This window comes from Quercus lobata, chromosome 12 (assembly GCF_001633185.2).
Source record: "Quercus lobata isolate SW786 chromosome 12, ValleyOak3.0 Primary Assembly, whole genome shotgun sequence".
Lineage (NCBI taxonomy): Eukaryota > Viridiplantae > Streptophyta > Magnoliopsida > Fagales > Fagaceae > Quercus > Quercus lobata.
The window spans coordinates 34,084,299-34,155,324 of NC_044915.1; the positions used below are offsets into that span (position 1 = coordinate 34,084,299).

Genomic DNA, 71,026 nt, shown 5'->3' on the forward strand with positions numbered 1-71,026 from the left:
GCTACTTAGCTACCCTTTCAGACGAATTATTTAGAGATTATCGTTCTCGGACACTGGTCTAGCATGCATCGCGTAGTACTCAACGCTTATCCCGGTTAGTTCCAAGAATTTAATTTATTGAAAGTTACCATTGTTATACTTGATAATATTTGTGAGTTTAAATTAGTAAGAACCCGTGTTAAAGCATTTTTTCTGCCTGGAATATCCTTAAGGGCAAGCTTGCATTTAATATTCATGCATAAAGTAGTTGTTACGGAGAAGAAAGATATGTATGGAGAAATAGACACATATTTTATTAAGACAAAGGAACAGTACAGTGTACAATGAAAAGCTGAAACAAGCTTACACTAAAGCTGACCACATAAGTAAAGGAAAATACAAGCGAGTGGAGAGAAGGCCGTGGGGACAGCTCAGAGGAGAGGTTGGCTACTGCGCCAAGTTATTGTCTAAGGAAACCATTCCTCGACACCTCTGCATGCCCATAACTCAGGCAGCCAAAGAACCTGACCTCAGCCTAACACCATCTACAGAAAAGGTGCTAGGAGCTTGAGGTTGGGAAGCCCCCACAAAAATTTGTCTGCCACAAGGTAGACAGTGCTGATGGTGGAAATTCCTTCTTTGGACATACCGAAAAACTGGCATGACCAGAACCTGCTTCGGATTTTGACTAAAAGAGGGAAGAGGACCCCCTCCCCTATGACGAAATGGAATGCTCCCTTGAACTTGCACCTCCTTGGCCCGTACCTCCCTACTCTGAGTCTCGGGGGGACATAACGCCTTTGTGGCGGAGGGAGCTCCTTTTTCCTAATCTCTGCCTCAAGCATGATGAACTAAGGGAGGAATCTGAAGGATTTGTGTGTGAAAAGGAGCAACTTTCTCTCCTATTTATGTTAAAAGATAAGGTGGTGGCATTTAATTCGCGCAGCGTCCCAAGGAACGCTACAGACAAAACGTCTCTGGCTCGACTTCCAACGTCGTCTGCAACCCTGAGGTTAAAGGAGTCTCGAGAAGGTGCACCTCGAACACTGGGACGCCAAAAGATACCGCGTGATCAAAAGTTATGGAAACACCTCTTAATTTGTGGGCCCAGTAAATTCGCGGCCCAGGCCCGTTCGGCATATGGGCCCAGGGACAGAACCAAGGCCTTGTATGGTCCTCGGACTCAAGCCTATGGGGAAACCAAGTACGAAAAATTATAAAAATTACAAGTTTTTGGGCAGAACCAAGGCCTTGTATGGTCCTCGGACTCAAGCCTATGGGGAAGCCAAGCACGAAAAATTATAAAAATTACAAGTTTTTGGACAGAACCAAGGCCTTGTATGGTCCTCGGACTCAAGCCTATGGGGAGGCCAAGCACGAAAAATTATAAAAATTACAAGTTATTGGACAGAACCAAGGCCTTGCATGGTCCTCGGACTCAAGCCTATGGGAAAACCAAATACTTGGATAAGAAAAGGTTTGACTCTCATAAGAAAGGTTACTTGGTAAAAATGTCAGGTCACTTCATCCACGGCTTAAACACCATAAAATGTTAAGGCCAATAAAGGTGTAAGGAAGGGGGTGGAACGCCCCAGCATTTAGTCGTATAAGAGGGCTATTCATTTGGTAGGGGATATGTCCTCGGACGGCTATTTCTCACACGGCATCAAGCCTTCGGTTCTCTCCTCGGCTAGTTCCGGGTGAGTACTATTTTTTTTTTTTTTTTACGGGTCGGCCTTATTGTGCCAAGCACTTCTACTAAAGCTATGGCGACATCATTTTATTATCAAATATTTTGGTCTTAGTCGTCATTGATTTAGATGCTATATTATTGTGCCGAGCAGCGCTTGCAAATTTATGAAAACATAGAGACATAACATGCGAAATAAGGTAGACAACAATTTTTATTAATATAAAAAAATCATTACAACATACAAAAAGGGGCTCAAACGAGCCTATACAAAATGTAAACTGCCTAAGCAACCATTACATCTGTAGTACAGAAAAGTAAACTGTCAAGCGTCTTTTAAACTCGTCTTCAAAGTTTCTCCAATCTCTGCCTCATTGCTGCTCATACTGAGAGAGGGACTCACTTTAAAAAAGAAAATGAATGAAGAAGAAGGAAATAGTAAGGAAGAAATCAATGACGAAGATGAGGGGGATGAATAAAGAAGATGGAGGACATGAGTAAAGAAGGAGGAGAAGAAGAGAGAGAGATGAAGAGACAAAGAGAGGAACAAAAGATAGAAAAGAAACAGCACCAGGGCGGAACTGGTGCTGGGAAGACAATAAGAAGAGGGAGGGGAAGGGCACCAAGGAGCAAAAGAGGGAGAAGCAGAAGCACTTAGCCCCTGCCTCCGCCCTGACTCCTAACACGCCGGTGCCATATTAGGTACGCTCGTGAGGAGCCGGATGGTAACGATCTTGGGTGTTCTCGACTCAGTCACGTCGAAAGTTTGACGTGACGAGTCCCTGCTTCGGATTTTGACTGAAAGAAGGATGAGGTTGATTTTGAGTCTTCGCCATCCTTGTCCCGATCGAGCCATGATAAGCTTTATCGGAACGTGGCGTTTTTGGGAGGGGTGGGACTTTTGCATCCCTTGTTGTTATGGTAAAGTATTTTACGATTAAGTGTATAAACCGGCGAGTAAACCGAATCTTAAGGGAGGCTAAGTATTCCAGAGTCGCAGGAGGATGAAAAGGGATTTTCGGTAAAAACAATCACCTCCTCCTGTCCTACTTATACAGAGGGCGGAGCGGGGGGCATTTAATAGGTTCAGATCTCCAAAGGAATCAGCAAACCCAAACACGCCGGTTCCGCTTCTCCATCCCATCAAAATAAACCGTCGAATTAAAGTAGTCTCGTAAATAATGATTATTCAAAGCGCGTTTTGGATACCCCAAGCGATAAGAACGCCTCAAGCGCGAAATTAAAAACTATCTCGTAGACCGGTGAATCTCTTGGGCATATGAGGAACCGCCAGCATGTTTAATAGGCCGAATAGATTGGGCCACAGGAGAGGTTTGGCATCACCAAAACCCCCATTTCCAACCAAGAGGTTGGACAGCCGGGTTTTTAGGGGCTAATGTGGGGCGCAAATGATTTATGGGCCAGGCCCCTCTACCCAGGGAGAGTCCAAAGGCCCAGGCCGAGGAGGATTATGGCCCAAGTTCAACGAAATAGCCTTTGGGTACCGCCGAGGGTAGTTCAGTCCTCGGCAGACCCACAGTACCTCCAAAGGGAAGGGTAAAAGCGGTATAGGACTGGAACATGGAAGAAAGATCTAAAATATCCAGGGAAAGCTGCTGTTATTGCCATTTAATGTTCTGAACCCGACAGAGCCGCATTCTTTGGCTTTTACAACCATCCCCAACGACTTTGAGTATGGACTGATGGGACAAGTATCAATCTTGGAAAGTTTAACCCTACGCGTGGACGAAGGACAGTGGACGCGAGCTAGTATAAAAGGAAGAGTAAGTAATCTATAGAGGGGGTTGGGAAAAATGGCCAGAAACCAGAGCCTCCCAGCCCACCTCCAGGAGAAAGACTCCAGGGGTGTAGGAAAGTTTAAGTTCATACGAACACCGCGAAAAACCCACCGCCTATCGAACAAGGCCTAGCCTTTCAAACCCACGCTCTACAAATGATATTGTTAGGGGCCTTTTCACGTGCGAACCCGACACTGTTACGGTCCGTCACGAATCGCGTCCTTACAAGTATCATTTATGCTGAAATTTTCAAAATTTTTATACTTTTTGTTTTTGGTAAATTCTATTGTTAATTATGGTTCACTTGATGTTTTATCCAATTAGGGGTCAGGCAAAATTCGAGGTATAATGTTGCATCCACCTCATCCGGAAAATGTGAAACTACACACTTAAGCTTTTGAAAAGATGGAAAATCTCAAGATATTTTTTTTTTAGTAAGGTTTATAATACATTGCATAATCAGAGTACAACTACAAAAGTGCTTAACCTTTGTAGTTGTAGACTGTGGTTATAAATAGCGGAGACTAGACACACACAACCAATATGGGATAAAAGGTTTATAATACATTGCATAATCAGAGTACAACTACAAAAGGGTTTAACCTTTGTAGTTGTAGACTGTGGTTATAAACAGCAGACACTAGACACACACAATCAATGTGGGATAAACATCCCTAATTTTTTTTTTTGAGTAAATAGTAATACTTATTAGAACACACACAAAAATAATAAAGATGCTCTTGAAGTACTAATTGGAAATAAGGTATAAGTTCTTTTAGTTCTATTTTCTCCACAAAAAAAAAAACTTTCACTAGATAAAAGTTATACATTTTTTCTTTTTAACATTGCATAAAATATGAATTTTATTAGTTTCATTTTTGCTGAAATTTCAAAATTATTATACTTTTTGTTTTTGTTAAATTCTATTGTGAATTATGGTTTACTTAACTCTTTATCCAATTAGGGGACGGATAAAATTCGAGGTATAATGTTGCATTCACCTAAACTGGAAAATGTGCAACTACACCCTAATGTTTTCAAAAGGATGGAAAATCTCAAGATACTTATTGTTGATAACATACGTATTTGTGAAGCAAATACGTATTGAGTTGAGTTGGAACAACTATGCAATAGGGTACAATTACTAATATTTTTTAATTAAATTTTTATTCTAAAGTTTGTTGAAATTATTTATTTAATTATTTTTCTACAGGAGTTCCAGTTAGAAAATATGAAACATCTCAATCTCAGTGGTTGTAAATTTATAACCAAATTACCTGATTTATGCACCCCAAACTTGGAAACATTGGACCTTTCTTATTGTAAAAATTTTGTTAAGATTCGCGAGTCCAATGAATTTCTTCATAAGCTTAAAACATGGAATCTTACCGCCTGTTTGGTAGAGTGGTTAAGGGCTTGTTTGGTTTAAAAAAAAATGGTCACTCATCACTCATCACTCAATTTTCATTATCCATCACTCATCACTTAAAATACCCAAATTTCCTACCCCACCTGTTTGGCATATTTTTTCAGTTTCTCATCACTCAATTTTTTTTACTTTTTGTGGGACCCATGCCTGAGCAACATGTCATAAGTTCTGTTAGCCTACCCGCCTCACCCTCACTCTCTTCATTTCATTTTCTTCCCCTTCAGTCACCATTGCCCTGTTACTCTCAGTGAAGCTGTCCTCTTTCTCTTTCATTTCTCATGTACACATACATCAACAAGAACAATCCTATCCCAAACCTACGGCCAAACCATCATAAACATACAAACACAAACTCATAGGTACCCATAGATGTTAAAATCAAAACCCACAAATACCCAAATCAAAAATCACAAATACAGACCTTATGCCCAAATCAAATCCGAACCCACACCACAAATCCTCAACCCATTTTGGCATTTCGGACCTAGGCATCTCAAAGAATCTCTCCGGAGATGTAGACGACAACGATGATGAGTTTCTCTGGCGCCGGTCTACAGTTGCGTCGCTCCAGAACTCCACCCATCTCGGTGTCCTTGCTTCGGCCGATCCACCTTAGTCTAGACTTCTCCGTGAGAAATTGGACGACGAATCGGCCGATTTCTCGCTCACGGATCTTTGCCTTTTGAGAATTTGAGGATCAGACAACTCGAAGCTCCGGAACAGAGACTCGCGCTCAAAGAAATTGGATAAATCCAAACCGCAATAGAAGATTCTATTCTCGTCCATGAAGAAAATCGGGTTCCCGGCTAAAGATGGGTTACAAGGAATGTAGCAATGGTTGAAGATAGGAATCAAATGCGGAGCTCTCTTTAGAGCATTCCGGGCGACCCGTAGAGCCTTTTTCGGGTGAGACGGTCTATGTCCCCGAGACTTCGACCAGATCATATTTCGAGCAATCTTCATTTAATTCTTCATTTAATGTGAGATGCAAAGGGAAAAGTACAGATAGACAAGAGAGAAAGGAGTAAAAAATTTATGAAGAAATGTTGGTTTGTTGCTGGAAGAAGGAGAAAGGGGAAAGAAGAAAGAGAAAGGGGAAAGAGAGAAAGAGAAAAAGTCGTTGGTTCTTAGGACTTGTCCTTGACACGGGTCCCACAAAGATGCATGTATTTACATTATTGCCACCGTCACTCGTTTTTTAGAAATTGAAAACAACCTCAATTTTTTGAGAATTGAGTCACGGAAATTGAGTTAGGAAACTCATCCAAACAAAGCAAGTCTCTGTGGGGCCCACAAAATTTAGAAATTGAGTGATGAAAACTGAGTATTGGATGATGAAAACACTTAAACCAAACAACACCTAAACAACTTATTTTGAGTTTTTAAATAACATTACACATATTTCTATACACTTTTTCACCCATACGTATTTTAAAAAACTACAAACAACGTTACTTAGACTCCTCCATCAAGCCGCTTAAATTATTGCAAAAAAAACTTAAAAATGTTCCAAACAACCTCATGTTGACATCTCTTGCAGTTCTCGAGGAATTAACCCTTCATGGTTGCAAAAACCTTCCAGATGGCATTTATAAATTGCAACAGCTTCGGCATTTGAAGACTCCTACTTCCAAATTGGGACCGAAATGCAATTCTTTTGATAGCTCCTCTGGCTATGGGTTTCTGAAGATGACATACCTGCATCTCGGGGACTGTAAAAGCATAATTGAATTAGATCTTTTGAGGAAGCCTGATTACCTCCCCGCATTGGAACCAATATTATTACCATCCCCGAGAGCATTAACAGATTTCCTAGATTAGAATCACTTTATATTGACAATTGCAAGCACCTTCGAGAAATTCAAGGACTTCCACAATCGATAAGTTGGGTTTCTGCACGAAATTGCCCGTTGTTGGATTATGAATCACCAAGTGGGCTATTGAATCAGGTCTCTCTCTTTCTTTAAGTTATAAAGAAACAATTTTTGTTACTTTCTCTAAATGCTTTACGGGATTTGCTATATGAAAAATGTTGAATTTTGTAATTGCAATGCAGGTAATAGAAATTATGGGGATTTTATGGAATGGAGTATGTGGTAGTGCAAGAAGCAATGAATTAATGGATCCACAGTTCACCGATTACTTCCCATCTGAAACTGAGGGTGCTGAATCTGAATCTGAATCTGAATCTGAAGATGGGGACATATCACAGTTCTTCAATTATTTCCCATCTAAAACTGAGTGCGTTGAATATGAAGATGGGGACATTGATCGTTTGTTTAGGGTATCGGGAACTGAGATTCCATGGTTCAATCATCAAAGTGTTGAAAATAATTCCATATTGTTCTGGGTTGGTCGCAAATTTCCAAAATTGGCTCTCTATATTGTTTACATTTCCATCAATGGTTGTAAAAAACGTATATGTATGCCTCAGCATATATTTCGAAATGCTTTTAATCTTCTGCTATTATATTCTCCACCTCAAAGGTTTCTACTGCAGAAATTGAATAAATCAAAACCAACTGACCAGAATCATGTTGAGGTTACATATAAAATCCAATTCAGACGGTATGATAGTGCATTTGATGAGACACTAATTGCCACAAGGTGGGGGTCCACGTAGAGTGCATCTGTCCTCCTCAAGAATCTGGTATATCTAACTTGCCCCTTCTAACTGCTGGACATGATGATGATGATGATGTTCATTACTGGAGCGAGTTTCCATTTCATGGATCTGGTGATTTGGAAGCAGAAGAAGAAGAATATCAGTCTCCTCTGGTCCGTAATGACACATTTAGGTCCTGCATGAGTTGGCTACTTGGCCTAACCACCATGCTTTTTAAGCTATTTTGCTTTTGCTGCCCAGAGATTTTTGATGAAATTGAGGACGTTCTGATAAACTCTGAAAAAATATGCCTCAATCAAAAAATTACATTGAAACTGTTTCTCCTTTGTCATTTCTTTTGCATTTGATGCCAAGGTATGTTTCCCTTTTTAGTACCATTGTTTCATTTGCGTCTTTTACCCAATGGCGATGGGTATCATATTTAAAAAAAAAATTTATTTGTAAGATAATTATTTTCATTTTTGTTTAATTGATCTTTTTTCGGTTAATGCAGTTGACTGGGATGGTTGCAGTTAAAGTCACTGGTAAGCCCCAGATTTCCTTGGATGTGAGTTTAGTCTTGTTTTCATTTGTATGATTTTGTGTTTTTTGATCTGATTTGTCAAATTGAGATGCATAATTTCTGCTCAGTTTACCATGTGACCTTACCGTGGTGAGGAAAAATCTTGCAGTTGTTTCCTAGTTTTGTTTTTTCGTTTGGACTTGATTGGTTTCTTAATTAAAAAAATTATGTACATCAATTGCATAGAATTCTGACTTTTGTAGAAAATGTGTATCATTTTGAATTTTAGAAGGTACTTTGAATTTGTTTGGCTGTGTACAAGATTGTTTGAGATAAATTGTAAATGATTTGCATTACAGCATCACACCTAAATGGTCTATATAATAGTTTTCTGGGTTAGCTAGTCATTTAAGATGCTAACCAAAAATTAAAATGGCTGTGCATTTTAATGCCTTTGGTTGTATCTCTGGAAGAATATAGTTCGTATTTAATTGGTTGAAAAGCTAATTTTCAAAAATAAAATCTAAAAGCACAAGTCTTTAATATTTTTGTTCTTTCTCTATTAATTAGGAACATTTGATATAGTGAGGATGGCAGGGCCATGACTTCATTATTTTTGGGATAGCAACTGTAGCGGCTGTTATAACTCTTTTATTCCTTAAGTTTTCGAGTTTAAAATTATCTTTCTATCCTTTAGGATCCTCTATCCGCATTTTATAGCCAATTCTGTAAAGCTCAAACTAAATCTTCAAAGTAGTTATGAGTCACACTTTTTGCCATTAGATTACAAGACAAGCATTAACAGGAAAGCTCCAATTTCAAGTCAGTCTTAGGCAAGTAGAAAGGATAGTCAGAAAATGAAAATAAGCATTTAATAGGTTAACCCACTTCTGAATTCTGCAGAAGGTTATGAGCTGTAAGCATCTCAAGCTTCATGGGCAGTCTAGCAAATTTTTTGTGGAACCTTAAATAAATTCCTTTGATGGGCCCTCTACACTAAGGTAAACTTGAAGCTCGTTTTCTGCACATTGATGAAGTCACTTAGACCCAGACTCAGCTTAATCTGCATTACAAATAGCTCTCCAGTGGATCGATTCAGGATGAGACACAATGTCTCCTTCAAGTTGGAAGAAATGACAAACCTTTCAAGTACTTAAAGAATTGTCTCTTGTTATGCTTCTCTCCTCAGGTAAATAATATCCATAGACATTTGTCCATTTAAGAATTGTCTCTTGTTTTTCCCATCTTATTGTCTTATATTTCTTTTTGATTTTATTGTTCCTTACTTTCATTGATTAGTCTCACGATGTGGCTGAAAGGATTTGATGCTCTGGGTTTCTACTAACTATAATTCTGGGGAATGATGTCATCATTTCCCATCTTATTGTTTTATTTTTATTTTTTTTTTTATTATCAAAAAAAAAAAAACTTTTGATTTTAGTGCTTCCTTACTTTCATTAGACTCACAATATGGCTGAAAGGATTTGTTGCTTTTGATTTTGTGTTCACAAGAAATTATCTGTCTAACCTGTTTTGCAAAGCCTTTGGCAGCTTCACTTGTTTAGTCACAACTCAAAATGTCCGTTTAATAATATCATTGAACAGATAAAGCAGACTCTAGATAGATCTTTGTATATATATGACACGTCATGCCCCTGTAAAACCAGAAACTTATGTGTCTGCTGCTCCAATGATAATGATGACCTGGCGCTTCTTACTTGTTCTACATGCAAGTACTGGTAAGGTATTTTCTACTATGTTGGTGTTTCACTTTTTTAATCTGTTTATCAAGGTTGAGAAACCAGTCAATAATATATCATCTGCATAGTAGGTTGTTATTCCAATCTCAATTTTATCCTGTAGTCATCTGATCTTTATTTGAGGAATTTTAAGCTTCAAGACTTCACCATTGTTCTGTAGATTCCTCCTTGTCCCTCTTTTTTCCCTTGCCTACCAATTAATCTGCTAATGAACATCCCGAAAAATTTAATTGTTGTTCTACTTCTACCTTTCACAACTTTTTGTTTTCTTTGCTTTATTTTTTATGTTCTGGTTTCACATGTTCTAGATATCTTTCATATGAACAGCTATCATTCGCGGTGCCTAGGACCAACGACAATAGATTCAAATCATGCCGAAGTGTATATATGTTGTTATTGCCAAATTTTGGAGGGTGGATCAATTTTTCAAAATAAAGGCGGTCCTATGGTATTCCTCTATTTCTTCAATGTGTTTTCCATAAGAAGCTCGTATGCTCTGTCTCACATCTTTGCTTGGTACAGAGATTTGGAGGGAAGCGTCCTGAATTACAAATGCTTGTTGAACTTCTATCTGATGCTAAAGACTTTTCTTTGTGGTAATATGTTGCACTATTGATGAGAACTACTTTTCAATTTCTGTAATTTTTTTAATTTCATAAATTGTTAGGTAATACTTGATTTTTTTCCCCTTGTTAAAAAAATTGGCAAAACTGATGCATCTTTAGAAGACTTTTGGAATTTCTTATGATGCTGAATGCGCATGATATAAATTATAGTCTTCTTCCTTTCTGTGTAATTCAAATTCTTTTGCTTTTTTACTTTTCCTCCCTCACATTATAAACGGTTTGACTGTGCTGGATCATTTGATTCTAAAACTAAGGTGGCAGTAGTAGGAATAGCAAGAACTGATCTGGGTTTTGGATGGAGATTCTTTTCTATTCAAACTGATTCAGTGCTAGCGGCTAAGGCTAGAGAACTATGTAGTATGGCTGAGCAATCAGAGAAGTGGGATGGCTGAGACCTTGGGTTGTGAAATTCTAGCAGTTTGTCACCAGCCTGTTTAATAACAATACCCTTTCAGGATTGGAATTGCTGCTACTACATATGACATGAATTTTCGCTAATAGACTTCTACGTTAGCTTGATTTCAAGGTACTCCTAAAACTGAGCAGGTTGGTTAGCAACCACAACCGAGCTTGAGGGTGTGCCCTGTAAACTGGGTATCTTCTCTTCTTCTTCAAGTGATTCATATGTTAACCAAGGATGGCTAGCCTTGTCCACCTTATGTTTGCCTTTTGGTTTTCTTCTGGTTGTGTACTTTTGGTTTTTGCCTCTCTTGTTAGGCTCATGGATTGTTTTACCTCATGCTTATCTAATTGCACTTACATAACTACTATGGGTATTTGACAGTGGCAAAAATAAATGGTTCACTGAATTTGGCACGTGCTTTTGATTGGGTTTTTATTGAATATCATATGATGGGTTATCAAATTCCTGCACGTGAATGTTTTGTTTTATTGATAACTGCTGATGCTCTATACAGGATTGAGGAAAGAGATGTATTGGAACAGTTTGTGGATCAAGCTCAGGCATGCAGAACTTTCTTGACAGAAATAGTCAATTTTGCTTTAGCTTATTTTGATAAAGATCTCGGTGTGGTCTCTGAAAAATTAACTACTGCTCTTAAGGTACTTGCCAAGGCTAGCATTATTTACTGTTGGTATATTATGCTGTAGAAGCATTTGGTTGTTGTATTGTACTCTTTTTATTGAGAACCTGGATTGATTTCTCTCTGCTGGATTTGACACATTTCCTTAGTGCATAATTGGCTTTAACATTTTAGTGCTATGAATTTTGTTAGTTAGCAAAAAATGTAATATAGCTTCCAATTTAATAAAATTGTTATCTTTTAGTGTTAACTGTTATATAGCCACGTATTTGTACATTCTTCCTTATTGGAAATGGTTTTATTGCACAGGCCATTGAAGTGGCAGGTCTGTATGATCATCAAGCTAATCACAGCCTTGAGCTGGCATTAGCAAGATACTCTTGGAGATTCAAAGTCAATAGGTTATTAGGGGGTTTACAAAAGCCCACGATCCAACAGATTCAGCAGCACTTGAAAGAGGTGTGTTTTATTAACTATTAGTAGTTGTTTACTTGTCTTTTGGGACTATTCTACATTCTTAATATGGATTATTTGCTTTTGAATTCTCTAGCACTTTCTTACTTGGGGTAGTTACAAAAGTGGGATAGTTCGCATGGGGATAGCATCTTCCAAGAGTATCCATTGATTATTTAAATCAATATCTGTCAGTTCTTGAGAAATACTAAATAAAGACAGATGAAAAAAGACACAGAAAACCATTTCCACAAGAACCTAATATGATTTAATGCCTATGTTGCCCCTACAAAATTCATGATGTGTTGCATGTCTACTGCCTTCTGCTTTGTGTCTCTAATTCTATGAAGGGACTGAAAATTCTTTTTTTTTGGGGGAAGAAACATAAACAAAAACATATAGAAAGTGGAGTAGGAGGCTTGGCCAGGGCTGGGGAATAATGATTGATTTGGGTTTGTGAGGACTGTCTTCCCTTTTTGGGTAAGTAGTGAGGACCAGTTACAACCCCTTATAAGGTGTTGGAGGTACAGTTAGATACTAGAGGTGGTTGGTATGGGCAGTCAATCCAGGCAAATCCTTTTTTCACTCTTAGTTCTTATATAGCTCTCAGTAATTGTTTAGCAATCCATCTATTATAGAAGCTCGAGTATTGCTATAAGATATCATTGGGTTGCTGTGGTATTACTTAGGTTATCTGGGTTTTCAGTTTGTTAAGAAGAATTTGTTGAAGACAATGTTGCTGAAAGACTGAAATATGGTTACAAATACTTTTTCGTTGAAGGGCTGCGTTTTTATTATTGGCTTACTTCCACTTGGGGCGCTTTTTAATCCAATTACATCTGTTCTACATCGGCCCTTCCCATAATTCAAGAGTTCAATATTAATTACTCCTAGTAAAGAAGGTCGCAGCACTAATTGATTTGAACATCTTTGAAAGAACAAATATGACCCGAAGTGTCAGTGCATTAATTAACCTTCCTCAAAAGTGAGCTGGACAGAGAAGACACTTTCTGGGATTTAGAAAATCTCTCTTTGAAATTTGTATTTGTTTGACAGAACTTGATTTAAAATTTTATTTCTTGACAAAAGCAATTTTGCTATACTGTGACATAGATGATGAACTAAATCAAGAATGTGTGGCAGGGTCTTTCTATGAGCATTCCACCTGAAGATTACTATAGGCAAAGACTTACAGAAGTGAAGCGTATTGGCTTGCAGTGGGCAGAACATGCCAGGAAGATCTATAAATTTCTCATACTCACTCTCTCTTGCTCTCTCACACTCTCTCATTGGCTCTTTTGTTTTATATACAGGTTGCAACTGATTCTGGAGCTCTCAGTTTAGATAAAGTTTTTGAACTTATCATGGAAGGTGAAAATTTTCCTTTTTACTTGGAGAAGGAAATTAACGTACAGAGATAACCAACCCACCCCACCCCCCACAAACACACACACACACACACACACAAAAAACTATTTATCTTTGTGTTACTTGAAAAAGGAAAAAGAAAAATATTTGCCTTGGCATTTCATTGATCAGCCAGTGTTTGGTTGGTGCAGTTACTACGAGAACGAAGTATGCTTTATTGTATTTGTCGAAAGCCATATGATCAGAGAAAAATGATTGCTTGTGATCAATGTGATGAGTGGTACCATTTTGATTGCATTAACTTAGTTTCCACACCAAAGGTCTACATCTGTCCTGCTTGTAAGCCTCAACAACAAGACTTGTCTGCAACACCTTCAGTTGATCTTGATAGGTAAGCTTTAAGTTAAGAAAAAATTCCTTGCATGTAAATTGTAATTGCATATATATTGTATTTTGCTGTTTGCTTGAGGACTTATTTTGGCTTTGGGAATGTAATTTAGTAAGTACGCACAAAATACAGAGCTGAAAATGCATGTTTGATGATGGTTTATGGAATAATCTCTTCCAAACGAGCATTTAAAGAACATATGATAGAATGAAAATTTCTCTTTAAATGATTATTATTGGGAGGAAAGTGCTGGGAGTGATAAAATCTTGCCAGATTGTCTTTTATTCTGTTGGTGATAAATTATGAGTCGATTTTTTTCATAAAATTTGAGGGAGAGAAGAAATTATATTTCTTCATCTGTTTGGACCATAATATCTGTTTCAATATATATATATATATATATATCTTTTCATCTTTAGTAACTTTTTTCCCTTTATTGCCTTGACAGATCAATTAGTGTCAAGTTTGTAGAGCCTAAAACACCTCCTAAACATACAAAGAAACTGAGAGAAGCTGAGCCTAGTCCAAGGCAAAAGATGCTTTCAATTACGGATCATAGTAATAGTTTTAGCAGTGGGATTGAATGCTTATGGTGGCGAAATCGGAAGCCCTTCAGAAGAGCAGCAAAAAAACGTGCCGAGCTTGACACTCTTTCTCCATTTTTCCATGTTCAACAATAAAACTGGAAGTAGATGGTTATCAATCATTTAATTTATTCAATTGATTTTTATGGTTTCCGCTCAATTATCTGTTTTCAGCTCCTTGAGAAACAATAAGAAAATTGTGTCCTATAAACACGTGCTCATCTGCATGTGAAAATTTTTGAGCAGGCCCACAATTTGAAATTAAATTGAGCTTCCTGTTCTATGCTCTTCCTTTCCTATGATTTATTCGTTTTCAGCAAAATTTGGAGGAGACACAAGTAGTGAGCATTAGAGAGAAAAATCAGAAGGCATATTTCACCCTTGTGTCTCCTCAAACACATCTTTCTCTGTCACTTCTACTAATTACTTCAAAAACCATTCTCTCACATGATCCTTGACATGCACAGATAAAGTTCTATTCTTTCCTTACCAACCCATCCTCCCTTGTGCTTTGATTTTCAATTTTGAGGCTAGTGACTTTTGTCTTAATGCAGGATTTCACCCGTAGCGGGTGAATATGAGATTTTCTTCTTGATGAATAATTCTTTTTTTCTTCTTGGTTAAAACAAAACGTTCACGATACTGAACACGGAATTTTTGTTGTTGAACACAAAACTCATGTCCAAATGAATATGGAATATGACATTTTTATCTGTGCTAAATTCATTATTTTAGCCTTGCAGAATATATTACTTTGATCTTGCTGAATTTACTCTTCTTGTCTTGCCGATTACATTTATCTTGCCTTGCTGAAAGCTACCCCATGTTCTTTTTCGTGTCTCTTTAACATCTCAGGATTGCAATCTCTTTGTTGTCATGCTGTTGAATGCTTCATTGCTAACTTTCTTCTCCTTGATTCCTTTATTCAATGCCTAATATGGTCTCTAATGCAAAAGTTATTCAAACAAACTACAAGATGAGTCTTATAAATTATCAATTAACTCTTTTTTATTATGAATATTATTTTTGTTGTATTCTACTTTTTTTAAACAAGTTTTGGTGTATTCTTCTTACGCATATTTATTCCTTGCTCACTTATTTTTAGAAGAAAAAATCTATTTCACACCATTTATAATTCTATTTCACCCACTCATTAGTCATTACATTATAAAATACAATGGTAATGGCCAACGAATGCCCCATTGACAATAGTTCTGGTCTCAACTCCCTGAAAGAACTCAAACTAATCACCGATGTATTAAAACATGACACATGTATGGGCCCAAAAAAGACTCTAACAAGCTTTTATATTTTGTCATCACCAACAATCAAATTGTCCCATAAAATGAAAAGGCTTATTATATATACGCTGCTTTGTGGTTGAAATTAAGTGGTGCGAACGTGCTGTGACTTGAGTTTGAACAAGTTTAAAATCTCGTTTATTTTTATTGTCAGCTTATATATATATATATATATATATATATAACTTTTAAAAGTTTGACCTTTTTATGTACAATTGTACTTATTTTGATTTTTGAATTTATTTTTTTTTTAACAAAATAAACCAATAAAAATAAGTAATTCCAAACATAATTAAAGATTTCAGGAGAATTCACTATTTTATCTTCTTATACTCTTGTTGAACTTAAAACTTAAAAGATCAATGTGTTGTAATAAAAACTTTTAAAAGGACATAATTTCTTTGATATTTTGCTAGACAAAATTATTCGATATATTTGGTGTACCACGCTTTCCATTTACATAATGTGAATCATGCAAATGAGACTCATATTTATGAGGAGAAAAGTGTAGAACATTGAGTATACATTAATAGTTTCTCATCCACAATACTTTATTTATTTAAAAAATAATAGGGAAAATTACAACTTACGCACCTGTGGTTTGACTGAAATTTAAGTTGCCTACCTGTGGCTTGAAATTTGACACTTTACCCACCTGAAGTTAGTTCAATTAGAGTTCTATAATATACATCTATTAATAACATGGTTAAATATATAATTTTATTACACTTTTATGTCTCTCTCCTCCAAAAACATAAAAAATATAAAATACAAGATCAAAATGGATCCAGCAGAACACTTTTATCAAGAGATTTTAAACATCAAGTAAGCAATTTAAATTTCGATCTAACCTCAAGTGGATAGAATGTCAAATCACAAGTAAACAACTTAAATTTCGGCCAAACTACAGATATATAAGTTTTAATTTGCCCAAAATAATATAATTGTTATAAGTGGGCAGGAGAATTTGAGCTATGGTTCTCATCATAAACGGAACCAATCAACTCCACAAACCTACAAGGCTCTAGGCCAAGACTATAAAAAGTTTAAACCCCTTATCATGAGCATTTGATAATTTTATTAAAATTTTTTATATTAGTGAACGCATACAATTTCATTCATCCCTTCTAAATGACTTTCCACATTTTACTCAATGTCAACAATCTATAGAAAATAACAATTAAAATGGTATGAATACAAAACGTTGTCAAAGTCCTAACAATAAGTTTGGGGTTATGAATGGGTTGGATTTTCAAATACCTTTTACCTATTTATTACTCATTTAACATAGTTATGATTCAAACCCAACCCAACTCAACCCAGTTCAATTATTTAAGGTAAAATCTAGCCTATTTATCTAATTATGTATGTGTATGTATGTGTGTGTGTATATATATGTGTAAAATATTTACATAAAAAAATAAAAAATATACCCCAAATATTTAAAATGAAAAAATATCCTCAAAATATTCAAAAATGACGAAAATAATGTTAAGAGGTTTAAAATTATCATAATACCTCTAAACCTTCAAAATGAGGGGAAAAAATCATATAGTCTATGTGGGGGCCAGTCAATCAACAGACCCATTAAGGTCAGGATTGTTGGGCCGATGGCCCATCCGAGGATGCGTATCCGTCCGAGGAGGCCCAAGTCAGGTCATAAGGGTAATTGCCGAGAGGGGGGTGGTAGTCAATATCACGAAAGTAGAGTTCCGTGTTCATCCGAGGACGCCATACTCCTCGGCAGTATGCGTCTGAGGACGACCAGGACGCGGCCTTATTACAACCGGACCTCGGGATTATGTCACCACTGAAGATGGGATAACAGACCAAGGGTAAGAAAGAAAAGACAAACAAATATCTACAACTACAGCTGCCTCCGCATTAATTGCCTCTCAACCAACTCTCTGGCCGCATTAATGTGGAGGTGATACTTGAACAGTAAGGAGGCAGCTTTACAGCTGCCTATAGGAAGTTCCAGGAGGCGTTAGATGGGACAGAAAAAAATCTCCTGAACCCAACCTTCACGTGTGTGGTGAGGATGAAACACAGAAGATGGTATATAAACTGACAGAAGAATATGCAGAGAGGGAGATCGGAAAAAAAAAAAAAAAAAGGGAAGCAATAACTGAAGAAGAAGAGCGTGAAAAGCGCAAAAGAACTGTATCGATTACAAGAAGAAAAAACCGATTGTTGTGCCATCTCTGAGCCTTCAATATACGTGAAGGTGAAACTTTTCGTTCTACAAAAGTTAATCTAGTTTTTAATACCCACGCTCTACAAATTATATTGTTTGGGCCTGTTTACGTGCGAACCCAATACCATTTTGGGTCGTTACAAATCGAGTCCTTACAGTCTAAAAAAATAGAGAGAAAATAAATGCATTTAAATGCATCCAGATGATTCTTAAAAAAAGAAAAAAGGAAAAAAAAACAAAAAAAAAAAACATCCATGTACCACGCAGTAGGCACGTACTTTACCTAAAGAAAATTTTTATATATTAAAAAAAATAGAGTAAAATGCGTATTTGGTCCCTATCCTATACACCATATTTCAATTTGGTCCCTAACCTTTTAATTGTGTCAATTTGGTCCTTAACATTTCAGTACCGTGTCAATTTAGTCCTTACTGTTATTTTTTGGATAAAAATTGATGACACGTCTAATGGCCAAAATAAAAAAAAATAGCTTTCATTGATGTGACAATACAATAAAATTTTATTTTGGTCATTTGACATGTCATCAATTTTCATCCAAGATATAACAATAGGGACTTAATTGACACGATACTGAAAAGTTAGGGACCAAATTGATATAATTAAAGGATTAAGGACAAATTAAAATATGTTGTAAAGGATAGGGACCAAATATGTAGTTTACCCAAAAAAAAATATCTACTAAATGTCTAAAAGGAAGTTGAATGATATCAACAAATTACTATGTTTACAAAAGCTTTCTAATTCGATTAGTGTCTCGGTATTTTTAATAAAAATATATATGATTCAAATATTCTCTCTCCTACTTCTCAAAAAATATGTATATATATTCTCTCTCCCCTTTTTTTTTTTTTTTTTTGATAAACCCAATATCTAGTTAAACTAACAAAAAGCTTCAAAAAAAAAAAAAAAAAGCAAAACTCCATTCGACCAAAAAAAAAAAAAAAAAATCAAAATCAAAAGTAACCCCCCATTACTACTTATCATAAATTGGTAGGCCTGTAGACTCTGTGCCCATTTCGAGTGTTTCGTCTGAAACATTGAAACCGTTCTGAACGGTAACTCACTTCGTCTGAAACATTGAATTTCACTTGTAATGAATCTCTCTCTCTCTCTCTCTCTCTCTCTCTCTCTCTGTTTAACTTTTTGCTCCAAAAATGTTTGTGAGAAAAGATGTCACAGTAGAAATATGTGACAAATAGCATTTGATCTCTGTGTAGACTAACTGTTTGTGAAAATGCTGCAATGAAAATGAACTTTGTGCCGAAAAGCTGGACTTAATGCATTTTTTTAAAAAAAAGTTTATTTCTTCGCATTTTGGAAGTAAAAATATTATTGCCCATGTTGTTCATTTTTGTAATTTTAATTTGCTTAAAACGTATTTCACAGAGTGACAAATAAAAGGTTTTGTTTTTTGTTGTTGAAGGGTCTGGTTGATTAATGCGGTACGTGAAGCCGTTGAACTTGTTCCATGATTTGCTCACGTCAACAGCTGTAAAACGGGGTCGTTTGCTTGGTCTGGATGTTGGTGATGAGTATGTTGGACTTGCTGTTTCAGACACTCACAATAAGATAGCTTCACCTCTAAGGTAATCTGATATCTTATACTTTTTATAATACCATGAAACTATGCCTGACAATGCATTTTAAAGGCTATCCAGTATATGGTATGGTTAGTGAATGTTGAATCTCTAATTTTATAGACTAGAGCAGCATATCCCTCTTACCACCACGGGTTGTGGCTTGATGGTAGGAGTTCTTGTATTGCTTGGTGAGCGGTTTGAGTGATAGCTCCGGCAAGGTCTCGGTGGTACAGGTGGTATTACCCATTGCCGTCATGTGACGTGGGGTCAATGAGTCCACATCGGAGACCCCCTTTTTCATTTAGCAAAAAGAAAAAGAAAAAGAAAAAAAAAGAGAGCAGCATATCCCTCTCCAGGGCTCCTCTTTTCCCCATTTTATGTTAGTGTTCTCATTGAAACTTTGTTTATTATATGGTATAAATGTCAATTATTGTGATGCTGCAGTGTTCTGCTAAGGAAGAAATCAAATATTTATCTAATGGTTAGTGACTTTCAAAGTCTGGTGAGTACTTTCTGTTGATTTTCTTTTATAAGATTGTATTTTGTTGTCATTGTAAATTCAGAAGAAGGTTATAAATCGAAATGATTGTCTGTAGTATCATCTTAAATCAAAAGATGGTATCCTATGATCGAATAAACTGGACAATTGTGCTAGTTTCATGGAATAAAAAGTTGAGTCTTGTTATTATGTCTATTACAAAATGGTATTGTCTACTTGGTGTAGCAAGAGGCTTTTTTTTTTTTTTTTTCCTGCAAGAAGTTCTCTATCTAGATAAATTGGGTATTTATGTTGGGTGGTGTTGAAGTTTGAGCTATCTTCAGACCAAAGTCAGAGTCATAAACGGCTTCTTCTGTTCATGTACAGATCTCTGAACTTTCTCTGGTGGGCTTTGTTGTTGGCTGCCCTTTCGACAGACGAAGAAGTGCTCCTGATGTGAGTTTTCAAGTGGAGCAATTAATATAGATTCTTGTTCTTTCCCTGACTGCATTTTAATTTTCCACCATGATTAGGCTGTGCAAGTGAAGCTTTTCATTGATGATCTCTGTAAAACGGGGAAACTCAAAGGTTTGAACTACACGTATTGGGATGAGAGTTTTACATCTAAGGTTGGTCCATTTGGCTATATTGTGAGATTTAGCGAAGTTTCATATGCATAAATTGTGGCATAGCTATAGATACAGAGCACATGTGGAAGGTTTTTAATTAATCTGATGATGTACTTGGATTACCCTGTGTCAACCTAATATTATGATTACTATGTGAGCTCTCTGATTTTCCTTTCCAAAATGTTGAAAATGTCAATTTCATTGTTTGGGTAGCTAGCTACTGGAAACCTGGCCTTTGCCTAGGAAATGTTGGATGAACTGCAAAAGCTAGATTTGGCAAATTATAATGATTTATGCATCTCAATCTCAATTTACATCTGGTTATCTGTGTTCTTATTACTAAATGTCAAAGAGTATTAAGAGTTCATGTTACTATTTTGCAGAATGTGGAATTACTGTTAAAACCTTTGAATTTACATCCAGTCCAGTCAAAGACAGTAATTGACAAGTTTGCTGCTGTGGGAATACTCCAGGTAATATTCATTCTTCTATGCATTCCATCAAAAAATCAAATGGTTCACTGTGCTTCACATATTTAACACGGAATTCATCAATGTAAAATGCAATGGACTCCAATTGTTATGTTAAGCACAATGTACTCATCCATGTGCTATCACTATCAGACAACAAACTGGTATGATTAGAGATCTAGATATTAATGTCTATTTAAAATGTAATACATTCAAGATTTACCTGGTAGGAGATTTACATATTAAAAAATGTGTAGATTGTAATATAGGCAAGAGGTGACTAAAATGTACTAAGATTGATTACTGAAACTAAAAAAGATGGAATAACACTGGCAGTAAGAAAGCAGGCCATAGTAATTATTTTATTATTATTATTATTATTATTTGGGGGTATCTTGCTTATAGAACTTTCAACATTCTGAAAATTTAAAGATCTTTTGAAGTCTTAAATGGACTAAATATGAGAATAGTTATGCAATATTTGAACAGTTAGTTTGAAGGTATTTTCAGAGCAGTTATTCTGAATTCAGAGCTGTCTCATATGCTGGCATTTTGGGCAGGGATACCTGGATTATGTTAACAGGAAGATGAAGTTGGAAGCAGCAGAGTTAGATGTCTCTAAATGGATGTAAATTGCTTGTTATTCATGTACATAACAGGACTGTTTAATGAATGTTGTACTCACAAGTCACAACATAGATGTACCTCTGTTTTTGAGTTTCACAATTCTCTTAGCTTTGCATTATAATTTTTCGAACTGTTTGTGTTCATCATCATGAACATGAAGTGTTTTCATTTTTTAATAGATCTATTACTTGTAAAAAAAAAAGTAAAAAAAGTCACAAGTCACAACATAGTTGTTGAAGCAATATTATGTGACAATTTAGTTCATTGTCATGTTTCACTTAGAGTTGCCCTGAAATCATGGTCCTACTGGAATAAAAAATTGTAAATTTTTTTAAAAACTGTCTATTCATTAAAATTACATGTCTTTGATATTTAGATCTGATGAATTACTATAGGCTACAGCTCACTAACAAGGCAGGCATTGGGGGAAAAAAAGGTAGAGCTGTGGATGCATGGAGCATTTATTGAAGCAGCTACAAACCAAGTGGATTATTTAAATCTTTACATGCTCTATAATTTGTTGTAAAATTTGTTAATGAATGTGATGGGAACTTTATGAATGTAACTTTTTGTAATAAAAAAATTCTATTAGAAATAAAAAGGCTCCCCCAAAAATTTAAAAATTGCACCTGTCACTCGGTCAAAAAGAAATTTTGGTTCTTTTTTTTTTTTTTTTTTTTTTTTTCTTGAGTATTTTATTATCTTTTTTTATTCAAGGATGAATTACTAACTTTGTTATTAAATCTTCAATTTTGTAGTCATCCCGACAAATTGATATCAAATAAAGTCTCTTATTTATCTATATGTAATTTATATAGTAAAAATATATAATAGTTAAAAGAGTATCATTTATTCTAATATAAATTTATTAAAAAATATACATCTCAAACTTGGATTCCATTAGAATTGATTTAGCGTTTGATGCTAGTATTAAATGCTGTTTCAAACCCTTCTAGTAATCATTACCAACCATGGGGATATAACTAGAGATTATGGGTTGAAGACTTACTTGAAGTCATTTGATCTGCTTGCTTGCATTCCTACAGTTCTCCCAAACTCCAGAACACCAAATTCACTTATCTTAAATACCAGCAGATAAGTTATTGCGAAAGAAGCCGAGGCTAAGTAAAAATTGAAGTTGAATTTGAAGTGGCTTGATGAAATTTTTGAGGCCAGAGAACTTAAAAGTTGCTAAGACAGATTATGCAACAAATTAAATGTATAACAATGCTCTATAAGTAGAAGTGAGATTGTGACAAGTTTTTGTCAACTTGCACAGTGATTTTAAAAATAAAAATAGAAAATTTTATTTTACAGTTAGAGAGATCGATGAGTTTTCTTATATGCTATAAAATTAATTTATAATATATTACAAAATAGAACTAGACAAATAGTTATGATAATTATAATAGCTTAATTATTTGATACTGAGAGATTGAACCAATTAGATTAGTTGACACCTTCAAATCAAAAGATATTATGTGTGTCACACACTCTAATCACATTTAAAAATATATAAATATATATATATATATATATTAAATGCGTAAATTAGAATTTACGATAGTGTAACAACTCGTTCTTATTATAGGTAGTTTACATCCATTGTATCTCTTAGGACAAAAGCCCTTACTTGAGAGAAGCCAATTGTAACTACTATCTTAATTTATATGTGAAAGTTTAAAATCTTATATCCCAGCAATGACACAAACACTCACTTTCTCTGTCATTTTGGCTACTACACAATTATAGCTACTTAACTATTTCAAACTGGGGTGAGGAAGCAAAACCAATACCTATTAATAACTTCTTTTGTGTCCTACACTCCTCAGCATCCACTTTAAAATCACCAAAACAAACTCATATACATTACTAACCATTCCACCTATATATATATATATCCCTCTCCACTCTAATTATTTGCAAATCAGTACAACCTATCTCATTTTCTGTATGAGTTTGAGTTAGTACATGCACATGAATATGGCTTTGAAAGCAGGGGCGGTCTAACATAATTTGGGGCCTAAGGCGAAAATTTATGCGGGACCTTTAATATGTAAATATTAATTAAACAAAATTATTTAATACTAATCAAATTAAGGTTAATTTGATACATTAAATACATAAATAATACCAACTAGACTAATGTTAATTTCATATAGAGAATTGAATATTATAGTTGAATTATAAATATTAATAAAAAGAAATAAAAATATATTGCGATTGAAAATGATACTTTATTTTGGATATAAGACGATGCATAGTTAAATAAAGTTGTAATCTAATTTTTAATTTTATATTTTGATTTTAAGAGAGAGAGATAGATATTATTTGGTGTGTGGCTTTGTAGGATATTAGTTTACAAAAATCAAAGTCTCAAACTATCAAGAGAGATTAATCTGTAATTGATGATTTAACACATTTGCAACATTTTTTTGAAATATTTTAGAATTTCAATTGAGTTAAAGTTCTATTAGTCTCATAATTTGAGAGTCTTAATAGAAATGAAAAAGAAAAATATGCTAATTAAAAGCACTATAAAATGTTCAAAATATAATGTGACGTTGTCTCTCATTAATAAACTTCATCAATTTAACTAATGAATGTTTATATCACTTTTTTGTGATTAATAACACAACAATTTGTAAGCCAATAGTAAAATTTGTAGTATCCTTAACATCACTAATAAAAAAAAAATGTACAACCTTTAGAAAATATATATAGTTTTATAAAAATTTGGACCTTTAACTATGGAAAGTGGGGTCTTTTTTCCTAAGAAATTTTTTGTTTTTTGGTGGGGCCTTAGGCCTAGGCCTTGAGCCGGCCCTGTTTGAAAGGCATCAACATTGCCATCCTTTGGCACTTTGCTTTGGTTCTTGTCATTGTTTTGCTCTCCACTCCTAATATTAGTCTTGCTAAGAAAACAAAGATCACTGGCTTAAAAATGAATGCGATTGATAATTGCTAGAGATTGACACGTAATAAAAGCAATATCATTGATGATTTTACATAAAAATGACGTTGCACTAATTGTGATGGTTTTTTCCCTAACATTGCTCGTTACAATTAGATTTTTTATTTTTTATTTTTTTTATTTTTTTTGGAGTTGATCAAGTACTAAAATGTACCTTATATATCAACAGCAAAACAACATAATCATTCATGGTCTTCGAGTCCACCATTGCCGATCCCAACCACCTAGCATAGTAATGGGTCCAAACTCAAAGATAGTTTCATTAAGTCAAGTTGATGGAGATGCAATCAGATTGGTTACTGCATCAAAGGTCTGGCTTGACCATAATACACTTTATGAGAGTGAGGATGGTCTACTTGATGTAACTCGGGGTTCTACAGATATCACTATCTCCAACAACTAGTTCAAAAATCAGGACAAGGTCATGCTTCTTGGACATGATGATGGGTACTTGCGTGACAAGAACATGAAGGTCACAGTTATGTACAATCATTTTGGACCTAATTGCAACCACAGGATGCCAAGGTAATTGATCCACCACATTCAAGGACTTGTAGGCATAAACCAATGATTATCAATCATAAATTTATGAAGTTGCTACGATAATATATTAAATCAGCTATTTAATGCACACAAATAAACTTTTCAGGATTCGATTTGGATATGCACATGTGGTGAACAACCTTTACCAGGGATGGATGCAATATGCTATAGGGGGGAGCATGAATCCTAGCGTCAAGAGTCAAGCCAACCTCTTCATTGCACCAAAATCAGGGAATACAGAGGTAAAATTTCAATACCTCTATTATCTTTTAAGTAATAAAAAATGCATTTTACCAGTACTAACACATACACAATACATAATATTAATATTAACAGGTAACGTGGAGAAATGGTGAAAGAGGGTCATGGAAATTCTACTAAGTGAATGATGTATTTGAAAATAGAGCTAGATTCATTGAAACAATTGCTGGTGGGGTAAAGCCAAACTATAACCGTGAACAAGCTTTCCGAGTTGCAGATGCAAGAACAATGAAGTCATTGACAAGATCAGTAGGTGCTTTAGGATGCACCTCACGGTCTAGATGCTGAGGCAAAGAGTTTGAAGAGTAAATGTGAATGATTTTCATCATTTTATTGCTCCCATCAAAGATCAATTGTTGTGTAGTTCCTATCAAAAAAAATAATTTGTTGTGCAGTTGTTAAGATCATATATACTAATGATATGAATATTTAGTGGGCATTTTCCGGTTGACGACATTTTTTTTTTTAGTTCTTTTAATTCATATAATGACACAAAAGATTACATACTTGGAAGCTATCTGCTACCATGTACCGCCTCCAAAAAATAGTGTTACTTGAGATGTTGGGTGTGCACATTTGTTTTTTATATATATTTTTTAAGCTAATGAAAAAGAAACAGTAGCGTTGCTTGAACTATTGGGAATGCACATTTGTTTTTTAACTAAAGAAAAAAAAAGTTAGGTCACGCTAACAAGTGTCTTAAGGGCATTGGTTAACAATCCATTTTAGGTAAATTTTGATACCACTTTTATGAAAAACGAAAAAAACTGTCAAAATATTAATTACTTTTTTTTTCCCATAAAAACTTTTTTTAAATGGATTATTAATCAATACACTAAAGATATTCATTAGTATTTTCCAAAAAAAAGTTTCACTTTAGCTGTTGGATACGCATAATTGCATATACACATCTAAATTCTATGACATTTGAGTGAAGCTTTAGGTTTATTGTGCACTTTTGTGTTACAACCTCACCTTTTCTTTCATGTCTATGTTTATTTTTAAAATATAAATAAATAAACGCCATGAAATAGCTAAAATGAGAACCGATCATCATTTGAGGAGCTGCTAACAAAAGAAAAACTTGTACAAGAATAAGATTACTTGAAACTAGTTTGATATAGCATGACTAAAAAAGTGTACAGCCTAAAAACAATGACGCGTAAAACATTGAAAGAAAAAAAAAAAAAATCAAATTTCCATCCTCAAATGGAAGAAACCCATAAAGGAAAATAAAATTGTAGGGACTAGGGAGGAAGATTTTTTGAGATTGATGGAAATAGGACGTTGGGTTAGTACATTGCATTGCGCGTTGTCAGAATAAAAGTAAGAAAATTAAGCTGACATATTATTATTGTCAAAAGAACATATTCAAAGCATTTCAATTCCCTCGTGAATTATGTTAACATTATTATTGTTTTTGTCTTCATTTCAACTCCGTAGTCTTTACTCTTTACTTTCTCTGAAAAATGAAAAGGCAGGGGACAACTTTCTTTACTTTCATACATGAATGAAAGCCTCTTTTTCAAAGCATTTAATCCCTTTCCTACTGCTTTTTCATTTCGTAACACACTGATTGGATCCCTGTCTCTAATTCCAGTTTAGTCTTTTATCAATTTTCCAATCAAAAGAACACATTCAAAGCATTTCAATCCCCTCGTGAATTATGTTAACGAGTGTTCTTAAAATATTAGTTAATAATTTATTTTTAAAAAGTTCTGACACTATTTTTATAAAAAATGAAAAAATGTGTCAAGATATTAATTATTTTTTTCTTTTTCCATAAAAACATCCTTTAAATGGATTGTTAAGGTACATTCATTAGTATTTACCTTCACTCTTTTATCAATAAAACAAAATTATAACCTTTCTAATTAAGAGTTTGTCCCACGTAATTTAGAGAATTTTTCTAAAATTTAATAACCATTTTGCTCAGGCATTGCAATGTGATTTCCAATAAGTTTGTTTCCTTACTCGGAGCGAATTTTCTTGCAACTACTTGCTAAGGTTCCAAAACTAATTTCCTAGCAAAAAATTGAAACAAAAAAGTGTTGATATTAATGATATTTATAATATATATGAATTACATTCTATTTACTTTATTTAAAAATGTGTTTTTTTTAAAGGTAAAAATGTATTTGTAGGGACACGATTTTTAACGACCCAAGAATGACATTGGGTTCATATGTAATGGGCCCGAACAATATAATTTGTAGAGAGTGGGCTTTAAAGGCTTGCCCTTGGTCGCCGGGCAACAGTCTGGTCCTGATTTTATGGGAGCTCATACAAAGGTAGGTTTGGCCTGAATAGCTAAGCCTTACATCGATGTAGCTTGAAGGGTTTGACTCCTCGGACTTAGTCCAAGGAGCATCACATTCTTCCCATTCTTCTTTTTTGTAGGATCTTTCTATCCCCCCCCTCTCTCTCAACTTTTTTTCCCTTTTATACTAGTGTTTACTTCCCCCCTCGTGTCCACGTGTAAGTTTTGCTTTTTGAGGTATAGACTTGTCCTATCCATCCGTACATCCGAGTGATTGGGGGTGGTTGGGAAAGATTAAACAGCATGGTCTGAAGTATGGGCCTGTCAGATGTGGGGCTCTATACTGTGATGTTGGTAGTTTTCTCCCTTGTCCTGCCCCTGTATTGAGTTTGTCATTTTCTTCAGACGTTTTGTGAGGTGTTGAGCGTGAGATCATCCTCGGCCACATCTTTGGGCCTTGGTGGGGCTTTCATCATACGTCCTCGGCCTGGGCTTTGGGCCCTGAATGTAAAGTGGGCTGGGACCTCAGATTTTGGGCTCCACAGTATTAGTTGTATGTTAACATGTTATAACTCACAAAACTTTTTATTCTCAAAAAATAAAAAACCCACAAAGCTATATATCTTTAATTTAGTTTATCTGCTAATCTAACCCATTATACGTTTTTTGATACTATGCAATTAGCAGCTGTGATGTTACATTATACCGTCATATTATATTATTAAAAAAGAGAACATTAGGGATCCAAAAAAAAATGTCACAACACTTTTTTTTTTTGAGAAAGTCAAAACCCTTATTTTTTGTTGTGGTAAATTATGGTATAATATTATATTATTCTAATTAATTTTTATTTAACATGTGAGGTTGTGATAGACTGAAACCTTAGAACAAATCATTGTAGAATTTCTCACATTAGTTTTTGGATATTTTCTTTTCACCCTTTGCTATTTTATTTGCTTAAATCTATTTTTTAGCAAATAAATAAATATTTTTAAAAGAAAAATTCTTAGTTTACAATATTGTATTATCATTCTATTAATGTAAAATTTACATTATTTCTAAAATAAATGTGTATAACATTATATATTTTTATGCAAATGTGTAAAATGTTGTACATATTTATTTAGTCTACGCGGTAAATCTTACATTAATAATACATTGTCAGCATATAATTGTCATTTTTTAAAAACAAAACTTTTTTTTTTCTTCGGAGTTTTTTTCTCAAATTTTAGCAAATAAGTTAACAGAATGCCAAATTCACACACTGTTCTTAATTTTTCATTAGCATTGGACGTTGCTAATCCTCAGTCAAAACTCAAAAACGAAAAACGAAATAGGTTTTTTTTTTTTTTTTCGAAGTTAGAATAAAAGCTAAAAAGTAGGGCCAGTGGTGTTCTAATTTTCTATTGCGCGTTGTCAGAAAAAAGTAGGAGCACTGTACCTTTGTGTAAAAAAGGCAATGCAAAGACTCGTGGGACAGTGGAAGAACTGTACTACTGTTTTGTCTAATCTTCTTGGATATTTCCTGGAACGTAAATCGAAGACGTGTTGTATACTGTTATGGACTCTATCATCACTGTCCCAATCAAACGAAATAGGTTTTTTTTTTTCGAAGTTAGAATAAAAGCTAAAAAGTAGGGCCAGTAGTGTTCTAATTTTCTATTGCGCGTTGTCAGAAAAAAGTAGGAGCACTGTACCTTTGTGTAAAAAAGGCAATGCAAAGACTCGTGGGACAGTGGAACTGTACTACTGTTTTGTCTAAGCTTCTTGGAATACTGGAACGTAAATCGAAGACGTGTTGTATATTGTTATGGACTCTATCATCAATGTCCCAATCAAACGAACACAAATTCAAAACCCTGAACTTTGATAAATATTGTCTGAGTGTTTAGACTCTATAGATGTTTGTCAAGCGTTTACTCTCGGCTTTGATGGATTACCAAATGATTATCTTGAGCTTTGAAGAATATTGCTATGGTTTTTTTTGGGCATAGGCTTGGATGTGTTTGTTGGACTTTCCGGATTTTGCCAACAAGAATTTTGGGCTTTATGGGAATGGTTTAATTTGTGGTCCAATTTTGCTAATGATTTGAGAAATATTTATGGGAGCCAAAATAATTTAAGAAGCTTATTTAGGTATTTTTGGTGAGTGGGTAAATGAAATTTGGACATGTGGAATGTGAGAAAAATTGTACCTCAACAACATTATAACTATCTAATGTGACTGTAGAAGAAATATAGATAATAAACAAATACTAGATAAAAAAATATTAGGTTACCAATGAATACAATGGTTGTTACAACCCGGGAAAAACATTAGCCACATTTATATTTAGCAAAAGAAAAAAACATTAGCCACATTTGCAAACCCAAAATGACTATAAGTTACAATTGAAACCCCATTAAAAAAAATTGCAATTGAGACTTCATGTTTGTTTAGAAATAACTTATTTAGCTTTTTACTGAAAGTATGTTAAAGTATACTTGTACCTTGAAAAAATTTGAAAAAGTAAAAAAAATGCAAAAAAAAAAAAAAAAAAATTAAAAAAACTGTACATAAAAACTAAAAGCTAAAAGCTGAAACTAATACCAAACAGCCTAAGATCCAAGTACTAAACATCTAATGTGGGACTTAGCACATGACAAACCAACACACAAACAAACAATTCAATTCATTTAAATTCGCACAATTTGGAAATCACAAAGGTAATTACCATTATACACGACGTTAGGATCCAATGTGATGTTTTGCTATTTTGTTATGTCATGATAAGAACGTGATGTTTTGCTATTTTGTTATATCATGATAAGAATTAGATATACCCTACCATAGAAAAATAGAAAGTGTGAGTATTGGAGAAGAGAATATCTAAGATATAACAAAATGTCACAACATCCTTATTTTCAGTTGTGGTAAATTATGGTATATTATTTCATTACTTTAATTAATTTTATTTTAACATTTGTGTTAGAACTGCTTTTCCTCTCTCTTGTGTGTATGTGTGTTTGTTTTTCAAAAAAAAAAAAAAAATCTATGTAAGATTTACATTGCCTCTAAATAAATATGTACAACATTGTACATTATTATGCAAATGTGTAAAATGCTATACATATTTATTTAATTAGTCTAAAATGTAAATCTTACCTGTAAACATATAATTGTCTTTTTATTTTTAAAAAGAAGCTAATTATTTTTTTTATATGGAGTTTTTGTCTCAAATTTTAGCAAATAAGTTAATAGGATGCCAAATTCACTTCCTGTTCTTAATTTTTCATTGGCATCGGGAGTTGCTAATTCCGGTCAAAACTCAAAAACGAAAAAAGAAAATTAGTTAAAAAAGAAGAAGCGAAATTAGAATAAAAAATAAAAAGTAAAAAAGTAGGCAAGTAGTGTTCTAATTTTCTGAGGTGATGCTGAATAAAGGTCTATTGCGCGTTGTCAGAGGAAAAAAAAAAGTAAAAACTCATGACGCGTGGTACGATGGAACTGTACTGCTGTTTTGTGTTTCCTAATTGCTAGTTGCCTTCTTGGAACCTTCTTGTTAGGAAAAACAAAGACGTGTTATAAATATAATTCACTCTATCATCAATTTTCCACTCAAACGAACAGATTCAAAACCTTTCAATTTCAGTGCTCTCGACTCAAATTGCCCGATTTCACTCATCTCTTATCATAATTCCCATTTCATCACATCTTTGGTCTTTTATCTTATCCTCCTTTTTTTTACATCTTCTTAATCTTCTTATACCAATGGCTTTCCAGACCAACAAAGGAGACATCTCCTCCTTCTCCTCTTCTTCTTCTTCTTCTTTTTCAGCTACTTCTTCCACTCACCGATGGCGCTATGAGGTCTTCTTAAGCTTTAGAGGTGAAGATACCCGCAATGGTTTTACAAGCCATTTACATAAAGCTTTATGTGACAAAGGTTTTAACACCTTCATTGATAATAACCTTCAGGGAGGAGGAGAAATTTCAATTGAACTTCTTAAAACCATTGAATCATCAAAAGTTTCAATCATTGTGTTCTCTGAGAACTATGCTTCTTCTTCTTGGTGTTTGGATGAACTTATCAAGATTCTCGAGTGTAAAAAAAATATTGGCCAGTTAGTTTTACCTGTTTTTTACAATGTGGATCCATCAGAAGTACGTGGACAAAAGAAAGGGTTTGGGGTGGCCTTGACAGAACATGAAGAAAAATTCAAAGATAATATTGACAAGGTGAAGAATTGGAGGACGGCTTTAAAGGAAGTTGGAAGTTTGTCTGGATGGCACTATAAGAATGGGTATGTAATTCATGACTTGTCTTATGCTTTTCGTTGCTTCATAATTCTAAAGCCCGTTTGGTAACGTTGTTCTAGTAATGTTATTTAAATATTGTGGAAATATGTGTGTAAAAAAAATGTTATGAAAATACATGTTGTGTTATTTAACAACGAAAATTTTTGTTCAAACAACATTGCCAAATGCCCCCCTAAATTTCTAATGGTTTATTATAACTCATAACCACTGCATGCAAATTATGAAAGAATTCTATTTTGTAGCGGTGGAGACAAAAGTATTCTCCAAAATTATTAAGTAAAACTTGAACAACTTTTCTTGTTCCTAAACTTTGTTAAGAAAATATTCGTAGCTAAAACTATGTGGCTGCATTCTATGATCACATTATTGGGAGGTAATATCTATTTTTCAGTATCAAATCTTTGAGTATTTTAGAGAAAAAGTATTTTATGTATCAAATACATGTAATATCTCTGTCAAAAAAGTGTTACTAAAAAGTCGACCCAATTTGGTACTATTGAGGCCCCGTGGGTAGCCCACTAACACAATTGATTTGACTGTGAGCTAATTTTTCTGTCAATAGGTGTCCGCTTGGCCCACTAGTGTGGCCCAGAAGCCTACACCTCTAGCTCTATCCATCGCCAATAATTTATAAGCATTTTTTTTGGGGAGGAAAAGGGGGTGGTTTGGAATTTATGATATAAGATAGGATAGATTCTTGAGACCACTTGACCAGTAAGGTACTTAAGTGGTTATATTAAGTTATGCATTATATATAAATATATATTTTGTAGTTAAAATTTTTTTTTTAAAAAATTATGGACATTTGGCATTGGTAGTAAAATGTATGTGACAAGTTTATATATATATATATATATGTGTGTGACATAAAGTTATGTGATATTTATAAATGGATTGAAAACTACAAATGATAGACGTGTGTAAGGGGCAACCTAGTTGGATATTTAGATTTGAGTAATGCTACAAATACAAATTATTTTACAATATTTTTACAAATTATTGATGTGATAAATTCTTACTAGTTCTAAAATGGGTCCATCACTAATTGCACATTTTCACTTACAATAACTATTTGAAAAATGTTAAAACCACATCAACAATTTGTAAAAATATTATAAAATAATTTGTATTTATAGCATTACTTTTTAAATTTTATAGTTACACAACTATTCTTATATTCTAATGGGAATAAGGGATGCATTATGTACTAATTTATTCTAATCCGTAAAAGTTATGCAAAACATGCCTATTTGGTCCTTATTTTATAGGGGTTTTATGACGTATAGTATAATTATAATATTTTTTAAAATTTTTGAGCCAATAAAGGCCCTCTAAAAACCAAATAAAGGCCCATTAAAAGCCTATTATACTTGACCCACGTGCCTAGCCCTCTAAAGGTCTAATGGGCACTGCCCATAGGTTGGGCTTGGGCCGAGGTTTTTTTTTTTTAGCTTGCTTAACCTAGATTCTTGACTGGTCAATGACTTGCTCGACCCGGCCTATTGCACCTAGCACATGGGCTGAGTACAAACAAGCCAACCCAATTCATTGTCGACCATAACTCTCGCATTGTGTGGGTCCTATCCACAAGTGGATTGGGCCCACACAATGTGAGAGAAATTCTATATGTATGTGATGAATAAGATATTGTAAGGAACCTAGTGGTTTCCAATGAGGATGGATAAGAATTGTAGAGAAATTGACTTAATTCGAGATAATCACTCTCCATAAAGAAATATTAAGAAAGAGAAAGGAAATGCACTAAGCAATAAGCTAATTTATTCTTCAATAATAGAAATGTGATTAGGTATTTATAAAACCATATAATTATTCTATTGACCCACATGACCTTATCTTAATGTTCTTATTACTACCTATGTGCATTAATAATTTCAACATGTTTTAAATGTGATTAACATGCTTAGAATTGTAACTAACTAATTAACTAACTAAATAAATGCAACATTACAACAATTATTATCTATACACCTATAGGGGTTCTAACAGATACCACCTTCTTTTTTGTGGGTCCAAAATCTTAAGTTTCAACATTTGGGATGGGTGATTGGGTAGTAACTTATGGATGTTATGACATTTTTTTCTCTAAAAATATGCATTAGTATGGATGGCTTGCCCATAACTTACTTGTACCTTGAAATCTAAATATTAAAAATTATAAAATTAATAAATTAATTATGCAACCAACTTAAAGATTGTGAATCTTCTTAAATTGCATTTATCATAAATAATATCTTTTTAAAACAATTATCATAGAATAAATAAGAGAGTAAAACAATTACCATAGAATAATAGTGTTAAAATATCTAAGTTATAAAAATTCAAATTTATATATATTGAATATCATCTTACATGCTTGAACATATTTAAATAAAAAGATCGATGTAGCAATAATTAAAAAAAATGAATAATATAGGCCCTGTTTGGTAACGGTGTTTAAATAACGAAAAATGTTGTTTAAACACCATAACACGCATTTCCACACACTTTTTCACCCACATGTATTTCCACAAAACTTAAATAATGTTACTAGAAATCTCTTACCAAATAGACCCATAGTTTCTAGTTTTTTGTTTTTTTGTTTTTGTTTGTTTGTGCGTGTGTTTATCTTGAAGCAATAAAGGTCTCAAACTCCTAGATAAGGAATCCAAAAGACCATAAAAGCCAAATTTTCCCTTTTATTTGTTTTTTTGGGGATGGGCTGAAATTTTCAGTTTATTTGTAATTTTAGCTTATTTTTACTATTATTCATGGGTTTTATTACACTTTTTGATACTATTCATAAATCCTATTATACTATTCAACTTTTTTTTTCTATAGTTTTAGCAAAATTTTTTCAATTTTAACTAAATAAACTGTTTTCAAACAGACACATAAAAGATAATGGACAAATACCCTCTACTTAGTTATACATTACGTTATCTTTTGATTCCTATAATAATTTTTTCACAACAAAGTTACTAAATATCCTTAAGGGGGAAATGCAAATGGCCAAATATTTAAGAGGGTGGAGCTGCAAATAAATGTGTCGAATTTTTAATATTCAAAATTTCAAATTTCACAACTTTAAACTCAAAACCTTTTTATTGAAAATAACATTTAACTTTTCTAATGTGGTCAAAGGAAAAAAGAAATTCTTGACATGATATATTATAATGATATCTCCTAATCAATGGCGAATTTTGTATGTTATTTTATAAAAAAAAAAATATTTACAATGTTATATACTTTTAAGGTCATTAAATAACCCTTTGATAATTAGATATGAAATCTAATATAGAAAATACTCTTATGTTAATTTAAAATAAAAATCATCATACATCTTTGAAAAATCAAGTAATACATAGAATATTTTTAAAATTTTGGAGTATAAGATTGTAAGGACGCGATTCGTGGCGGACCGTGACAGTATCGGGTTCGCACGTGAAAAGGCTCCTAACAATATCATTTGTAGAGCGTGGGTTTGGAAGGCTAGGCCTTGGTTGATAGGCGGTGGGTTTTTCACGGTGTTCGTACCAGTTTCAGTTTTCCTACACCCCTGGAGTCTTTTTCCTAGAGGTGGGCTGGGAGGCTCTGGTTTCTGGCCATTTTTCCCAACCCCTTCTCTAGTTTACTTATCTTTCCTTTTATATCTCCTTGCGTTCATTGTCCTTCGTCCACGTATAGGGTCAACTTTTCCAAGACTGATACTTGTCCCATCAGCCCATACCCAAAGTCGTTGGGGATGGTTGTAAAAGCCAAAGAATGCGGCTCTGTCGGGTTCAGAACATTAAATGGCAATAACAGCAGCTTTCCCTGGATATTTTAGATCTTTCTTCCATGTTCCAGTCCTATACCGTTTTTACCCTTCCCTTTGGAGGTACTGTGGGTCTGCCGAGGACTGAACTACCCTCGGCGGTACCCAAAGGCTATTTCGTTGAACTTGGGCCATAATCCTCCTCGGCCTGGGCCTTTGGACTCTCCCTGGGTAGAGGGGCCTGGCCCATAAATCATTTGCGCCCCACATTAGCCCCTCAAAACCCGGCTGTCCAACCTCTGGGCTGGACAGGGGGGTTTTGGTGATGCCAAACTTCTTCCTACGGCCCAATCCATTCGGCCTATTGAACATGCTGGCGGCGCTTCATATGCCCAAGAGGTGCACCGGTCTACGAGACAGTTTTTAATTTCGCGCTTGATGCATTCTTATCGCTTGGGGTATTCAAAACGCGCTTTGAATAATCACTATTTACGAGACTACTTTAATTCGACGGTTTATTTTGATGGGGTGGAGAAGCGGAACCGGCGTGTTTGGGTTTGCTGGTTCCTTTGGAGATCTGAACCTATTAAATGCCCCCCGCTCCGCCCTCTGTATAAGTAGGACAGGAGGAGGTGATTGTTTTTACCAAAAATCCCTTTTCATCCTCCTGCGACTCTGGAATACTTAGCCTCCCTTAAGGTTCGGTTTACTCGCCGGTTTATACACTTAATCGTAAAATACTTTACCATAACAACAAGGGATGCAAAAGTCCCACCCCTCCCAAAAACGCCACGTTCCGATAAAGCTTATCATGGCTCGATCGGGACAAGGATGGCGAAGACTTAAAATCAACCTCATCCTTCTTTCAGTCAAAATCCGAAGCAGGGACTCGTCACGTCAAACTTTCGACGTGACTGAGTCGAGAACACCCAAGATCGTTACCATCCGGCTCCTCACGAGCGTACCTAATATGGCACCGGCGTGTTAGGAGTCAGGGCGGAGGCAAGGGCTAAGTGCTTCTGCTTCTCCCTCTTTTGCTCCTTGGTGCCCTTCCCCTCCCTCTTCTTATTGTCTTCCCAGCACCAGTTCCGCCCTGGTGCTGTTTCTTTTCTATCTTTTGTTCCTCTCTTTGTCTCTTCATCTCTCTCTCTTCTTCTCCTCCTTTTTTACTCATGTCCTTCATCTTCTTTATTCATCCCCCTCATCTTCGTCATTGATTTCTTCCTTACTATTTCCTTCTTCTTCATTCATTTTCTTTTTTAAAGTGAGTCTCTCTCTCAGTATGAGCAGCAATGAGGCAGAGATTGGAGAAACTTTGAAGACGAGTTTAAAAGACGCTTGACAGTTTACTTTTCTGTACTACAGATGTAATGGTTGCTTAGGCAGTTTACATTTTGTATAGGCTCGTTTGAGCCCCTTTTTGTATGTTGTAATGATTTTTTTATATTAATAAAAATTGTTGTCTACCTTATTTCGCATGTTATGTCTCTATGTTTTCATAAATTTGCAAGCGCTGTTCGGCACAATAATATAGCATCTAAATCAATGACGACTAAGACCAAAATATTTGATAATAAAATGATGTCGCCATAGCTTTAGTAGAAGTGCTTGGCACAATAAGGCCGACCCGTAAAAAAAAATAGTACTCACCCGGAACTAGCCGAGGAGAGAACCGAAGGCTTGATGCCGTGTGAGAAATAGCCGTCCGAGGACATATCCCCTACCAAATGAATAGCCCTCTTATATGACTAAATGCTGGGGCGTTCCACCCCCTTCCTTACACCTTTATTGGCCTTAACATTTTATGGTGTTTAAGCCGTGGATGAAGTGACCTGACATTTTTACCAAGTAACCTTTCTTATGAGAGTCAAACCTTTTCTTATCCAAGTATTTGGTTTTCCCATAGGCTTGAGTCCGAGGACCATGCAAGACCTTGGTTCTGTCCAATAACTTGTAATTTTTATAATTTTTCGTGCTTGGCTTCCCCATAGACTTGAGTCCGAGGACCATACAAGGCCTTGGTTCTGCCCAAAAACTTGTAATTTTTATAATTTTTTGTACTTGGTTTCCCCATAGGCTTGAGTCCGAGGACCATACAAGGCCTTGGTTCTGCCCAAAAACTTGTAATTTTTATAATTTTTCGTACTTGGTTTCCCCATAGGCTTGAGTCCGAGGACCATACAAGGCCTTGGTTCTGTTCCTGGGCCCATATGCCGAACGGGCCTGGGCCGCGAATTTACTGGGCCCACAAATTAAGAGGTGTTTCCATAACTTTTGATCACGCGGTACCTTTTGGCGTCCCAGTGTTCGAGGTGCACCTTCTCGAGACTCCTTTAATCTCAGGGTTGCAGACGACGTTGGAAGTCGAGCCAGAGACGTTTTGTCTGTAGCGTTCCTTGGGACGCTGCGCGAATTAAATGCCACCACCTTATCTTTTAACATAAATAGGAGAGAAAGTTGCTCCTTTTCACACACAAATCTTTCAGATTCCTCCCTTAGTTCATCATGCTTGAGGCAGAGATTGGGAAAAAGGAGCTCCCTCCGCCACAAAGGCGTCATGTCCCCCCGAGACTCAGAGTAGGGAGGTACAGGCCAAGGAGGTGCAAGTTCAAGGGAGCATTCCATTTCGTCATAGGGGAGAGGGTCCTCTTCCCTCTTTTAGTCGAAATCCGAAGCAGGTTCTGGTCATGCCAGTTTTTCGGTATGTCCAAAGAAGGAATTTCCACCATCAGCACTGTCTACCTTGTGGCAGGCAAATTTTTGTGGGGGCTTCCCAACCTCAAGCTCCTAGCACCTTTTCTGTAGATGGTGTTAGCCTGAGGTCAGGTTCTTTGGCTGCCTGAGTTATGGGCATGCAGAGGTGTCGAGAAATGGTTTCCTTAGACAATAACTTGGCGCAGTAGCCAACCTCTCCTCTGAGCTGTTCCCACGGCCTTCTCTCCACTCGCTTGTATTTTCCTTTACTTATGTAGTCAGCTTCAGTGTAAGCTTGTTTCAGCTTTTCATTGTACACTGTACTGTTCCTTTGTCTTAATAAAATATGTGTCTATTTCTCCATACATATCTTTCTTCTCCGTAACAACTACTTTATGCATGAATATTAAATGCAAGCTTGCCCTTAAGGATATTCCAGGCAGAAAAAATGCTTTAACACGGGTTCCTACTAATTTAAACTCACAAATATTATCAAGTATAACAATGGTAACTTTCAATAAATTAAATTCTTGGAACTAACCGGGATAAGCGCTGAGTACTACGCGATGCATGCTAGACCAATGTCCGAGAACGATAATCTCTAAATAATTCGTCTGAAAGGGTAGCTAAGTAGCGAGGGACTTTGGTTGTGCTTTTGGGGTAATATGTTGCGCCGTATCGCATCAACCCCTTTGATACTGGGGATCCGAGGGTAGACCGAGGAATCCGCGCCATCAAGGTATTAACTCGTCTGCTAACGCGGAGTTCTCTTCGGAGGGATTTCGAGGTTTACGGGCCATAGTTTTTTCTTTAAATAGTTGGTTCCTCATCCAAGTAATTGGTTTCCCCACAGGCTTGAGTCCGAGGACTTTGCAATGCCTTGGTTCTGTCCAAAACCTAGTTTTCATTACATCCAGGTAGTTGGTTTCCCCTGAGGCTTGGGTCCGAGGACCATGCAATGCCTTAGTTCTGTCCAAAACCTAGTTTTCCACATCCAGGTAGTTGGTTTCCCCTGAGGCCTGGGTCCGTGGACCATGCAATGCCTTGGTTCTGTCCAAAACCTAGTTTTCTCATTGTGTGGGATCTTGGCTTTAGGGGAGTTAGCTCCTCGGCCAAGCCCCTAGAGTTTATCCATACGGTTAACGTTACAAGGTACCTAGTTTACTCTTTACAGGGGACCTTGGCTTTAAGGGAGTTGGCTCCCCAACCAAACCCCTAATCAAGAAACATAGTCTCTAACAGAACTTTATACTAGAACTCTATAACCGACTGTTAGATATAACGAAGAAGCTCTATCGACCCACTTCCTATACCAACACACAAGCCTTTCCCACAGACGGCGCCAATTGTAAGGACGCGATTCGTGGCGGACCGTGACAGTGTCGGGTTCGCACGTGAAAAGGCCCCTAACAATATCATTTGTAGAGCGTGGGTTTGGAAGGCTAGGCCTTGGTTGATAGGCGGTGGGTTTTTCACGGTGTTCGTACCAGTTTCAGTTTTCCTACACCCCTGGAGTCTTTTTCCTAGAGGTGGGCTGGGAGGCTCTGGTTTCTGGCCATTTTTCCCAACCCCTTCTCTAGTTTACTTATCTTTCCTTTTATATCTCCTTGCGTTCATTGTCCTTCGTCCACGTATAGGGTCAACTTTTCCAAGACTGATACTTGTCCCATCAGCCCATACCCAAAGTCGTTGGGGATGGTTGTAAAAGCCAAAGAATGCGGCTCTGTCGGGTTCAGAACATTAAATGGCAATAACAGCAGCTTTCCCTGGATATTTTAGATCTTTCTTCCATGTTCCAGTCCTATACCGTTTTTACCCTTCCCTTTGGAGGTACTGTGGGTCTGCCGAGGACTGAACTACCCTCGGCGGTACCCAAAGGCTATTTCGTTGAACTTGGGCCATAATCCTCCTCGGCCTGGGCCTTTGGACTCTCCCTGGGTAGAGGGGCCTGACCCATAAATCATTTGCGCCCCACAAAGATCATATTGTTAATATTTCTCTAAGTTAATTTAATTTTTAAGTATTCTAATGATTTTTTTGGAATTTTTTATATTCAAATTTAATCTTTTAACGTCTTATATTACTAATGAAAGTCTCATGTGTTGCACAGTTTTAGTCATAAATTTTCTTTATATATTTTTTTTGAGAAACAATAACTAAATGAATTATTATTACATAATTTTAGAACTTGTATCTAAGTAAATAAATTACTATTATTATAATAACTTGTAATGAATTGCTCATAAAATGTATAATTTTGTATATTTATCCTTATATATAATATATCTAATTACAATGATCAATAAAAACTTTTTTACTTTTTTAATAACTCCTTATCTCTTTATGAAGAGGTGGATTTGAACTCTAGTGGTTAAATTGTTTCTGATACTTGCAATAATAAAGTTATCCAAAAAGAATTAATTCCAAATTAAAAATTAAAAAATAAATTGTACTTGTACACTTAAAAGAAATTTAATTTTTATGTTTTATTTTGATATTTAAATCACCTGTTTTAGTGTTTATTTTATTCAAATGGTTATATCACCCACTTAATTGTAAGACTGACATATGTAGTATTCACATGTAACATTCTAACTTACTAATAAATAAATAAAAATGTAGCACCCTAACTCATAATAACGTCTCTAATTGTATTGTGATTTAGCCTTTAAGAATGCATATATTAATTCCCACCACGGAAACTTAAGTGTAGCAATGTAGCTCATATACTTGCACGTCATGCGCAATATGTGGAAAATGAAATAGTGTGGTTAGAAGAACTGAAGAAGTACTGGATTGTATTGCAGATGCAACCCAAAAAGATATGTTATAATTTGGCTTTCATTGTGTAATAAAAAAGCAGTAAGTATTTTCCTTAAAAAAAAAAAAACTCTAATACTCTGTTAAAAAATGTTAATTGAAAACAAGCAACCAAAAAAAAAAAAAAAAAAAGTAAATTATAACTTACATTGACATTACATAATTTGTGGTAATCAAATTTTTTTTTTTTTAATAAATTACGTAACTTTTCATCTATTAATAACTTTTATCTTTAATATTGGATTATTCAATAGTTGTCTGACACTCTGACATGAAAGAAGTGGTCGTTTAATTTTTCTCAAAAATCCCAAAGACCTCCCATAAAAAGTAAAAAATAAAACATATTCTATTTAATAAGAATATAAGGGATGAATTAAACCCCTTCCAACTCTGCTGTTTGGATCTAATACTCTAGAATTAAGGTAGTTAGGCTGTGAACATTAGTGTTAGAAATCGAATTATTTTATCTTAAAAGTTAATTTAGACCTAGCAAACCCAGGTCTGACGAGTAAGGGGTCAAATCGGATACGGGTAAAGCATCGATCAAACTAAAACATGTTTCTATTCCTATAACATTTTTATGGTTTTTGATGCATCGGATCAATCTGGTATCCATATATTTTCAAGTAGGAAAAAGAAGTTGAACTTATTTTTTAACATCTTTCTTTCTTATTTTTTACATAAAAAAATAACAATAAAATACTAAAAAGTAAATTTTTTTAGAAATATATAAATCATTAATTTTACATTCTGGCAACTAAATCTAATAATCTTCTAATCCACAATTTTCACAAAGGAAGAAATTAAAATGCATAAATTTTTTATGCATGCACCATTAAATAAAGTTAAATCATCTACAATTTTTTTCGTATATTTCCTTAAAAATAAAAGAACAATTATAATAGTTAAAAATAAAATTTTTTGTAATATATAAATCATTAATTTAACCGTCTTGTAATTAAATATAACAATTTTCTAATCAAATAAATCCTCAAATGAAGAAAATAAAATGCGTACATTTTTTTATGCATGAAACATAAATAAACTTAAATCATTTATAAAGAAGAAATAAATATATAGAGAGCTTGAAGAATAAAATCCAATATGTTAGGCAAAAAAAGGAGTAAATAATTTATGATAAAATCTATATGATAAATGTAAGGACACGATTTGGTGACGAACCTAAACAGTATTGGGTTCGTACGTAAAAGGCCCAGACAATATGATTTGTAGAGCGTGGGTGTAAAGAGCTAGATTAACGGTGGTATCTACCTCCAAAATTTTCTTTCAAGCCCATACCATGTTTTCCTTCTCTTTTGTTGGTATAATCAACGCCTTTTCTTAAATCCCTAGTGTTACTCTCTCTCCCTCTCTTCTTCCTTCTTTCTCTTCAGTTTTGTGTGTGTTCTCCTTTTTTTCTCGATCCCCTTCTTCATGTTCCTCTTTTAGTTTATATACTCCCCTTCGCGATCCATCTTCACCGAACACGTGTAGATTGTGCCCGGGGGATTTCTTTCTGTCCCATCTGGCGCCTCCTGGAACTTCCTATGGGCAGCTGTAAGGCTGCTTTCCTGCTGCTCAGGTATCACCTCCACATGCAGCCAGAGAGTTGGTTGAGAGGTCATTAATGCGGAGGCAGCTATAGTTTCAGATATTTGTTGGCCTTATCTCTTTCATCTTTAGTCGGCTACTCTACCCCTTGAGATGACCTACTTCTGAGGTCTGATCGTGGTGATACCACGTCCTGATCGTCTTCGGACGCGATCGTCCTCGGACGCATACTGCCGAGGAGGATGGCGTCCTCGGACGGGTGCACGACCTCGGATGGGCCACTGGCCCAACAATCCTCAACCAATTCTGAATCCTATGGGCCTATTGACCGAATGATCCCCACAATAAACTTACTGGAAAAAAAAAAAAAAAAAAACACTTAATGTTAGTAGTCAATCTGTCACTGAATATATATATATATATATATATATTGAGAAAGTGAAAATATTTATATTTGAAAATTGCAAATCATGATGAGTAACGTCATCAGTTCTTTTATGTGCAATATCTAAAATCTAATATAATCTTAGTATACAATATAATATGGGTCAATAAAAAAAATTAAATCATAAATTATCTAATAGAGAGTACAAATATGTTGGGTCGAGGTTTGCTGACTTAGTAGAGTCTTGTCATGATCAAGTATAGAACAAGCAAAAACATGTTACTATTTCTACTACGAAATATCCTTTATTTTTCTCAACATTTCGTGATATAGTACAAAATTTAATGATACTGCTAAAATATTTGATTAGATGTCATTTACTTTAATTAATAATATATTAAGTGTAAGTAGTAAGTCACAGAACTAAATATCTTGAATTTAGTTCATTTCATATTAAAATTTGCAACTAGTCCAACTCAGTTTACTTGCTATAATGTCTATAATTAATTTCCTAGCAAAAAAGAATGTACAAAATTTAAAGATACTGCTCAAATATTTAAACCACTTGACTAGTAGAATACTTAGGTGGTTGTGCTAAGTTATGCATTATAAATATATATTTTGTAATTTGAATTTTTTATTTATTTTATAAAATGGACATTTGGCAATGGTTGAAAATGTATGTGAAAACACTGAAAAGTTTATATATATATATATATATATGTATATGTATATATTTATATTTGACATAAAGTTATTTGATATGTACAAATAGATTGAGAATTACAAATGATAGATGTATGTAGGTGCCAACCTAGTTGGATATTCAGATTTTGTAGTTACTATTCTTCTTATCCTAATAGGAATAATGAACACATCAATATGTAAATTATTAATTTTACAGTCTAGTAAATAAATATAATAATCTTCTAATCCAATAAATCCACAAATGAAAAAAAAAAATAAAAGGCATACATTTTTTATGCATGAAACATTAAATAAAGTTAAATCATCTATAAGAAGAAATAAATATATAGAGAGCTTGAAGAATAAAATATAATATATTAGGCAAAAAAAGAGTAAATAATTTATAATAAAATCTAAATGATGAACTTGTGTTGTGGGGGGGGGGGGGGGGGGGGGGTGCTATAACGTTAGTGGTCAACCTGTCACTGAAAATATTTATATTTGAAAAGTGCAATTCATGATGAGTAATGTCATTAGTTCTTTTATGTATAATATCGAAAATCTAATATAACATTAGTATACAATATAATATGGGTCATAAAATACGTTGGGTGGAGGTTTGACTTGGTAGAGTCGGGTCATAATCAAATGTAGAACAAGCAAAAACATGTTACTATTTCTACTACCATATCCTTTATATTTCTCAAAATTTCGTGATATAGTACAAAATTTAATGATACTGCTAAAATTTTTGATTTGATGTCATTTACTTTAATTATTAATATATTAAGTGTAAGTAGTAAGGCACAGAACTAAGCACCTTGAATTTAGTTCATTTCATATTAAAATTTGCAACTGTTCCAACTCAGTTACTTGCTAAAATGTGTACAATTAATTTCCTAGCAAAAAGGAATGAACAAAATTTAAAGATACTGCTCAAATATTTGAATTATATGTCATTTAATTTAATTTATAATCTCTTAAAGTATAAGTAGTAAGGTACAGAACTAGGCATCTTGAGTTTAGTTCATTTCATATTAATATTTGCAACTAATCCAACTCATTAAATGTTTCTTTTACTTTATGGTTTGCAGGGACAATGAAGCTAAATTTATCGAAACAATTGTTGAAGATATACCAGAATGCACGCCGTTATTTGTTGGCAATTGCCTTGTTGGAGTAAAACCTCGTGCCAAGGCCGTAGAATCGTGTTTAAGTATGGAGTTAAATGAAGTTCGCATGGTAGTGATTCATGGCCTTCCCGGAATAGGTAAGACTACAATTGCAAAAGCAGTTTATAACAGAATTGCTAATCATTTTGATGGAAGCAGTTTTTTAGAGAATGTTAGAGAAACTTTGGAGACGAAGGATGGCATTATCAAACTACAAGGTCAACTTCTTAAAGAGATTTCAAGGGATAAAAATTTGAAAATTCACAGCACATCAAAAGGAATCAATTTGATAAAAAATAGACTTCGTGGTAAAAAGTTTCTTTTAATTCTTGATGATGTGGATACATTGGAAAGAATAGAAAAATTGCTTGGAGATTGTAATTGGTTTACTTCAGGAAGTAGAGTTATTATAACAACAACAGTAGATCCACAATTGTTAGCTACTCCTGGATATACAACTTATAAGGTCGAGGAATTAGACAAACATGAAGCTCTTCAACTCTTTGTAAAGTATGCCTTCCTTGGAAAGAAACCTAATAAAGAATATTCTGAACTTACAAACCAATTTATACAGTATGCCCAAGGCCTTCCGCTTGCTGTTAAAATAATAGCTCGTGATTTGCTTGGAAGAGCTAAACATGAATGGGAAAGTACATTAGAAAAGTATAACCGAATTCCCAATAAAGACATTCAACAAGTACTTAAAGTAAGTTATGATAGATTGGAGGGAATCGAACAAGATATTTTCCTTGATATTGCATGTTTCTTCAAGGGATGGACCAAGGATGATGTTGTAGATATATTAAATGCTTGTGATTTATGTGCAGATTATTATATTCCAAGACTTGTTAATAAATGTCTCATTACTGTGTGTCATGATGGTAAATTGTTGTCAATGCATGACCTGATACAAAAAATGGGTAGGGAAGTTGTTCGACAAGAATCTTCACATATTCATGAACGTAGCAGGTTATGGTATTATAAAGATGCTCGTGAAGTACTAAAGGGGAATAAGGTATAAGTTCTTTTTCTTCTATTTTTTCAAAAAAGAAAAAACTTTCACTAGGTAAAAGTCATATATTTTTTCTTTTTAACATTGTATAAAATATGAAGTTTATTAGTATCATTTATGCTGAAATTTTCAAAATTTTTATACTTTTTGTTTTTGGTAAATTCTATTGTTAATTATGGTTCACTTGATGCTTTATCCAATTAGGGGTCAGACAAAATTCGAGGTATAATGTTGCATTCACCTGAACCGGTAAATGTGCAACTACACCCTGATGTTTTCAAAAGGATGGAAAATCTCAAGATACTTCTTGTTGATAACATAAATATTTGTGAAGCAATTCAATATCTTCCCGACGGGATAAGGATTCTCAGTTGGCCTAAATATCCTTTTCGCTTGCCATCCAAATATTGTCCTCGACAACTTGTTAGGCTCGATATGCCATATAGTCGCATTGGGTTGGAAAAGTTTTGCAAGCAGGTACAATTACTAATATTTTTTTAATTAAGTTTTTATTAAATTTATATTCTAAAGTTTGTTGAAGTTATTTATTTATTTTTCTACAGGAGTTCCAGTTAGAAAATATGAAACATCTCAATCTCAGTCACTGTGAATTTATAACCAAATTACCTGATTTATGCACCCCAAACTTAGAGACATTGGACCTTTCTTTTTGTAGAAATTTATTTAAGATTCACGAGTCCGGTCAATTTCTTCATAAGCTTAAAAGGTGGAATCTTAATTATTGCACAAAACTTCAAAATCTTCCAAACAACCTCATGTTGACATCTCTTGAAGTTCTGAAGGAATTAACCCTTGAGCATTGCGATAACCTTCGGGATCTTCCAGATGGCATTTATAAATTGCAACAGCTTCGGGAGTTGTTGACTCCTACTGCCAAATTGAGACCGACATGCAATTCTTTTGATAGCTCCTCCGGTTATGGGTTTCTGAAAATGAAATACCTGTATCTCGGCGGCTGTAAAAGCATAATTGAATTAGATCTTTTGATGAAGCCAGATTACTTCCCCGCATTGAAAGAGATAGATCTAGGTGATACCAATATTATTACCATCCCCGAAAGCATTAGCAGATTTCCTAGATTATATAAACTTAATATTGATTGTTGCACGCACCTTCGCGAAGTTCAAGGACTTCCACTATCGATAGATACGATTTATGCACAACATTGCCCGTTGTTGGATTATGAATCGCTATTGTATCAGGTCTCTCTCTTTCTTTTAGTTATAAAGAAACAATTTTTGTTACTTTCTCTAAATGCTTTACGAGATTTGGTAAATGAAAAATGTTGAATTTTGTAATTGCAATGCAGGTAATAGAAATTATGGGGATTTTACCGAATGGAGTATGTGGTAGTGCAAGAAGCAATGAATTAATGGATCCACAGTTCACCGATTACTTCCCATCTGAAACTGAGGGTGCTCAATCTGAATCCGAATCTGAAGATGGGGACATATCACAGTTCTCCAATTATATTTCTGAATGGTGTACGCTTTGGGTATCGGGAACTGAGATTCCATGGTTCAATCATCAAAGTGTTGAAAGTAATTCCATATTGTTCTGGGTTGGTCGCAACTGTTCACAATTGACTCTCTATTTTGCTTTTGGAACAATTTCCGTCGTCAACTGTTCGTGCTATTTTTACATTTCCATCAATGGTTGTAAAGTTGGGGGTTCGACCTCATTTGCAATTTATAATAATCTTCTACTTTTTGAAACTATATCTCGTGGTCTTCTGCAAGATTATTTGAATCACTCAAATCCAACTGACCAGAATTATGTTGAGATTACATATGAAACCCGTGGGCATGCAGAGCCACCAATAAAAGCCACAAGGTGGGGGGTCCACGTAGAGAGCATCCGTCCTCCTCAAGAATATGGTATACCTAACTTACCCCTTCTAACTGCTGGACATGATGATGTTGATTACTGGAGCGAGTTGCCATTTTATGGATCTGATGATTTGGAAGCAGAAGAAGAAGAATATCAGTCTCCTCATGACACATCTAGGTCCTGCATGAGTTGGCTAGTTGGCCCAACCACCATGATTTTTTCGCTGTTGCTGCTCGGAAGATTTTTGATGAAACCAAGGACATTTTGATGAGCTCTGAAGGAATATGCCTCAATCGAAAAATTACATTGAAACTGTTTCTCCTCTGTCATTTCTTTTGCATTCATGCCAAGGTATGTTTCCCTTTTTAGTACCATTGTTTCATTTGCGTCTTTTACCCAATGGCGATGGGTATCATATTTAAAAAAAATATTATTTGTAAGATAATTATTTTCATTTTTGTTTAATTGATCTTTTTTCGGTTAATGCAGTTGACTGGGATGGTTGCGGTTAAAGTCACTGGTAAGCCCCAGATTTCCTTGGATGTGAGTTTAGTCTTGTTTTCATTTGTATGATTTTGTGTTTTTTGATCTGATTTGTCAAATTGAGATGCATAATTTCTGCTCAGTTTAGCATGTGACCTTACCGTGGTGAGGAAAAATCTTGCAGTTGTTTCCTAGTTTTATTTTTTCGTTTGGACTTGATTGGTTTCTTAATTAAAAAATTTATGTACATCAATTGCATAGAATCCTGACTTTTGTAGAAAATGTGTATCATTTTGAATTTTAGAAGGTACTTCGAATTTGTTTGGCTGTGTACAAGATTGTTTGAGATAAATTGTAAATGATTTGCATTACAGCATCACACCTAAATGGTCTATATAATAGTTTTCTGGGTTAGCTAGTCATTTAAGATGCTAACCAAAAATTAAAATGGCTGTGCATTTTAATGCCTTTGGTTGTATCTCTGGATATAGTTCGTATTTAATTGGTTGAAAAGCTAATTTTCAAAAATATAATCTAAAAGCACAGGTCTTTCATATTTTTGTTCTTTCTTTATTAATTAGGAACATTTGATATGGTGAGGATGGCAGGGCCATGACTTCATTATTGTTGGGATAGCAATTGTAGTCGCTGTTATAACTCTTTTATTCCTTAAGTTTTCGAGTTTAAAATGATCTTCCTATCCTTTAGGATCCTCTATCTGCATTTTATAGCCAATTCTTTAAAGCTCAAACTAAATCTTCAAAGTAGTTATGAGTCACACTTTTTTCCATTAGATTACAAGACAAGCATTAACAGGAAAGCTCCAATTTCAAGTTAGTCTTATGCAAGTAGAAAGGATAGTCAGAAAATGAAAATAAGCATTTAATAGGTTAACCCACTTCTGAATTCTGCAGAAGGTTATGAGCTGTAAGCATCTCAAGCTTCATGGGCAGTCTAGCAAATTTTTTGTGGAACCTTAAATAAATTCCTTTGATGGGCCCTCTACACTAAGGTAAACTTGAAGCTCTTTTTCTGCACATTGATGAAGTCACTTACCCAGACTCGGCTTAATCTGCATTACAAATAGCTCTCCAGTGGATCGATTCAGGATGAGACACAATGTCTCCTTCAAGTTGGAAGAAATGACAAACCTTTCAAGTACTTAAAGAATTGTCTCTTGTTATGCTTCTCTCAGGTAAATAATATCCATAGACATTTGTCCATTTAAGAATTGTCTCTTGTTTTTCCCATCTTATTGTCTTATATTTCTTTTTGATTTTATTGTTCCTTACTTTCATTGATTAGTCTCACGATGTGGCTGAAAGGATTTGATGCTCTGGGTTTCTACTAACTATAATTCTGGGGAATGATGTCATCATTTCCCATCTTATTGTTTTATTTTTATTTATTTTTTATTTTATTATCAAAATATATATATATATATTTTTTGATTTTAGTGCTTCCTTACTTTCATTAGACTCACAATATGGCTGAAAGGATTTGTTGCTTTTGATTTTGTGTTCACAAGAAATTATCTTTCTAACCTGTGTTGCAAAGCCTTTGGCAGCTTCACTTGTTTAGTCACAACTCAAAATGTCCGTTTAATAATATCATTGTACAGATAAAGCAGACTCTAGATAGATCTTTGTATATATATGACATGTCATGCCCCTGTAAAACCAGAAACTTATGTGTCTGCTGCTCCACTGATAATGATGACCTGGCGCTTCTTACTTGTTCTACATGCAAGTACTGGTAAGGTATTTTCTACTTTGTTGGTGTTTCACTTTTTTAATCTGTTTATCAAGGTTGAGAAACCAGTCAATAATATATCATCTGCATAGTAGGTTGTTATTCCAATCTCAATTTTATCCTGTAGTCATCTGATCTTTATTTGAGGAATTTTAAGCTTCAAGACTTCACCATTGTTCTGTAGATTCCTCCCTGCCCCTCTTTTTTCCCTTGCCTACCAATTAATCTGCTAATGAACATCCCGAAAAATTTAATTGTTGTTCTACTTCTACCTTTCACAACTTTTTGTTTTCTTTGCTTTATTTTTTATGTTCTGGTTTCACATGTTCTAGATATCTTTCATATGAACAGCTATCATTTTCGGTGCCTAGGACCAACGACAATAGATTCAAATCATGCCGAAGTGTATATATGTTGTTATTGCCAAATTTTGGAGGGTGGATCAATTTTTCAAAATAAAGGCGGTCTATGGTATTCCTTTATTTCTTCAATGTGTTTTCCATAAGAAGCTTGTATGCTCTGTCTCACATCTTTGCTTGGTACAGAGATTTGGAGGGAAGCTTCCTGAATTACAAATGCTTGTTGAACTTCTATCTGATGCTAAAGACTTTTCTTTGTGGTAATATGTTGCACTATTGATGAGAACTACTTTTCAATTTCTGTAATTTTTCTAATTTCATAAATTATTAGGTAATACTTGATTTTTTTTCCCCTTGTTAAAAAAATTGGCAAAACTGATGCATCTTTAGAAGATTTTTGGAATTTCTTATGATGCTGAATGCGCATGATATAAATTATAGTCTTCTTCCTTGCTGTGTGATTTAAATTCTTTTGCTTTTTTACTTTTCCTCCCCCACATTATAAACGGTTTAACTGTGCTGGATCATTTGATTCTAAAACTAAGGTGGCAGTAGTAGGAATAGCAAGAACTGATCTGGGTTTTGGATGGAGATTCTTTTCTATTCAAACTGATTCAGTGCTAGCAGCTAAGGCTAGAGAACTATGTAGTGTGGCTGAGCAATCAGAGAAGTGGGATGGCTGAGACCTTGGGTTGTGAAATTCTATGACAGACACTGATGTCTAGCAGTTTGTCACCAGCCTGTTTAATAACAATACCCTTTCAGGATTGGAATTGCTGCTACTACATATGACATGAATTTTCGCTAATAGACTTCTACGTTAGCTTGATTTCAAGGTACTCCTAAAACTGAGCAGGTTGGTTAGCAACCACAACCGAGCTTGAGGGTGTGCCCTGTAAACTGGGTATCTTCTCTTCTTCTTCAAGTGATTCATATGTTAACGAAGGATGGCTAGCCTGGTCCACCTTATGTTTGCCTTTTGGTTTTCTTCTGGTTGTGTACTTTTGGTTTTTGCCTCTCTTGTTAGGCTCATGGATTGTTTTACCTCATGCTTATCTAATTGCACTTACATAACTACTATGGGTATTTGACAGTGGCAAAAATAAATGGTTCACTGAATTTGGCATGTGCTTTTGATTGGGTTTTTATTGAATATTATATGATGGGTTATCAAATTCCTGCACGTGAATGTTTTGTTTTATTGATAACTGCTGATGCTCTATACAGGATTGAGGAAAGAGATGTATTGGAACAGTTTGTGGATCAAGCTCAGGCATGCAGAACTTTCTTGACAGAAATAGTCAATTTTGCTTTAGCTTATTTTGATAAAGATCTCGGTGTGGTCTCTGAAAAATTAACTACTGCTCTTAAGGTACTTGCCAAGGCTAGCATTATTTACTGTTGGTATATTATGCTGTAGAAGCATTTGGTTGTTGTATTGTACTCTTTTTATTGAGAACCTGGATTGATTTCTCTCTGCTGGATTTGACACATTTCCTTAGTGCATAATTGGCTTTAACATTTTAGTGCTATGAATTTTGTTAGTTAGCAAAAAATGTAATATAGCTTCCAATCTAATAAAACTGTTATCTTTTAGTGTTAACTGTTATTTAGCCACATATTTGTACATTCTTCCTTATTGGAAATTGTTTTATTGCACAGGCCATTGAAGTGGCAGGTCTTTATGATCATCAAGCTAATCACAGCCTTGAGCTGGCATTAACAAGATACTCTTGGAGATTCAAAGTCAATAGGTTATTAGGGGGTTTACAAAAGCCCACGATCCAACAGATTCAGCAGCATTTGAAAGAGGTGTGTTTTATCAACTATTAGTACTTGTTTACTTGTCTTTTGGGACTATTCTACATTCTTAATATGGATTATTTGCTTTTGAATTCTCTAGCACTTTCTCACTTGGGGTAGTTATACGAGTGGGATGGTTTGCATGGGGATAGCATCTTCCAAGAGTATCCATTGATTATTTAAATCAATATTTGTCAGTTCTTGAGAAATACTAAATAAAGACAGATGAAAAAAGACAGAAAACCATTTCCACAAGAACCTAATATGATTTAATGCCTATGTTGCCCCTACAAAATTCATGATGTGTTGCATGTCTACTGCCTTCTGCTTTGTGTCTCTAATTCTATGAAGGGACTAAAAATTCTTTTTTTTAGGGAAGAAACATAAACAAAAACATATAGAAAGTGGAGAGGAGGCTTGGCCAGGGTTGGGGAATAATGATTGATTTGGGTTTGTGAGGACTATCTTCCCTTTTTGGGTAAGTAGTGAGGACCAGTTACAACCCCTTATAAGGTGTCGGAGGTACAGTTAGATACTAGAGGTGGTTGGTATGGGCAGTCAATCCAGGCAAATCCTTTTTTCACTCTTAGTTCTTCTATAGCTCTCAGTAATTGTTTAGCAATCCATCTATTATAGATGCTCGAGTATTGCTATAAGATATCATTGGGTTGCTGTGGTATTACTTAGGTTATCTGGGTTTTCAGTTTGTTGAGAAGAATTTGTTGAAGACAATGTTGCTGTAAGACTGAAATTTGGTTACAAATACTTTTTTGTTGAAGGGCTGCATTTTTATTATTGGCTTATTTCCACTTGGGGTGCTTTTTAATCCAATTACATCTGTTCTAAATAGGCCCTTCCCATAATTCAAGAGTTCAATATTAATTACTCCTTGTAAAGAAGGTTGCAGCACTAATTGATTTGAAGATCTTTGAAAGAACAAATATGACCCGAAGTGTCAGTGCATTAATTAACCTTCCTCAAAAGTGAGCTGGACAGAGAAGACACTTTCTGGGATTTAGAAAATCTCTCTTTGAAATTTGTATTTGTTTGACAGAACTTGATTTAAAATTTTATTTCTTGACAAAAGCAATTTTGCTATACTGTGATATAGATGATGAACTAAATCAAGAATGTGTGGCAGGGTCTTTCTATGAGCATTCCACCTGAAGATTACTATAGGCAAAGACTTACGGAAGTGAAGCGTATTGGCTTGCAGTGGGCAGAACGTGCCAGGAAGGTCTATAAATTTCTCATACTCACTCTCTCTTGCTCTCTCACTCTCTCTCATTGGCTCTTTTGTTTTATATACAGGTTGCAACTGATTCTGGAGTTCTTAGTTTAGATAAAGTTTTTGAACTTATCATGGAAGGTGAAAATTTGCCTTTTTACTTGGAGAAGGAAATTAAGGTACAGAGATAACACCCCCCCAACCCCCCCACCCCCCACAAACACACACACACACACACACACAAAAAACTATTTATCTTTGTGTTACTTGAAAAAGGAAAAAGAAAAATATTTGCCTTGGCATTTCATTGATCAGCCAGTGTTTGGTTGGTGCAGTTACTACGAGAACGAAGTATGCTTTATTGTATTTGTCGAAAGCCATATGATCAGAGAAAAATGATTGCTTGTGATCAATGTGATGAGTGGTACCATTTTGATTGCATTAACTTAGTTTCCACACCAAAGGTCTACATCTGTCCTGCTTGTAAGCCTCAACAACAAGACTTGTCTGCAACACCTTCAGTTGATCTTGATAGGTAAGCTTTAAGTTAAGAAAAAATTCCTTGCATGTAAATTGTAATTGCATATATATTGTATTTTGCTGTTTGCTTGAGGACTTATTTTGGCTTTGGGAATGTAATTTAGTAAGTACGCACAAAATACAGAGCTGAAAATGCATGTTTGATGATGGTTTATGGAATAATCTCTTCCAAACGAGCATTTAAAGAACATATGATAGAATGAAAATTTCTCTTTAAATGATTATTATTGGGAGGAAAGTGCTGGGAGTGATAAAATCTTGCCAGATTGTCTTTTATTCTGTTGGTGATAAATTATGAGTCGATTTTTTTCATAAAATTTGAGGGAGAGAAGAAATTATATTTCTTCATCTGTTTGGACCATAATATCTGTTTCAATATATATATATATATATATATCTTTTCATCTTTAGTAACTTTTTTCCCTTTATTGCCTTGACAGATCAATTAGTGTCAAGTTTGTAGAGCCTAAAACACCTCCTAAACATACAAAGAAACTGAGAGAAGCTGAGCCTAGTCCAAGGCAAAAGATGCTTTCAATTACGGATCATAGTAATAGTTTTAGCAGTGGGATTGAATGCTTATGGTGGCGAAATCGGAAGCCCTTCAGAAGAGCAGCAAAAAAACGTGCCGAGCTTGACACTCTTTCTCCATTTTTCCATGTTCAACAATAAAACTGGAAGTAGATGGTTATCAATCATTCAATCTATTCAATTGATTTTTATGGTTTCCGCTCAATTATCTGTTTTCAGCTCCTTGAGAAACAATAAGAAAATTTTGTCCTATAAACACGTGCTCATCTGCATGTGAAAATTTTTGAGCAGGCCCACAATTTGAAATTAAATTGAGCTTCCTGTTCTATGCTCTTCCTTTCCTATGATTTATTCGTTTTCAGCAAAATTTGGAGGAGACACAAGTAGTGAGCATTAGAGAGAAAAATCAGAAGGCATATTTCACCCTTGTGTCTCCTCAAACACATCTTTCTCTGTCACTTCTACTAATTACTTCAAAAACCATTCTCTCACATGATCCTTGACATGCACAGATAAAGTTCTATTCTTTCCTTACCAACCCATCCTCCCTTGTGCTTTGATTTTCAATTTTGAGGCTAGTGACTTTTGTCTTAATGCAGGATTTCACCCGTAGCGGGTGAATATGAGATTTTCTTCTTGATGAATAATTCTTTTTTTCTTCTTGGTTAAAACAAAACGTTCACGATACTGAACACGGAATTTTTGTTGTTGAACACAAAACTCATGTCCAAATGAATATGGAATATGACATTTTTATCTGTGCTAAATTCATTATTTTAGCCTTGCAGAATATATTACTTTGATCTTGCTGAATATACTATTCTTGTCTTGCCGATTACATTTATCTAGCCTTGCTGAATGCTACCCCATGTTCTTTTTCGTGTCTCTTTAACATCTCAGGATTGCAATCTCTTTGTTGTCATGCTGTTGAATGCTTCATTGCTAACTTTCTTCTCCTTGATTCCTTTATTCAATGCCTAATATGGTCTCTAATGCAAAAGTTATTCAAACAAACTACAAGATTAGTCTTATAAATTATCAATTAACTCTTTTTTATTATGAATATTATTTTTGTTGTATTCTACTTTTTTTTAACAAATTTTGGTGTATTCTACTCACACATATTTATTCCTTGCTCACTTATTTTTAGAAGAAAAAATCTATTTCACACCATTTATAATTCTATTTCACCTACTCATTAGTCATTACATTATGAAATACAATGGTAATGCCCAACGTATGCCCCATTGACAATAGTTCTGGTCTCAACTCCCTGAAAGAACTCAAACTTAATCACTGATGTATTAAAACATGACACATGTATGGGCCCAAAAAAGACTCTAACAAGCTTTTATATTTCGTCATCACCAACAATCAAATTGTCCCATAAAATGAAAAAGCTTATTATATATTCGCTGCTTTGTGGTTGAAATTAAGTGGTGCGAATGTGCTGTGACTTGAGTTTGAACAAGTTGAAAATCTCGTTTATTTTTATTGTCAGCTTTTATATATATATATATATATATATATATATATAACTTTTAAAAGTTTGACCTTTTTATATACAATTGTACTTATATTGAATTTATTTATTTTGAACAAAATAAACCAATAAAAATAAGTAATCCCAACATACTAGTAATTAAAGATTTCAGGAGAATTCATTATTTTATTTTCTTATACTCGTTGAACTTAAAAGATCAATGTGTTGTAATAAAATCTTTTAAAAGAACATAATTTCTTTGATATTTTGCTAGACAAAATTATTCGGTATATATGGTGTACTACGCTTTCCATTTACATAATGTGAATCCCACAAATGAGACTCATATTTATGAGGAGAAAAGTGTAGAACATTGAGTATACATTAATAGTTTCTCATCCACAAGACTTTACTTATTTAAAAAATAATAGGGAAAATTACAACTTACTCACCTATGATTTGGCTGAAATTTTAGTTGTCTATCTGTGATTTGAAATTTGACATTATACCCACCTGAAATTAGTTTAGTTAGAGTTCCATTATATACATCTGTTAAAAACATGGTTAAATATGTAATTTTACTCCACTTTTATGTCTCTCTCCGCCAAAAACACAAAAATTATAAAAATACAAGATCAAAATGGATCCAGCGGAACACTTTTATCATAGGATTTCAAACCACAAGTAGGCAATTTAAATTTCGGTCAAACCTCAAATGGGTAAAATGTCAAATCACAGATAAACAACTTAAATTTCGGCCGAACTACAGGTATATAAGTTTTAATTTGCCCAAAATAATATAATTTTTATAAGTGGGGAAGGAGAATTTGAGCTATGGTTCTCATCATAAACAGAAACAATCAACTCCACAAAGCTACAAGGCTCTAGGCCAAGACTATAAAAAGTTTAAACCCCTTATCCTAAGCATTTGATAATTTTATTAAAATTTTATATATCAGTGAACGCATACAATTTCATTCATCCCTTCTAAATGACTTTCCGCATTTGATAGGAGATCACGACCAAAATGACAAGGAGAATACGGATGGCGGTGTGGCGGTGGCTGCTGAGCAGCACCGCCGAGCCAAATGAGTCTGGTTGCTTGGAACTGTCGAGGATTGGGATCGGCCTTGGCAGTTCGAACGCTCGCCGACGAGGTGAGATCAAAGGATCCTCTTCTGGTTTTTCTTTCGGAGACAAAGACCGGACTGAATCGGATTAAAGGGATACAAAGAAAGCTGGAGTATACTCAAGGTATAACGGTTCCAAGTGACGGCCGGAGTGGGGGATTGGCGTTGCTCTGGAGAGAAGGGTTTGATGTGCGGTTGAGGAGCTGCTCTAATTCGCACATCGATGTGGAGATACATGATAATTCTGCCCCAACTCCGTGGCGTGCTACTGGGTTTTATGGGCAACCCGACGCAGCCAAAAGGTACATATCGTGGGAGCTTCTGGATGTGTTGAAGGCTCAGAGCTCATTACCGTGGGTGGTGTTTGGCGACTTCAATGAAATCACCCATCCCGATGAAAAGCTTGGAGGACCGGAGAGAGACGCCAGGCAAATGAAGGACTTCAGGGAATGCCTTAGTAGATGTGGTCTTTTTGATTTAGGTTTTGTTGGGCAAAGGTACACTTGGTGTAATGGAAGGAAAAGGGGTCAGAGAACTAAACTAAGGCTGGATAGGATAGTGGCTAGTGAGAGCTGGATGGGTGTGTATCCGGAGGCAGGGGTTTTTCATTTTAGTTTGTCAATATCCGATCACTGCTTGCTGTACTTGTCCCTACACCGGCGCCAATCACGTAAGCCGGTTAAAAAGAGATTCTTCTTCGAGGCTATGTGGACTAGAGAGGCTAGTTGTAAGGAGCTGATTAAAGAAGTTTGGGACCCGGTTGGGAGAATCTCAGCTGGTACGATTGTGGAACGCTTGAAGAGTTGTCAAGAGCAGCTCCGTAGGTGGAATTGGAATGTGTTTGGGAATGTCAATAATACCTTGAAGCAGAAAAAAAGCCAACTTCAACAGCTTGAAGCAGTGGATGGTTTACTGGATAAAGCGTCGGAAATTCAAGGGTTGAAAAAGGAGATTAATGAGATCCAAATTCGAGAGGAGATTATGTGGAATCAAAGGTCAAGGGCTTCATGGTTGAAGTGGGGGGATCGAAATACAAAGTTCTTTCACGCCACAGCGAGTCAGCGGAGAAGGAAAAATAGAATTGATGGGCTGCAAAATGATCAAGGGGAGTGGATAGATAATCAGGAGGGTATTGAAAATATTACTTTAGACTACTTCACAAAGATCTTCAGGTCGGATAATCCCTCAAATTTTGATGCGAGTTTGGGTGCTATTTTGAAGAGAGTCACGACGGAAATGAACGAGAAGCTGCTTGCTGTGTTCAAGGCAGAAGAGGTGTGGCAAGCCCTGCAACAGATGCATCCCACAAAGGCCCCGAGCCCTGACGGTATGTCTCCCATTTTTTACCAGCATTATTGGGATATTGTAGGACCTGATGTGGTTAATTGTGCTTTAGAAGTTTTGAATTCTGGTGTGTTGCCCTGTACCCTCAATGAAACATTTATTTGTCTTATTCCTAAGGTAGCTTCACCTCAGAAAATTACAGAATATAGACCAATAAGTTTATGCAACGTAGTGTATAAAATCATATCTAAAATACTTGCAAATAGATTGAAAAAAATTCTTCCAGAGGTTATTGATGAGGCTCAAAGCGCATTTGTGCCGGGTAGATCAATAACAGATAACGTGCTTGTGGCTTTTGAGACAATGCATTGCATAGACCAGAAAAGGAAGGGGAAGGAAGCGTTGATGGCGGTAAAGCTCGATATGAGTAAAGCTTACGACCAGGTCGAATGGTCGTATTTAGAAGCGATGTTGAGGAAAATGGGGTTCCATGAGAAGTGGACTGCCCTTATGATGATGTGTGTCCGAACGGTCTCTTACTCGGTATTGATAAACGGGGAGCCTAAAGGAAAGATAGTGCCTTCAAGAGGTCTTCGACAAGGGGATCCAATCTCCCCGTATCTTTTCCTATTATGTGCGGAAGGTTTGTCGGCTATGTTGAAGAAAGAAGAGAACGAAGGTTACATCAAAGGTGTGGCTGTTTGTAGGGGGGCTCCGAGTGTTTCACATTTGTTCTTTGCCGACGATAGCATCATATTTTGTCGGGCATCTATCTTGGAGTGTGAGAGAGTTTTGAAAGTGCTGGAAGATTATGAAAGGGATTCGGGGCAGAAGGTGAATAAGGAGAAAACAGCCCTATACTTTAGCAAGACTACAAGTAGGGAAGTGCAAGATCGGGTCAAGCTAATGTTCGGGGCTGAGATAGTTAGACAACATGAGAAGTACTTGGGGCTTCCGCCACTAATAGGAAGGGGGAAAAGGAAAGCCTTCAACCGAATTAAGGATCAAGTGGGAAGAAAAATTGCGGGGTGGAAAGGAAAGCTATTATCCAACGCAGGCAGAGAAATCCTCATAAAAGCGGTGGCACAAGCTACCCCCACATACACAATGAGCGTTTTCAAGCTTCCGGATTCCTTGTGCAAGGAGTTGAACTCAATGATGGGTAATTTCTGGTGGGGCCAAAAAGGAAGGGAGAGGAGAATGGCGTGGGTTTCTTGGGAGAAGTTATGTAAGCCTAAGTCCGAGGGAGGTATGGGGTTTAAGGACCTCAAGGCATTCAACTTAGCGCTCTTAGCAAAGCAAGGTTGGAGATTGGTGGAGAACCCAAACTCTTTGGTTCATAGAGTCTACAAGGCCAAGTACTTTGCAAATGAGTCTTTCTTAAATGCTCAAGTGGGTAGGAGACCCTCCTATGCGTGGCGGAGTATTTTGGCGGCTAAGGACATAATTTTGAAAGGTGCTAGATGGTGCATTGGAAATGGTCTTAAGGTTCATATTTGGGACGATAGGTGGGTCCCGAGACCTGAGTCTTTTAAAATAATCAGTCCTAGGCGTACACAGGATGATGTGGTGATGGTTTCAGACCTCATTGATGCTGAAAGGAGGTGCTGGGATACAGCGAAGGTCAGGAGTACTTTTCTCCCACATGAAGCAGAGCTGGTGTTGGGCATTCCAATCAGCTGTAGATTGCCTAACGATTCAGTTATATGGGCGTGGACCCCAAATGGAAAATTTTCTGTGAGGAGTGCATACGGGGTAGCGCAGAGGTGGCTAAAAGAGGGACCAACAAGACCGGATCTAGGCAGCTGTTCGGATAATGCAAAGATGAGAGCAATTTGGAAAATGGTTTGGAGGTTGGACTGTCCTAACAAAATTAAACATTTTATGTGGAGGGCTTGCAAGAATATTCTTCCCACTAGGAGTAGGCTAAAGGGAAAGGGAATTAGTTGTGAGGATTGTTGTGCTCTATGTGGTTGTAGTGAGACTTCGGGGCATATACTATGGGATTGCAAATTAGCCAAGGAAGTTTGGAGTGGATCAAAAATCAAACTCCCTGCTCTGCCTGATCCGGTTCCTGAGTTTGTGAATATTGTGTGGGAGGTTATGGACTCTCATCCAAACACAAATTGGATGCTTTTTGTTGTGACAGCGTGGAGTTTGTGGAATAATAGAAATACGGTGATTCATGGTGGTCTTTGCAAAGGGAAGGAGGGGCTAATCAGGTCTGTGGCAGCATACATTGAAGAGACTAAAGGGGAGAAAACATCACAGGGGAGAGACCATCGAAGTGTTGCACAGATGTGGATTCCACCAAAGCAAGGTTGGTATAAAGTTAATACGGATGGGGCAGTATTCAGGGAGACTGGAAGCTGCGGCATTGGTGTGGTGATCAGGAATGAAGAGGGCCAAATCATGGGAGCTCTGTGCAGAAGACTGGAGTTACCGTTGGGAGCGCTGGAGGCAGAGGCTAAAGCCGTGGAGGAAGGGGTCCAGTTTGCAAGGGACCTTAGCCTGAGTCGGATAGTCATTGAGTGTGATTCTCAGGTAGTGGTCAACTCATTTGGCAAGCTAGGTCCGGTTCAAAGCAGCATCCAGAAAGTGATTGAAGGCACAAGCCTTGGGCTGTGCTGTTTTGATGCGTGGGAGGTGGCTCACACACGTAGGGGCTGTAACTCAGCAGCGCATGTTATGGCAAGATATGCCAAGTATGTAAACGATTGTGATATTTGGGTGGAAGATACCCCACCTTTGATTGTGAATCAAGTGCAAAATGATGTAAGTCGTTTGGCTTCTGTTTCAGTTTAATGAATTTTAAGTTGAAAAAAAAAAAAAAAAAAAAAAATGTATAGAAAATAACAATTAAAATGGTATGAATACAAAACGTTGTCAAAGTCCTAACAATAAGTTTGGGGTTATGAATGGGTTGGATTTTCAAATACCTTTTACCTATTTATTACTTATTTAACAAAGTAGTTATGATTTAAACCCAACCCAACTCAACCTAGTCCAATTATTTAAGGTAAAATCTAGCCTATTTATATCTAATTATGTGTGTATGTATATATATATGTAAAATATTTACATAAAAAATAAAAAATATATCCCAAATATTAAAAATGAAAAAATATCCTCAAAACATTCAAAAATGAGCAAAATAATATTAAGAGGTTTAAAATTATCATAATACCTCTAAACCTTCAAAATGAGAGGAAAAAATCATATAGTCTAAAAAAATGGAAAGAAAATAAATGCATTTAAATGCATCCAGATGATTCTCAAAAAAAAAAAAAAAAAGCATCCATATACCACGTAGTAGGCACGTACTTTACCTAAAGAAAATTTTTATAAAATCCCAAGTTTAATGATATCAACAAATTACTATGTTTACAAAAGCCTCATAATTAAATTAGTATCTAGGCATTTCTAACAAAAATATACATAATTCAAATATTCTCTCTTCCAACAATCTAGTTAAACTAACAAAAAAGCTTCTCAAAAAAAAAAAAAAAAAACAAATCAAAAGTAACCCTCAATGACTACTTATCATAAATTGGTATAATTGTGTCCGTAGCCATTTTGAGAGTTTCGTCTGAAACATTGAAACCATTCTGAACGGTAAGTCACTTCGTCTGAAACATTGAATTTCACTTGTAAGAAATCTCTCTCTCTCTCTCTCTCTCTCTCTGTTTAACTAGTTAAACTCCATCCGACAAAAAAAAAATATATATATATATATATATATATCAAAAGTAACCCTCAATTACTACTCATCATAAATTGGTATAATTGGGTCTGTAGACTCTGTACCCATTTTGAGAGTTTCGTCTGAAACATTGAAACCATTCTGAACGGTAACTCACTTCGTCTGAAACATTGAATTTCACTTGTAATGAATCTCTCTCTCTCTCTCTCTCTGTGTGTTTAACTTTTTGCTCCAAAGTGTTTGTGAAAAAATATGTCACAGTAGAAATATGTTAGCATTTGATCTCTGTGTACTAACTGTTTGTAAAAATGCTGCAATGAAAATGAACTTTGTGCCGAAAAGCTGGACTTAATGCATTTAAAAAACAAAAACAAAAAAAGTTTATTTCTTCGCATTTTGGAAGTAAAAATATTATTGCCTATGTTGTTCATTTTTGTAATTTTAATTTGCTTAAAACGTATTTCACAGAGTGACAAATAAAAGGTTTTGTTTTTTGTTGTTGAAGGGTCTGGTTGATTAATGAGGTACGTGAAGCCGTTGAACTTGTTCCATGATTTGCTCACGTCAAAAGCTGTAAAACGGGGTCGTTTGCTTGGTCTGGATGTTGGTGATAAGTATGTTGGACTTGCTGTTTCAGACACTCACAATAAGATAGCTTCACCTCTAAGGTAATCTGATATCTTATACTTTTTATAATACCATGAAACTATGCTTGACAATGCATTTTAAAGGCCACCCAGTATATTGTATGGTCAGTGAATGTTGAATCTCTAATTTTATAGACTAGAGCAGCATATCTCTCTTACCACCACGGGGTATGGCTTGATGGTAGGAGTTCTTCCATTAAGGCCACGGTGGTATAGGTGGTATTACCCATTATAGGTGGTATAGGTGGTATAGGTGGTATAGGTGGCGTGGGGTCAATGAGTCCACATTGGAGACCTCCCTTTTTCATTTAGCAAAAAGAAAAAGAAAAAAAAAAGAGCAGCATATCCCTCTTCAGGGCTCCTCTTTTCCCCATTTTATGTTAGTGTTCTCACTGAAACTTTGTTTAAATGTCAATTATTGTGATGCTGCAGTGTTCTGCTAAGGAAGAAATCGAATATTGATCTAATGGTTAGTGACTTTCAAAGTCTGGTGAGTACTTTCTGTTGATTTTCTTTTATAAGATTGTATTTTGTTGTCATTGTAAATTCGGAAGAAGGTTATAAATCGAAATGATTGTCTGTAGTATCATCTTAAATCAAAAGATGGTATCCTATGATCGAATAAACTGAACAATTGTGCTAGTGTCATGGATTGAGTCTTGTTATTATGTCTATTACAAAATGGTATTTTCTACTTGGTGTAGCAAGAGGCTTTTTTTTTATCTTTTTCCCCTGCAAGAATTTCTCTATCTAGATAAATTGGGTATTTATGTTGGGTGGTGTTGAAGTTTGAGCTATCTTCAGACAAAAGTCAGAGTCATAAACGGCTTCTTCTGTTCATGTACAGATCTCTGAACTTTCTCTGGTGGGCTTTGTTGTTGGCTGCCCTTTCGACAGACGAAGAAGTGCTCCTGATGTGAGTTTTCTAGTGGAGCAATTAATATAGATTCTTGTTCTTTCCCTGACTGCATTTTAATTTTCCACCATGATTAGGCTGTGCAAGTGAAGCTTTTCATTGATGATCTCTGTAAAACGGGGAAACTCAAAGGTTTAAACTACACGTATTGGGATGAGAGTTTTACATCTAAGGTTGGTCCATTTGGCTATATTGTGAGATTTAGCGAAGTTTCATATGTATAAATTGTGGCATAGCTATAGATACAGAGCACGTGGAAGGTTTTTAATTAATCTGATGATGTACTTGGATTACCCTGTGTCAACCTAATATTATGATTACTATGTGAGCTCTGTGATTTTCCTTTCCAAAATGTTGAAAATGTCAATTTCATTGTTTGGGTAGCTAGCTACTGGAAACCTGGCCTTTGCCTAGGAAATGTTGGATGAACTGCAAAAGCTAGATTTGGCAAATTATAATGATTTATGCATCTCAATCTCAATTTTCATCTGGTTATCTGTGTTCTTATTACTAAATGTCAAAGAGTCTTAAGAGTTCATGTTACTATTTTGCAGAATGTGGAATTACTGTTAAAGCCTTTGAATTTACATCCAGTCCAGTCAAAGACAATAATTGACAAGTTTGCTGCTGTGGGAATACTCCAGGTAATATTCATTCTTCTATGCATTCCATCAAAAAATCAACTGTGCTTTACATATTTAACACAGAATTCATCAATGTAAAATGCAATGGACTCCAATTGTTATATTAAGCACAATGTACTCATCCATGTGCTATCAGACAACAAACTGGTATGATTAGAGATCTAGATATTAATGTCTATTTAAAATGTAATACATTCAAGATTTACCCTGGTAGGATTAGAGATTTACATATTAAAAAATGTGTAAATTGTAATATAGGCAAGAGGTGACTAAAATGTACTAAAGATTGATTACTGAAACTAAAAAAGACGGAATAACGCTGGCAGTAAGAAAGCAGGCCATAGTAATTATTATTATTATTATTATTAATATTATTATTTGGGGGTATCTTGCTTATAGAACTTTCAACATTCTGAAAATTTAAAGATCTTTTGAAGTCTTAAATAGACTAAATCCAAGAATAGTTATGCAATATTTGAACAGTTAGTTTGAAGGTATTTTCAGAGCAGTTATTCTGAATTCAGAGCTGTCTCATATGCTGGCATTTTGGGCAGGGATACCTGGATTATGTTAACAGGAAGATGAAGTTGGAAGCAGCAGAGTAAGATGTCTCTAAATGGATGTAAGTTGCTTGTTATTCATGTACATAACAGGACTGTTTAATGAATGTTGTACTCACAAGTCACAACATAGATGTACCTCTGTTTTTGAGTTTCACAATTCTCTTAGCTTTGCATTATAATTTTTCGAACTGTTTGTGTTCATCATCATGAACATGAAGTGTTTTCATTTTTTAATAGATCTATTCTACTTATTAAAAAAAAAAAAGAGAGAAAAAAGTCACAAGTCACAACATAGTTGTTGAAGCAATATTATGTGACAATTTAGTTCATTGTCATGTTTCACTTGAGTTGCCCTGAAATCATGGTCCTACCGGAATAAAAAATTGCAAATTTTTTTAAAAACTGTCTATTCATTAAAATTACATGTCTTTGATATTTAAATCTGATGAATTACTATAGGCTATAGCTCACTAACAAGGCAGGCATTGGGGGAAAAAATGGAGCTGTGGATGCATGGAGCATTTATTGAAGACAGCTACAAACCAAGTGGATTATTTAAATCTTTACATGCTTTATAATTTGTTGTAAAATTTGTTAATGATCGTGATGGGAACTTTGTGAATGTAACCATTTTTTAATAAAAAAATTCTATTAGAAATAAAATGGCTCCCTCAAAAATTTAAAAATTGCACCTGTCACTCGATCAAAAAGAAATTTTGGTTCTCTTTTTATTTTTATTTTTTTTTTCCCTTTAGTATTTTATTATCTTTTTTGATTCAAGGATGAATTACTAAGGATACGTTTGATACACTGAATGTAGATTACAACAGAAATAGTAATCTTTATTACCAGGAATAAAATGTGTTGTAATTGAATAACTAAACTGTAGGGACACGATTATTCACGATCCAAGAATAACATTGAGCTCGTATGTAAAGGGCCCGAACAATATAATTTGTACAGTGTGGGCTTGAAAGGCTTGGCCTTAATCACTGGACAGCAGTGTAATCGTGGTTTTTATGGAAGCTCATACGAAGGTGGGCCTGGCGTGAATGACAAAACCTTTCTTCAGTGCCACCTATAGGGTTTTTGTCCTCGGACCCCGTCTGAGGAGCTTAGTGTTCTTCTCCTCCTCCATTTTTTAGGGCCTCTCCCTCTGGGGGGATCCCCTTTCCCCTTGGTTCTTCTTCCCTTTTATACTAGTAGTTACTTCCCTTTCAATGTCCATGTGTAAGTTTTACTTTCTGGGATGGAGACTTGTTCTATCAACCCATACCTAAGGTGGTTGGGAGTAGACGTAAAAGCTGAATAGCATGGTGAAAAGCATGGGCCTGTCAGACGCAGAGTTCTTTATTACAATATTGACAGCTTTTTCACTTGTCTTGTCCCTGCATTAAACTCGTCCTTCTTCTTTAGGTGTCTTGTGGGATGCTGAGCGTGAGATCGTCCTCGGCCACATCCTTGGGCCTTTTTAGGGCTTTTATTACGCGTCCTCGGCAATAGGTCTCCTCGGCCTGGGCCTTGGGCCCTAATATAAAGTGGGCCGGGACCACAAATTCCCCGGCCCCACGTAAACCTATTCATTAGTTTGGTTGTGAGTTGTAACTTTAGAATAAAAATTATGATCTATTTTAGGAAATACCTCATTCATATAATTATATTTCCTATAAAATAATATATTTTAAATTTTAGAGAGATGAGTTATTTTTTTATGATTTTTTATTAACATAATTGTTAGGTGAATATGGAAAGTTTATTTATTTGGAAATGTATTAATGTTATAAATTATTACATCTACTAAGGAATAACTATTACAACCCTTTTAGAGAGTAATAGTTATTCCTCATTTTAAAGAATAGTTATTCATAAGGAATGACTATTCCTTGTAATAAAAACATAACCAAACTATTGAATAGTTAATTCATAGAAATAGCTGTTACATTACAATGTCTATTGCAGTCTACCAAATGTACCCTAACTTTGTTATTAAATCTTCAATTTTGTAGTCATCCCGAAAAATTGATATCAAATAAAGTCTCTTATTTATCTATATATAATTTATATAGTAAAAATATATAATAGTTAAAGAGTATCATTTATTATTGCTACATTTTTGTTGAGTTACATTAGTGGTCATGTCATCATTTTCTTTTCATCCTTAAAAAGAGAAATTTATTAATGTATACAATATTGTATTATGTCTTTATACATTCTCAAAACTAATTGTAACTTACCAATCATGATAAAATAATCACTTTTTACTACCATGATTTTATACATTTTTGAACCTTTTTATTTTTGGAGAAAATATACATTCTTGAACCTAAATGTTAATTATAATAAAATGGTCTATATAATAGTTTTCTAGGTTAGCTAGTCATTTAAGATGCTAACCAAAAATTAAAATGGCTGTGCATTTTAATGCCTTTGGCTGTATCTCTGGAAGAATATAGTTCGTATTTAATTGGTTGAAAAGCTAATTTTCAAAAATATAATCTAAAAGCACAGGTCTTTAATATTTTTGTTCTTTCTCTATTAATTAGGAACATTTGATATAGTGAGGATGGCCACGCCATGACTTCATTATTGTTGGGATAGCAACTGTAGTGGCTGTTATAACTCTTTTATTCCTTAAGTTTTCGAGTTTAAAATTATCTTTCTATCCTTTAGGATCCTCTATCCGCATTTTATAGCCAATTCTTTAAAGCTCAAACTAAATCTTCAAAGTAGTTACAAGTCACTTTTTTCCATTAGATTACAAGACAAGCATTAACAGGAAAGTTCCAATTTCAAGTCAGTCTTATGCAAGTAGAAAGCATAGTCAGAAAATGAAAATAAGCATTTAATAGGTTAACCCACTTCTGAATTCTGCAGAAGGTTATGAGCTGTAAGTATCTCAAGCTTCATGGGCAGTCTAGCAAATTTTTTGTGGAACCTTAAATAAATTCCTTGATGGGCCCTCTACACTAAGGTAAACTTGAAGCTCCTTTTCTGCACATTGATGAAGTCACTTAGACCCAGACTCGGCTTAATCTGCATTACAAATAGCTCTCCAGTGGATCGATTCAGGATGAGACACAATGTCTCCTTCAAGTTGGAGGAAATGACAAACCTTTCAAGTGCTTAAAGAATTGTCTCTTGTTATGCTTCTCCTCAGGTAAATAATATCCATAGACATTTGTCCATTTAAGAACTTGTCTAAATACAACTTTCTGCATAAACAGCATATTTGATGAGAAAAAGAAGAATACCTTCTGTAATCCAATGAGAAAGTTCCAATTTAGCTATAGCCAGGTTTTTGTGATGAACTTTAGCTGTGATTCAGGTTGGCACTATATGTCACTTAAGTTCTCAAGCCACAAAATACATGGCCATAACACTCTTCACAACTTAGAGAAACAAAGATTGATTGGAAGAAAACTGCTAGTACCCATCCCAATACTCTAATTAAATGGGGAAAATAACAGATTGATTGTCTCGGCAATAAAAATTCTGTTCAAGATTAATAAAAGTTTTGGTATTCTAAGGTACTGCTAAAACTGAGCAGGTTGGTTTGCAACCAAAACCTAGCTTGATGATGTGCCCTGTAAACTGGGTGTCTTCTCTTCCTCTTCAATTGATTCATATATTAACCAAGGATGGCTTGCCTGGTCCACTTTATGTTTGGATTTTGGTTTTCTTATGTTTTGTACTTTTGGTTTTTGCCTCACTTGTTAGGCTCATGGATTGTTTTACCTCATGGTTATCCAATTGCAATTTTGTAACTACTATGGATATTTGACAGTTGTAAAAAAGAATGGTTCTCCAATGAAATTGGCACATACTTTTGATTGGGTTTTTATTGAAGATTATTTGATGGGTTATCAAATTCCTGCATGTGAATGCTTTGTTTTATTGATAACTGCTCTACAGGATTGAGGAAAGAGATATATTGGAACAACTTGTGGATCAAGCTATGGCATGCATTACTTTCTTGACAAAAATAGTCAATTTTTCTTTAGCTTATCTTGATAAAGATCTCAGTGTGGTCTAAATTAATTACTGTTGTTGAGGTGCTTACCAAAGTCTGGCATTATATACTGTTGATTATTTATGCTGTAGAGGCATTTGGTTGTTGTATTCTACTCTTTTTATTGAGAACCTGGATTGATCTCTCTCTGCTGGATTTGACATATTTCCCTAGTGCATAATTTTCTTTAAATTTTTATTGCTATGTATGTTGTTAGTTAGCATAAAATGCAATAGCTTCCAATCTAATAAAATTGTTATCCTTTCAGCGTTAACTGTTATATTGCCACGCATTTGTACATTCTTCCTTATTGGAAATGGTTTTGTTGCACAGGCCATTGAAGTGGCAGGTCTGTATGATCATCAAGCTAATCGCAACATTGAGCTGGCATTAGCAAGATACTCATGGAGATTCAAAGTCAATAGATTATTAGGGGGTTTACAAAAGCCCAAGATCCAACAGATTCAGCAGCATTTGAAAGAGGTGTGTTTCATCGACCATTAGTACTTGTTTTCTTGTCTTTTGGGACTATTCTACATTCTTAATATGGATTATTTGCTCTTGAATTCTCTAGTACTTTTTCACTTTTATTAGTTATAAAAATGGGATAGTTCACATGAGGATAGCATCTTCCAAGAGTGTCCATTGATTATTAAAATTGATATTTGTCAGTTCTTGAGAATTACCAAATAAAGAGGGAATAAAAAAAGAAACAGAAAACTATTTCCACAAGAACCTAATATGGTGTAATGCCAATGTTGCCCCTACAAAATTCATGATGTGTTGCATGTCAACTGGCTTCTGCCTTGTGTCTCTAATTCTATGAAGAGACTAAAAATTCTTGTTTTAGGGAAGGAAACATAAACAAAAACATATTGAAAGTTGAGTAGGAGGCTTAGCTAGGGCTGGAGAATGATGATTGATTTGGGTTTGTGAGGACTATCTTTCCTCTTTTTGGGTAAGTCGTGATGACTAGTTACAACTCCTTATAAGGTGATGGAGATATAGTAAGAGACTAGAGGTGGTCGGTATGGGCAGTCAATCCAGGCAAATCTTTCTTTCGCTCTTAGTTCTTATATATCTCTAAGTAATTGTTTAGCAATCCATCTATTATAGATGCTCAAGTATCACTATAAGTTATCATTGGGTTGCTGTGGTATTACTTGGGATATCTAGGTTTTCATTGTTAAGAAGAATTTGTTGAAGACAATGTTCCTGTAAGACTGAAATATGGTTACAAATACTTCTTCATCGAAGGACTGCATTTTTATTATTGGCACACTTCAACATGGTGTGCTTTACTATCCAATTTCATCTGTTCTACATAGGCCCTTTTCATAATTCGAGAGTTCAATATTAATTACTCCTTGTAAAGAAGGTCACAGCACTAATTGATGTGAGCGTCTTTGGAAGAACAAAAATGACCTAAGTGTCAATGCATTAATTAACCTTCCTCAAAAGTGAGCTGGACAGAGAAGACACTTTCTGGGATGTAGAAAATCTCTCTTTAAAATTTGTATTTGTTTGACAGAACTTGATTTAGAACTTTATTTCTTGACAAAAGTAATTTTGCAGTACCATGACATGGATGATGAACAAAATCATCATCTATGAGCATTCCACCTGAAGATCACTATAGGCAAAGACTTACAGAAGTGAATTGTATTGGCTTGCAGTGGGCAGAACGTGTCAGGAAGGTCCATAAATTTCTCTTACTCACTCTCTCTTGCTCTCTCACTCTCTCTCATTAGCTCTTTTGTTTTATGTACAGGTTGCAATTGATTCTGGAGATCTCAGCTTAGATAAAGGTTTTGAAGTTATCATGGAAGGTGAAAATTTGCCTTCTTATGGTCCCCAACCCCCCCCCCCAAAAACTACTTATCTTTGCGTAACTTGAAAAAGGAAAAAGGAAAAAGGAAAAAGAAAAATATTTTCCTCGGCATTTCATTGATCAGCTAGTGTTTGGTTGGTGCAGTTACTACGAGAACGAAGTATGCTTTATTGTATTTGTCGAAAGCCATATGATCAGAGAGCAATGATTGCTTGTGATCAATGTGATGAGTAGTACCATTTTGATTGCATTAACTTAGTTTCCCCACCAAAGGCCTACATCTGTCCTGCTTGTAAGCCTCAACAA

General features: G+C 35.1%; 5 protein-coding genes, 1 long non-coding RNA gene and 1 pseudogene across 14 annotated transcripts; all 7 read left to right on the plus strand.

Moving 5' to 3' along the window:
• The first annotated feature begins 9,110 nt into the window (after positions 1 to 9,110).
• On the plus strand, positions 9,111 to 14,542 carry LOC115971307 (COMPASS component SPP1-like). The gene is made up of 5 exons (XM_031091150.1): positions 9,111 to 9,214; positions 13,051 to 13,146; positions 13,221 to 13,316; positions 13,467 to 13,666; positions 14,112 to 14,542. Exons 2-5 carry the CDS (start codon positions 13,060 to 13,062, stop codon positions 14,341 to 14,343), a joined length of 615 nt encoding a protein of 204 aa, XP_030947010.1. The 5' UTR covers positions 9,111 to 9,214; positions 13,051 to 13,059; the 3' UTR covers positions 14,344 to 14,542.
• Positions 9,223 to 11,918, plus strand: LOC115971308. 2 transcript variants are annotated; one of them, XR_004087299.1, is made up of 3 exons: positions 9,223 to 9,764; positions 11,329 to 11,473; positions 11,764 to 11,918. It is a non-coding gene; the product is annotated as an uncharacterized LOC115971308 (long non-coding RNA). The 2 variants fall into 2 exon arrangements; XR_004087298.1 differs by lacking the exon at positions 9,223 to 9,764 and adding an exon at positions 10,792 to 11,005.
• A 4,222-nt stretch (positions 14,543 to 18,764) lies between the features above and the next one.
• LOC115971304 (putative pre-16S rRNA nuclease) lies at positions 18,765 to 22,021 on the plus strand. Of its 4 annotated transcripts, none has more exons than XM_031091141.1 (7): positions 18,765 to 18,856; positions 19,190 to 19,352; positions 19,791 to 19,848; positions 20,212 to 20,280; positions 20,358 to 20,453; positions 20,837 to 20,926; positions 21,946 to 22,021. In XM_031091141.1, exons 2-7 carry the CDS (start codon positions 19,204 to 19,206, stop codon positions 21,958 to 21,960), a joined length of 477 nt encoding a protein of 158 aa, XP_030947001.1. In that variant the 5' UTR covers positions 18,765 to 18,856; positions 19,190 to 19,203; the 3' UTR covers positions 21,961 to 22,021. The 4 variants fall into 4 exon arrangements, with proteins under 4 accessions (XP_030947001.1, XP_030947002.1, XP_030947000.1 ...); XM_031091142.1 differs by lacking the exon at positions 21,946 to 22,021 and adding an exon at positions 21,413 to 21,680; XM_031091140.1 differs by lacking the exon at positions 21,946 to 22,021 and adding an exon at positions 21,484 to 21,680.
• Positions 22,022 to 24,672: 2,651 nt separating this feature from the next.
• LOC115970574 lies at positions 24,673 to 25,616 on the plus strand (annotated as a pseudogene).
• A 5,723-nt stretch (positions 25,617 to 31,339) lies between these two features.
• Positions 31,340 to 48,387, plus strand: LOC115970575 (TMV resistance protein N-like). Its single transcript, XM_031090185.1, has 6 exons — positions 31,340 to 31,872; positions 44,874 to 45,966; positions 46,168 to 46,440; positions 46,527 to 47,186; positions 47,294 to 48,010; positions 48,304 to 48,387. The coding sequence occupies exons 1-6, from the start codon at positions 31,340 to 31,342 to the stop codon at positions 48,385 to 48,387; spliced, it is 3,360 nt and encodes a 1,119-aa protein (XP_030946045.1).
• Positions 48,388 to 49,391: 1,004 nt separating this feature from the next.
• On the plus strand, positions 49,392 to 54,850 carry LOC115971310. Its single transcript, XM_031091156.1, has 8 exons — positions 49,392 to 49,492; positions 50,595 to 50,668; positions 51,636 to 51,780; positions 52,071 to 52,220; positions 53,353 to 53,448; positions 53,523 to 53,618; positions 53,775 to 53,974; positions 54,420 to 54,850. The coding sequence occupies exons 2-8, from the start codon at positions 50,625 to 50,627 to the stop codon at positions 54,649 to 54,651; spliced, it is 963 nt and encodes a 320-aa protein (XP_030947016.1). The 5' UTR covers positions 49,392 to 49,492; positions 50,595 to 50,624; the 3' UTR covers positions 54,652 to 54,850.
• A 7,157-nt stretch (positions 54,851 to 62,007) lies between these two features.
• LOC115971309 (putative pre-16S rRNA nuclease) lies at positions 62,008 to 65,371 on the plus strand. Of its 5 annotated transcripts, none has more exons than XM_031091153.1 (8): positions 62,008 to 62,022; positions 62,616 to 62,778; positions 63,190 to 63,247; positions 63,605 to 63,673; positions 63,751 to 63,846; positions 64,228 to 64,317; positions 64,872 to 64,939; positions 65,340 to 65,371. In XM_031091153.1, the coding sequence occupies exons 2-7, from the start codon at positions 62,630 to 62,632 to the stop codon at positions 64,920 to 64,922; spliced, it is 513 nt and encodes a 170-aa protein (XP_030947013.1). In that variant the 5' UTR covers positions 62,008 to 62,022; positions 62,616 to 62,629; the 3' UTR covers positions 64,923 to 64,939; positions 65,340 to 65,371. The 5 variants fall into 5 exon arrangements, with proteins under 5 accessions (XP_030947013.1, XP_030947014.1, XP_030947012.1 ...); XM_031091154.1 differs by lacking the exon at positions 62,008 to 62,022 and adding an exon at positions 62,034 to 62,057; XM_031091152.1 differs by lacking the exon at positions 62,008 to 62,022 and adding an exon at positions 62,163 to 62,258.
• Positions 65,372 to 71,026: the final 5,655 nt, after the last annotated feature.

Coding starts and splice junctions, on each gene's coding strand:
- LOC115971307 (XM_031091150.1), top strand. CDS start 13,060: ATGAGCATTCCACCTGAAGATTACTATAGGCAAAGACTTACAGAAGTG. Junction 13,147..13,220: donor GGGCAGAACATGCCAGGAAG/ATCTATAAATTT, acceptor TTTTATATACAG/GTTGCAACTGATTCTGGAGC. Junction 13,317..13,466: donor ACTTGGAGAAGGAAATTAAC/GTACAGAGATAA, acceptor TGGTTGGTGCAG/TTACTACGAGAACGAAGTAT.
- LOC115971304 (XM_031091140.1), top strand. CDS start 19,204: ATGCGGTACGTGAAGCCGTTGAACTTGTTCCATGATTTGCTCACGTCA. Junction 20,454..20,836: donor ATGAGAGTTTTACATCTAAG/GTTGGTCCATTT, acceptor ACTATTTTGCAG/AATGTGGAATTACTGTTAAA. Junction 20,927..21,483: donor CTGCTGTGGGAATACTCCAG/GTAATATTCATT, acceptor CATTTTGGGCAG/GGATACCTGGATTATGTTAA.
- LOC115970575 (XM_031090185.1), top strand. CDS start 31,340: ATGGCTTTCCAGACCAACAAAGGAGACATCTCCTCCTTCTCCTCTTCT. Junction 31,873..44,873: donor GGATGGCACTATAAGAATGG/GTATGTAATTCA, acceptor TATGGTTTGCAG/GGACAATGAAGCTAAATTTA. Junction 47,187..47,293: donor ATGAATCGCTATTGTATCAG/GTCTCTCTCTTT, acceptor ATTGCAATGCAG/GTAATAGAAATTATGGGGAT.
- LOC115971310 (XM_031091156.1), top strand. CDS start 50,625: ATGCTTGTTGAACTTCTATCTGATGCTAAAGACTTTTCTTTGTG. Junction 51,781..52,070: donor AATTAACTACTGCTCTTAAG/GTACTTGCCAAG, acceptor TTTATTGCACAG/GCCATTGAAGTGGCAGGTCT. Junction 52,221..53,352: donor TTCAGCAGCATTTGAAAGAG/GTGTGTTTTATC, acceptor AATGTGTGGCAG/GGTCTTTCTATGAGCATTCC.
- LOC115971309 (XM_031091153.1), top strand. CDS start 62,630: ATGAGGTACGTGAAGCCGTTGAACTTGTTCCATGATTTGCTCACGTCA. Junction 62,779..63,189: donor AAGATAGCTTCACCTCTAAG/GTAATCTGATAT, acceptor GTGATGCTGCAG/TGTTCTGCTAAGGAAGAAAT. Junction 63,248..63,604: donor TTAGTGACTTTCAAAGTCTG/GTGAGTACTTTC, acceptor GTTCATGTACAG/ATCTCTGAACTTTCTCTGGT.